Source organism: Sceloporus occidentalis, unplaced genomic scaffold (assembly GCF_023333645.1).
Source record: "Sceloporus occidentalis isolate IW3139 unplaced genomic scaffold, rSceOcc1.0.p SCAF_84, whole genome shotgun sequence".
NCBI classification, from domain to species: Eukaryota; Metazoa; Chordata; class Lepidosauria; order Squamata; family Phrynosomatidae; genus Sceloporus; species Sceloporus occidentalis.
Genome location: NW_028317064.1, coordinates 3864358 through 3934789, shown reverse-complemented (window position 1 = coordinate 3934789; position 70432 = coordinate 3864358). Strand labels below are relative to the sequence as shown.

The 70432-nt window shown below is 42.6% G+C and overlaps 2 protein-coding genes across 2 annotated transcripts in view; one reads left to right on the top strand and one right to left on the bottom strand.

The window, feature by feature from the left end:
- Positions 1-18841: 18841 nt before the first annotated feature.
- On the bottom strand, positions 18842-46514 carry LOC149285125 (receptor expression-enhancing protein 1-like). The gene is made up of 8 exons (XM_089495809.1): positions 46483-46514; positions 41132-41204; positions 37726-37802; positions 30994-31114; positions 30284-30397; positions 27100-27256; positions 20749-20909; positions 18842-18910 (listed from the first exon to the last, which is right to left on the bottom strand). Exons 1-8 carry the CDS (start codon positions 46512-46514, stop codon positions 18842-18844), a joined length of 804 nt encoding a protein of 267 aa, XP_089351935.1.
- A 22034-nt stretch (positions 46515-68548) lies between these two features.
- Positions 68549-70432, top strand: part of KDM3A (lysine demethylase 3A) — a 19072-nt gene continuing 17188 nt past the window's right edge. The window contains exon 1 of the mRNA XM_089495808.1: positions 68549-68716. Coding sequence (XP_089351934.1) covers positions 68549-68716 — 168 coding nt within the window. The remainder of the gene's footprint in view (positions 68717-70432) is intronic.

Below are 70432 nucleotides of genomic sequence, written 5' to 3'. Positions count from 1 at the left end.
CTAGTGAACCGACTCATCCGGATCACTAAAAAGAACCGGATCAAATGAACGATTCGTTCATGATCCGGACATCACTAGTAAGGGGGTGGGGGAGGGTTTTTGTGATTAATGGGATGAATGAGTATTTAAATGTTTGTGAATGAGTGTGTGTGATAGCATGGATGTGTAAGGGGGGTGGTGGTGGTAGCATGGCATAGGGAGGCTGTAATCACACTACTATCATCTCCAGGTTCCAGCATGTACTGGCTGCCTTGGCTTGATAGGAGTGTGATTGCTGTTAGCAGTTATATATATATATATATCTCCAGAAATGCATTTTAACCCCCTATATGCCACTGAGCCCCATGATATTCCTTTTAAACCCCTATATGCCAGAGGCATATCATGGGGCAGAGGGGCATATAGGGGGTTAAAAGGCATATCATGGGGCACAGTGGCATATGGGAGGGTATAAGACATTTCTGGAGGGAGAGTGGCATATAGAGGGTTAAAAGGCACAGAGTGGCAAATAGGGGGGTATAAGGCATTTCTGGGGGCAGATGTGCATAACTGGGGGGGGGGCAGGTTGGCAAATAAAAGGAAATAAAAAATATATATATATTTTCTCCATCATAGCTTTTATGAAATATGAAAAAATAGTTTACATGAATTCATATTTACTAGTAAAACTTTTCCTATAGGGTAGTCTTATATTCAGGCTTTTTGTTTTTTTCCTAAATTAATATTTTGAATTTAGGGGGTCGTCTTATAATCAGGGTCGTCTTATAATCGAGCAAATACGGTATTATACTTCAGTTATTCCTCTTCTGCAGCACAGGCCACCACAACGACACCGTTACCGCCTGTAAGGAGGTGGAGGGGGAATGAGACGGAATGTGGAGGCTGCTTGGGAAAGGATGACATCAGGATTTCCAGGCCGCAGGCTTCTGCATGATGGGGAGAACAGAGGGTTTATAGGAGTGACACACTATGCATGATCGAGGATTGAGATGTTAAACAGGGAGTTCGGAGGAGGATCGGAGTTGCAGGAGTGGCATACCAAGCAAACACAATGTGATGGTAACGAGAGGTGTTGTCGGAATGACGTACATGGAAGACAGCGAGACATAGTCGAGTTAATGGTAACTTCTCGCTCCCGTTTAGGTTACCCACACAAAGTTTGCAGCTTGATCACACGATGTGCTCGGTGGCAGGGGGACCGTCAGTGATCCCAGTGAAGAATAACAGTAGGGTCTCTGTTTCATTAAGTGAACCCTCCTAATGTGTCAGCGAGGGCCGGTCTGGGAATGATGAAGTGGCCACCAAATGAGATGCGTGTGGCCGACGACTGGTTATTAGAGGGCGTATGCAATGTTTTCATGCTTGTGTAGGGTGAGGTTAAGCATCTCCAGCTGGTGGCCGTACACTGCAGCACCAGATTTGCCGCTGGAGCAGCTGATCGGGTGAGCCTGATGCTTGCAAGAAAATGCATATCGTTTACACTTACCTTTCCACATAACAACATAGTAGTAGATGCAGGTTAATGTAATAAGGTAACATAAATTTAACAAAGATGACACAGTGTTATTGGGCCTATAGAAAACCCTGGGACTGAGACTGGCCGTGGTGAAGTGTTCTGGGGTTGGGTTTTTAGAAGTGTTACTGACGGGATATTGTTGAATGCAATGAAGTAAAAGATCAAAACCCCCACAGGTCGATTGTGTAAGCTCAGCATTTTTATTGTTTGATTTAAATAACATACAGCTGTTTTAAAAAAAGAATCAACAAAACAATTGAAAAACATGCAGCACATAATGTAGCAATTATACACGCAACGAAAATATACAACAGAACAAGTCGTCTGGCCTGCCAGATTCACTGCACTTAGTGAATGAGAATGCGTTTTAACGTAAAGCTCGAAAATCATGGACTAAGACCTATGGGTCCGGTGGGTGATGCGTACCTGGGAACCGCCAGGCTCCGGATACCCAGAGCCCTCCCTCTCGAGGGGAGTGTCCTCATGAGAGGTGGGGCTATTGCTATATGTGGGCAGGACTAGCCCCACGCTCCTTAGATTTGTATGGGGGTGGGGAAATGGGCGGGGAGTGATCGTGCCTAAACACCGCTCCTGTGACCCGGAGAAGCAACGCTTTACCTGGAGTCTCCTGACGAAACCTGCAGAGTTCCAAGTTATGGGGTCATGGATGATCAGATGCCCCCGAGGTTACGACCGGATCATAATGATTTTATTGGCCACTTACAGAAAAATTGTGTGGTTTGACAAGTCACCTCAAATGTCCATTTTTGGACCCATTTAACAAGTCTCATTGACAACAAAGCCTAGAATCAAAGTGACATTTGGAGATTGCACCGAATGTGTATAATAAATATGTGAACAAGTGTCCAGACCCAACTGCGGTTCACAGTGCCAATAGTGAGTTATTAAAGGTAAACTACGGCAGGCACTCACATTGTGTGATAAATAATTAAAACACCCATGGGCACATTCACATATCATATGGACCAAAAATCATCTTATACTCATAAAAACAACACAGGACTTCTGCAGCAAGGTTCTGGGGAGGACAAACATACCATTATATACACATATATACCTGTATATGGACACACAGCGGGGGTTTTCTAGTGCACTATTTTCTTTTATTCAGTGTTATTGATTCGTAGAACATATTGTATAAAGAAACCAGTATATATATAAAAAAATAATTTGAGACCTGTGTATTAAACGGCTATGATCTTGTCCTAGTGCTGCCCCCTGCAGTACGTGAGAAGTATAACATTTCACCTATGGAGATTTCCTAATTAACTCCCTTCTGCGAGGTTATACATCTCACACGCTGCAGGGGAACCTCCACTGTTCAACAACTTGAGAAGATTATTCGGTGTCCCGGAAAATATAGCCAACATGGTCAACCCAATTATGATGATCCAACCCCAGTGAGTTTCTCCTACATAAAAGAGTTTGTTTGGCCCTGTAAAGTGTAGTTAAACCATTCAAACTATGCATTATGCAGGGCTAGCTCAGCTCTTCTTGCAGTGACATCTTGCCTAGTTTGGACCTTCATTTAGTGAAGTGAAACGGCAACTCTCCAGCAACCTACCATGTAAGCAAATAAACCTCTTGGCTATCATTGTATGCACTTTCAAAATTAGGTATCCAAGATCAATACTGATATAACATTTCTTTTTGTACTCTTCGGTTATGTGATACGATCGCCACATGGAAGCAGCAAATCGAGGACATAACGGATTTCTATACAGTCACAGTATCTGCTTGGTATTAATTCATTTTATGCAAATTATGAATATTAACACTCAGCACATCCGTGCAGAACTCTAGAGTACATGTTACAATGTATTATGTGTTCATTATTATTACTCGTATGCCCCAATGGAGCACGCACCTCGGGCTTCCAGAAAAAAAAATAAAAAAAATTCTATTTCTGAAAATCTATTAAATGCAAGTATTTCTAGTTCATATAACGTGTAATGTTGATTGATTTAGTCGGTTATATAGTAGTAAGTGGTAGCTGATCTGTAATTTGGTGAATTATTTCAGGGGCCACAAACTGTTTATAGTTTCCAAATGGACCGAGGAGCCCAAGTATGTTCTAAAGATTTATCTTAAAAACAGCTCGTGTTTAACTAAAAGGCGACCCGTTGGCAAATAATTACCATAACTTTTATTAGCGTATTTTCCCTATTGAAGCTCCTTTAAAACAAACACTTATCCAGCCATATATATTATCAGAAGATGGTCCAGTAAGTGACTAGAGATTGAAGCTGATCCTCGTGCGGAACTCAGGGGCCCCTTTACCGCTAGCTGACGTTAAATCGTGTCATTGTTTAGGCCGAGTATGGTTTTAAGTTCCAGAAATCTAGGATCCATTTGTGGATGATGAGGAGACCCTTTAATAGGTGCTGTCTCTATAGACATATAGAGAAATAAAGAGAAGCAGCAGGCAGAAGACACAAAGAGACATTGAATAATGCATCACACTTGGGTGCTGCTCCATTCTGCAAAGGGGTCACACCTGGGACAGGTGTTATCTGCCATGTTACCAGTTACCAACCAGTTACTGATAAGCACACAATTCCCAGTACTTGGTGGCAATTGAAGCTATGGAGTTAGGAACCATCAGCTTACCCACCACAACTCTTTGAAAATACTGAATTATAAAATACATCATCGTACTGTATGACACAAAAACAGTGGTTTTCTTGTGAAACATGCTAAGCCGCACCGCAGTGTGTGATATTGGGGATTAACGTGTGCTAAAGAGATAATACCTTTCGATGTGATGCACAGTGTAAGAAAACCAATGGTAACCCAACCATAAAGGAATACAATTCCCGTTAAGCCTATTATTATATGGAGAGATTCCTTTTCATTATTTGGATTTATGTCCCAAACACAGCCAAGCGGCAACTAACCAATTTGTTAAGAAGAGCAGATTTTATCCTTTGGTTCTGGTGACAGATCAACAGACCCCTGTCCCATACCAGCAAAAAATGGTTGAAACCTTTGCAATTTAGGGTAAAACTGCAAAAAAAAGAATAATCAAATATACGAATCAAATACATTCAAGTTTTTGCTAGCTAAGGGAATATCAATGCTTGAACACAGGTAAGTTGTGGTTATGTTGGAGCATCACACCTGGACCATGAGATGATTCCTAAAATCATTTGCCTTTAAAACTGACCTTCGTTTTAACTTAATCTGAAGGTATATCGTGTAAGTAAAAAAAAATACCCGATATGTTTAAAAAAGAGAGATAAATAATTTTCCTGTCCCTCATTTTTTTCCAATAACGAGTATGTATTGTTCAATGCTGACAACCAATTGTGAACCAGACATCCTAATGCCGAACATGAGAATTTTACAAACACACGGACATATTACATAGTGAGGATATGTGATAAACAGAACTGGCAGATACAGAGAGAAAAAAAGCAAGTGACCCCACATGGCGATCTCACACATAGCTTTCATAAGTGAGCAACTATTCAAAATGGCGGCCGACCAACAGGTTCCTGTCTGTGAGCCACGTCCAAGCTGGTCTTAGAGGCACACAACTCGGGCAGCTACCTGGGGCACCTTGACCAGGGGAGGTGGTAGTACCGGCAGGTATCTCACAAGATGTCCTCAATGTGTATAAGTAGGTTTGGTGTCTGCTTGGAGGTACGGAAGCCTCTACAATGCATGATGGATTCACACATGAGGTCTATGGCTACACCGGCATTCTAAATGAGAAAAAGTACATGGCATGTACTGTGTGTGAGCCGACTATGGGACTCACTACCTGGGGACCTAGATGGTCGGGGCCGCCCATGGCCAGGTCATACTATTAACATGCTGACTGGTGGAATACCATTACAGTTCACGTTCCAAACCCATGTCAGTCTTAGTACAAGTGACATGTTGCATTTAACGTTTAAGAGTCAAATGATATTCTATTATTGGGGAGATGGCAGCCAAGTCTGGGTTTTTTTTTTAGGGGGGTGGTGGTTGTGCCACCCTTGGTGAGTGGCATCATTTCCTTTTTTTAAGGCAATGAAGAGACATTCTGTTGATCTCCATGTTGGCTGCACTCACGCAGTTTCCGTGGTTGAGGCGAAGGTACCTTTCTTCCTGAATCGAGGTTTATGGACTCTAGGTGGAGGCTGGTGAGATAAAAATAAAAAATGACAATTAATATTACATTCAGTATTTATCAGGATGTCATCGCCAGCGTGTCGCCAGGTCTCCATGTTACTGATATATTTCTCAGCTGGCTAACCTGCAGAGAATGGATGTACAACGCGCAGCAAACAGCATGTACAAGGACGGGAGGTTTTAAAGTTCAGCTCTGCTTGACAAAACATAATAAGAAAGCAGCAGTAGCGCTTGTCTATGCTGTGGAATACAACATGGTTTCACACAGTGCACCAATCCAATCACACAACCGCGAACACCGTGCGACAATCCAATCACACAACAGCGAGCACCGTGCGTCAACCCATTCAGTGCCAGAGAAAAAGGGAGGGCACAGAACGTCGCTCCACGAGGCTTGTCTCGCTGAAATGGTCCAAATCACTCCATGTGCGCGATTCTGAAACACAGAGCACATATCCCGACGCTCTGCAATGAGGAAAGCGGCCGCGATGGGGTGCCTATGACCTAGGGCAGCGCCCAGGGTAAATACGTTGCTGCCCACAGCCCCCACATCCGGCTTCACATCTTCAATGCATGGGCCTTGGGAGAAGCTCAGCATGGGCTCTTTTTGTATATGAGGGATCCTGGCAAAAGCTGCATGTAATATAGTCAGGGTAGAAATGCCAACTTCTCTTGATGACCACCAGATGGCGCCATCTACTTATTAGTGATTTAATTGATTGGCCTCAGAAAAACCGAGATCTGTGTCTAAATGTGACAACTAACGTTATCTAATCAATTTCCCTTTGTGAAGTCCTCATCCCATTTTATGAAATACAATGCACTATTTGTTCAAGAGACAGATCCACTATGATACGATCAAAATTAACGATATCAATGTTTTTTGGACTTACAAAAGGAGCCGTTCCCAACTGAATTCGGATGAATGTCCAAACCTTTCCCAGAAATAATTCTTATAATGATGGAAAACTTGATCACATTCTCCATTTTTGCTGGGAGCACTTAATGATGAATAATTCATTAAATGAATAAATAATAGAAAACACCCTAAGGCATGCATGGCGATAATGGGTAGAATATGTGCATGGGGTATGGATCATAGTGAAAGACGCTACGATTAAGCTACTTATTAATTACTACTAATTATCTCATCGGAAAGACTGGGAGCTCTAGAATTAAATAATAACCAGAGAATGTGTCTGGAGTGATGTTCCTTTCATATGACCCATGCGTTGGTAAATTTTATTTCAACTCGGTTATGCCGCACTATGGCCATGATCTGGAATTTTATTGAAATTGCATTATTTGTGTTAACCAAAGGCATATTTGTAGATAAATGCGGGTAAATATCACAAGGTGTTCTGATGGAAGCATGTGAGGAGGTTGGCAGGATGCTGCATAAACACCTGTCCACGTGACACGTGTCCATATGACCCAGATTACAGAGAACGGAATTCACAGATGCCTTTTTGATGTCCATATCCCGTTGGTGTGTTAGAACATTACTTTTCATAGATGCCAACTGTCTTAAATTTGCTGGCACACAACCTATTGATGAGCTTGTGCTGTTGGTTGTGCCCTCAAATGTCCCATTTATTTGGAATTCAGGTCTCATTTAAATCAATGTCTTGAAGAAAACATACCAAAAAAAGGGAATTTGGTAAGTTATATTATAAACTTTTTTTTATTTGGATTGCATCGGTAAATCTGTGACTACTGATGGTATAATCACAAGTATACCCCGGAGCCCTCCACATTTAACCCAGAGTCTCCGGGTGATGGCGCTGCTTCCCCGGGTCGCTCTCCTCTTCTCCAGAGCAGAGAAGTGTTTAGCCCTGCCCACACCCTGCCCAATTCCCCTCCCAATCCTTTCTAGCCCCACCCCTAGCACAGTTAACAAGGTCCCACTTGTAGTTAGTCCCACCCCCTGAAGAGGGGTAGCTTCAGGTTCTGTGCCCTGGGAAGCTCCAGATATAACAATCACAAAATCCAAAGGAGGAACCTTAAAACAGAAGAGAACATGGTTTGTGACCAAGCGAGGTACACGGGCAGCTGTGCTCCTAACACTAGCCTCAATGCTATTGGTGGGTTGTTAATATTTTATGTAAATTTTCATTTATTTTTATCAGCTACCAAACCTAAAATGGCGACATTAATGAATAGAGACTTCTCTGTTCGGGTCCTCTGTTATATGTGGCTAGATATTACTTTTCTGTTCGTTTCAGTGCAGGCTTACAACTATTTCGGGGGGAAAAAAGTATTTCTGAAAAAACTATTCCAAAGAACATCCGAGTGTCTCATTCCAATCACCAACAAGTATTCTAAACAGGGCTGGGGATGGCTGCCAAGGCATAGCGAGTGTACAACCCCAGAAACAAATAATAAACTATTATAAATGGAAGGTTTCCGAAATCAATGAACTTTATTCCAGATCAACGAAGACCTGGCAGATGACACAAAGGCCATCATCCGAGATCACGGGACTGGAAAACTTTGTGGTGCGCTTGGGAAGAAGCCTTCTGAAAAACGTTGTTTGGGATGTTATTGTTGTACAAGGGGATATATATATATATATATATATACATACATATATATATATATATATATACATATATATATATATATATATATATATATACGTACAAACACAAAGGTACACAATAACATGGACAAATGTTATCAGTTTCCAAACCTGAAGTTCTCTACCATCTCTTTAAGCCACCCTGACAAAGGTGACCTGAACCAATCAACAAGGATCAGCAACTTGGCCATATGGTAGAGATAACTCAACGGGGAGAAATAGACATGCAGGACTACTCCTGAGAAGTCCTATTTTATTCTTAATGTGCCCCTTTCTCTGTTATATTTCACGTGATGGAAAAAAAATCCAATATTTAACCCCTTAAGGACCGGGCTCATTTTTCATTTTGTACCCTGTGGGACCAAGGCTGTTTTGACACTTTTGTGGTGCTTGTGTTCAGCTGTAATTTTCTCCTCACCCATTTAGTGTACCCACATAAGTTATATATTGTTTTTTTCCGGACAAGATGGGCTTTCTTCAGATACCATTATTTTGATCGTATCATCTTATTTACTATAAAACAAATAAAAAAAAATGGTGAAAAATTGAAAAAAAACTCATTTTATGACTTTTCTTTGAAAAATCTTTTACTCACCTAGAAAAGCAAGTAAAAAAAACTAGCTAAATAGATTCTACTACTTGTCCTGAGTTTAGAAATACCCAATGTTTTTATGTTTTTTTGCTGTTTTTTGTAAGTTATAGGGCAATAAGTACAAGCAGCGTTTTTATGATTTCCAAATCTTTTTTAACAAATCTGGTCAGTCTGCCTCCATCTCCACTTTGGAATATCTTTAAAGCCGGTTAACTCAATTTAACCCCGTCAAACCATATATTTTTGAAAACTAGACACCCCAGGGTATTCTAAATGCTGTTATTTTAACCCTTTCCATGCACCAATTATACAACTGCACTTTGTCAAACTTTGTAATAGTAATTTTTTTTTTTTTTTCACACAAATTGTACTTTAGTTATAGATATACAGGTCCTGGTATATGTCACTGTCAAACAACACCCCAATGTGTGTTCAGGAACATCTCCTGAGTGCAGTGATACCCGACATGCATGGGTTTGTCGTGTTGTTTGAGATTTAAAATGCCACATTTGGGAAGTGCGCTTTTTTTCTCCATTTTGGTCAGTCTGTACCTATGCCCTATCTTTGAGCTCGGCCACTCCAATTTACCCCATCAGCCATTTTTTTTTTATATTAGACACCCCTTGGGTATTTGAAGTGCTTTTATTTTAACTCTTTGTTGAGATTTTTGAGAAATTTTAGCACTTGGTCTGGAGACCATCTAGCGAACTTTTAAAACTTGATTGTTTTTTTTACAGGGCGGCCGCTATCTTGCTGATGGCGAAGATCACCGGCAGCTGCGGCTGTGACCGCTCTCCGGAGCGGTCACAGCCCATCCAGAGGTATGGATGCCTCCTGTCGCTGGATGCCTCCTGATTGAGGCATTCCAGCGACACCATTTAAGTTTAGGAGGCGATCGTTGATCGCCTCCTAAACGCTTTTAAAACGGGCCAGACATGGCCCCCGATGCCGATCTCGGCCTTGCTGAATGCCTCGACATCAAGGCATTACAGTAACGTCGTTTACGCGAAGAAAGTGATCGTTTCTAAGCTTATTTAATTTTTTGACGGTTCAGGACCGTCAAAGGTCATTTAGTGACCGTTATGTCATGATGGTCCTGAACCGGCAAAGGTCTTTAAGGGGTTAATACCGTGAAAAAAATGTGTTTATTAACAGCAGCCAATGCAATGTTCCTGCTAATGATACAATTCCACTGGTTGCTATAGAGATGAGACAAGCCTGGCTTTGCAGGGAGCAGCAATTTTAAGCCATAAACTTCATTCTACATTATAAAGGTCTTACCTCAGCGAGCTTATAATGCATCATTAAGGCTAGGTTTCCACTTGGTTTTTTTTTGCTAAAAACGCCCATAATAACGCCAATTCAGCCACACGGCGTTTTTTTAGTGAAAAAACGCTGCGGCCAGATGTTAGCTGTTCTTCAATAGGAAATCGCACAATGCCATATCCACTTGGCGTTTTTTTTTTGGCGTTTTTTCGGTCCTCTTTGGCGTTTTTCTGCTTTTTTGGGCTCTGTGGCAGTTTTTCAGAATCGCAGCATGTTGACACTCTGGCGTTTTTTGCAAGGAAATCTTGGCGTTTTTCTCCAATAGAAGTCTATGGAAGAGAAAAAACGCCATGAAAAAGCCATGTGGGTTTATTGCCTTGGCGTTTTTTATGGCGTTTTTTATGGCGTTTTTTCCACAGTTACAATGCAGAGGATGGACCCGGTATCTGTGTGTCCTACGAGAAATAGGCTGGAAACAAACAGTTTCACACAAAACAAAGTCCTGGACTGGTTCATATTGAATTCTACACCATTTGGAACAAACATGCCATTACAAACAAACATACGCGACACATCAACTGGATCCTGCGTGCCAAAAGCAACAGCAAACAATTTGCACCATCATTTGGGGCCAATCTTCCTAGAGGAGCAGACATTCGGAATAAAGCATGCCTTACAAACCACAGAAAAGAGACAAAAGGGTCCGCCGGGGTGTTTAAGTAGAACTCTACCAAGTAAATGACATCAGGAGGGGGCAGATACTTGCCATTTATCCGAATCCCTTTTAGCTGGGTGAAAATTCCAACGTGTAAAGGCTGGAAAAACTGCCTAAGGTCAAAAAAGCAATTTCCACAGAAAGGCTAAAACGCCAGAAAAAACTCCAGAAAAAACGCCAAAACCAGGAGAATGCAGTGGCAGTTTTCTTGGCGTTTTTCTTGGCGTTTTTCCTGGCGTTTTTCATCAAGAAAAAAACGCAGGACAAAAACCCAAGTGGAAACCTAGCCTTACACACGATAAACCCAGCACTTCTTCTTGGAGCAACTACTGGGTTGACCGTTTATCATGTATAGTAATAGTAGGGTTTATTCACTAAAGCGGAGGGTTTGCAAGACGTTTGAATATCGCATTAAGCTTACAATGCAATGCATCATGAAGGACCAACATCAGTGAGCTTCTGTTACAAGAATGTGAGTGGCCCTGTATCATGTGTAGTTAAATTCCTTGCAATCACTTCATTAATTATAAAGGGCATGCTCAGTCCTTTTGTATAAGAAACTTGCTAAGGATGGTCCTGTTACAATGTAAAGTGAAGTCCACCTCTGCAAACCCCCTCTGGCAAATACATGTCCCCCCCAGCTGCTATGCATAGAGGCACTTCGCTCCATCACTGTCTCGCACGAGATTTCCAAGACCTCTAACAAGATCTCCTGTGTTTGGCTGTACCATTGATTTTAATAGGAACACTTTCTGGTTGCCCTATTGATCACTTCTGTGCCAAGACAATAAGATCTGATAAACTCTGAGGAACGCAAATGTGTCCCTAGCTGAGTTTCAGTGAGAAACATTGTTATTAGGACAACCTAACAAGTAACTCTCTAGATGTTTCTGGACTACTTTGCTCAAGATTTAAGGTCCAACTTTCTGCAGGCTGGGCTCAATGATGCTTTTAATAAGAAGGTTAATACTCACATTAGCCAGCAGTGTCACGGTAATGAACGTTACTGTGGCTTTTTTAAGCTCCCTCTGCTCTTCGAGTCCTCTTGCCTTTTCGCGGCGGTGGCTTTCAATGGAGCTTGGCTGCTCTTCTGATCCACCTCTCCTGTGTCTAAAGACATCAACCAAGGGGAGGATAAGGGCAGAGGTCGGGAGGTGGAAAAGAAGAGTGTGTCATCTTCACCTTATGGTATCGGTATGACAAGGACAAATAATGGAAAATGAAGGCACCATGAATGTGTACAATGTCCTCAGTCTGGCTCGTCACACGCTACACCAATGGGTAGAACGTCATGTTAAAACATATCAGGTTCCTGTATCGATGCAAACTAGATACGCCTTAATCCATTCAAACACATCACTAGTTACTCCTTGTCTTTATTACACAACAAAGTATTTATCTATAAAGATGGGGAGCTTGGCGTATAGACACAACTCAAAGTGAGAACCTTGCAGGTTGACAATCTGCACTGGAGTCTAGTTTTACAGAGCCCCCCCTCGCTGACCATGGAAATGAACGAGGGAAAAAAAGGTTGGACTGCCAGACCTCAATACAAGATCGAGACGTCTGAGATCATGTCAAGTTTGACCCACGACTCAAAGATCATTAGTTAAGTTGATTCATAAAATACACAGATATACATGGTAGCTCGCAATTTATAGACGTCAAACAAAAGAAAAACAACCAAACAATTAAAAACCATATGAATCATTTTAAATGCAGAGTACTTAGGAAACTAATGACCCAACTACAGCTAGTAAGAGATTACGTGGCAGACCTCCTTGGTCCACTTTGCTAATAGTTGCATAAAAACCCATGTTAAACCAAATTAATATAATCAACGTATATAAATATGATGCACATACTACAGGAGAAATCATCTTAATTTCCTTTTCTCAGGATTTAATGATTTTTTTTGCTAATAGAGCGATACTTGAAGATTTTTGCCCCCAAGCCCAAGGTCTGGGAAAATAATTGCTTTGGATTTCATTTAAAAAAATAAGGTCCCCGGAATACACTGCGGACTGTCACCCGAGGTCTTCAAGTCTCTCTCCAAAGGACCCGTGTTGCTGTGGCCCTTGGGTGGATGGCCCACTGCTGATTATAGTTTTTGTCAAGCTGTGAACTAAATTCAACAATCAGAATCATATACTGGACCAGGCCTGGACTGGTCCATAAAGCAAACTGGACAATGGTGCCTCCCACGGGCCTTTAAAGCTCCTTGCGCAGTAGGTTCCATCGTCTAACGTGCTACCACCGTATAGATACACACAACTGAACATGGCAAAAGCGTAGGAGCATAGTGTCATGTGTACCCAGCCAGCATGGACACGTACGCCATTTTATCCCATGCTGGCCTCAAAGTGCCATAATTAAATTCCCAGCCCGGACCTGACTGGTACTAATATATATATATATATATTTTACAACCAACGATTCATCATAAAATAATTTGTATATAAAACAGATATTTCAGATATAAGCGAGGACAGGAGCTCAGAGAGTGCAGATGCGGCGAGACAGAAACACCGAGAGCCAAAGAGCTCCGTTGATAGCACAGGGGGTCGGCAACGCAGCAGATCATGCACGGGCGGGTAAGAGGTTCGGCACGAAACATCAGTAGAACACAGGCCAAACGCCCCAACCCCCCCCGATTACAAGTGTTCTGCTATGTTAAATGTAAACTTTTCACTTTTGTCCCGTGGGGGGCTTTGTTTTTGTATCTGATACAAAATAGGGGAGGGAAATCAATGCTTTTTTATGGGTTTTTGAGTTTCGGCACACAGCATTTCTAACCGATTCAGTGATTGCAACTCAAAGTTTAAAAGTTGGTCCTAAAGTTATAGCAATAGTCCAACAAGCAGGAACATTCATTTGGTTGCTATAGCAATAAGGCCAGAATCACTATTTTTTACATATCCCCTGGTGTGTGCAAAATAATGAGAATCCGCATGAATTAGGGATGGAACGGTTTGATCCCACTGCCGCGTATGTCCAGGTTTCATGCATTGTATATAGTTTCTTTTTCACTGTGTGTAATGCATAAGGGGCAACACACAGCGCCATGCATCAAATGCATCAGATTCACAGTATGGAACCTACTTCATTTATTATTTTCAATTCAACAGGGTAACGGCCATCTCCAGTTTTTGGCTTTGGGTCAATAAAATAAAAATAATACGAATAATATGTTACAACTGTGGTAAAGTGTATGGGAGAGTGGTTGATGGGATATATGTCTCACCTGGTTACCTCAGCCAGGCCTGGTAGCAAACCCAGGTGCTCTCAGGTGAGGCTTACTGGGGAGGAGGCCTTAAAAGAAAGGGCTGTTAGGTTTTCAGAGGGAGGAAGACACTGAATGAAGGAGCAGCTACAGCCAGCGCTGCAGCCCACCAGGTATGAAGCTTTACCCCATACAAAACTGGTTACTTTGCTTTGCGTCAGACCTTAGGCTGCTAGAGAGGTATCCTGCTGTTTAGTTAGAGCCGGACAGGCTTATAGTTTGTTTTGTTTACAAGGTGCTCTGTGATTACAACATCTAAATAAACACGCATTTACGTTGGAAACCTGTGTGAAACTGTCATTGCCGCCCCATGCGTGAGCTGTCCCCTACAATTGGTGGAGAATGCAGGTACAGTTGTGCTAGGAACAACGGCGGGACAAAACACAGCATCTGAATTTTGTGGACATGTAAAGGGCCGGAAGCATATGTCCTGAGTGAAGGCTGCAGCACTGTAAGGCCCATCCGGCACAATGGAGGAAGTGATAAAGCAGCTGATACAGGCCAACCTGAGACATGAGCAGGCCTTGGAACAGCAACGGAAGTTTCATGCAGAGGCTTTTCACGCCCAGCAACATGCGCAACAGCAGACTATGGCCCAACAACAGGAAACGAATCGCCTGTTAATGGAGCAGATTGCTGCGCTCAGAGAGACTGTTGTGGCTCAGCCCCAACAAGTGGAGGCAAGCCCCCTTGAGACTGTTAACGTGAGGAGGGCCGTTCAGCGGGGCTTACAAAAAATGACACCCGACGACGACGTTGAGGCCTACCTCACCGTATTTGAGAGAGTGGCGGAGAGAGAGAGACTGCCAGTTGCAGAGTGGGCAGAAGTGATTGCACCCTTCCTGACTGGTGAACCGCAAAAGGCCTACTATGACCTCGGGGAGCAGGATGTCCGGGACTTTACAAAACTAAAAATGGAGATCCTTGCTCGCCTGGGTGTTACGCCCGCTGTTCGGGCCAAGAGAGTCCACTGTTGGAAATACACCGTGGACAAGCCTGCCAGGTCCCAGATGTATGACCTTATTCATCTTGTACGTAAGTGGCTGGAACCAGAATCCACCACACCAGCCCAGATTGTGGAAAAGGTGGTAGTGGACCACTACCTCCGCGCCCTCCCGGCGGAGCTACAACGGTGGGTTGGGCATGGAGACCCCAGAACTGCCGAGCAGCTGGTCAACATGGTGGAAAGGTTCATAGCAACCGAGGACTTCCTCCGTGAGGTCCCTGCGGCACCAACACCTTCCAAGACTGTCAGACCCGCGACAGCTGTGGGTAAGAGAGTTCCAGCTGGAGGTGTATGGAAAAATGTGAGAGAGAGCAGGGCTCTAGAGTTTGGGCAAGGGCAAAAGACTGATCCTGAACCCCTGGGACCCCACAATCCTAGAAAGGGCTCCCTACTAAGGAAGCCAGGGACCCCCCAGTGCTGGAGGTGCCATGAGTGGGGACACATAGCCGCCTATTGCCCTCTTAACTCAGAGCCCATGGTGTGTGACGCTAGTCGGCGTCAGTCCCTGTTTGCAGAACCTGTTTGTGCAGCCATTCCAGAATCAGAGACTGAGCCGCATTTTTGTATGGTGAAGATACGTGACTGCTCCGTGAAGGCACTTTTGGACTCGGGTAGCCTGGTGACTTTGGTTCGGGCCGGCCTTGTGACTATGGACTACGTGCCGAACAAGCACATAAGAGTGCTATGCATCCACCGGGATATTGTAGCTTACCCTGTGGCCCCCATTAAGTTGGTGACCCCATCTGGAACTGTGACCTACGAAGTCGGAGTTGTAAAAAGACTTATGCATGCGGTTATATTAGGCCGCGATTTCCCCTTGTTCTGGGAGCTGTGGAGAAGGGGGAACGTTTCTGCAGCTGGGGAACAAACTCCGGCAGAGTCTGTACCCCTCCCTGTAAGTAATGGGTCAGGTGAGACGGCCATTGGGAACAATGATACCAGTAAGGGGCATGATGAAAAGGATCTAGGCCCATCTGAAATGTATAGTGAAGATTCTTTCCCCTTGCAGGTGTTAGCTGGGGAGGAAGAAGAAGAAACTTCCCTACCCGGCCAACAGGTCTTAGATTTAGAAATGTCTCGGGGTAACTTCGGGACCGAGCAAGTGAGAGACCCCACTCTGGGAACTGCACGGGCAAATGTCACGGTAGTAAATGGGGTACCACAGGAACCCGAAGCTGACCAGAAATTTCCGCATCTTGCCATGAATGGGGATCTAGTGTACCGGATCACCAAAGTTAACAAGGAAATTGTGGAACAGCTTCTGGTGCCAAAACCATACCGACACCTGGTGCTGGACATAGCCCATAACCATGTGTTTGGGGGGCACTTGGGGACTAATAAAACACAAGAGAGGGTCCTCCAAAGGTTTTATTGGCCTGGGGTATATGAAGAAGTAAAAAGGTATTGTGAGTCATGCCCCACATGCCAGAAGAGTGCCCCAACACCACACTTCCGTAGCCCCTTGGTGCCACTTCCCATCATTGAAGTACCATTTGAGAGAGTTGCCATGGATTTGGTAGGGCCCATTGTCAAATCAGCTAGGGGACACCAATACATATTGGTTGTCTTGGATTATGCTACCCGGTACCCAGAGGCGGTACCCTTAAGAAACATGGCCTCCAAAAATATTGCTAGGGAGTTGTTTTACATGTTCTCTCGCACGGGGATCCCTAAAGAAATTCTTACTGACCAGGGTACGCCCTTTATGTCACGGGTCATGAAAGACCTGTGTAAGTCGTTTAAAATCACTCACCTCCGTACCTCAGTGTACCACCCTCAAACAGACGGGTTAGTGGAGAGGTTTAACAAAACCCTAAAGCATATGCTAAAAAAGGTGGTAGAAAGGGATGGTCGGGATTGGGACTGTCTATTACCCTACCTCATGTTCTCTATCCGGGAGGTGCCCCAAGCGTCTACAGGGTTTTCCCCCTTTGAGTTAGTCTATGGCCGACATCCACGGGGTTTGTTAGATATTGCCAAAGAAACTTGGGAGACCGAGGCCACCCCATATAAGAGTGTTATTGAACATGTGGCTCAGATGCAGGAGCGAATAGCGACGGTGATGCCTATAGTTAAAACGCATATGCAAAGAGCGCAGGAGGCCCAGAGCAGAATTTATAACAGATCTGCCAGGTTGAGGGCCTTTAATCCTGGGGACAGGGTCCTGGTTTTAGTGCCCACCGTCGAAAGTAAGTTTTTAGCCAAGTGGCAGGGTCCCTATGAGGTTGTAGAGAAGATGAGTGAGGTGAACTACAAGGTCCATCAACCGGGCAGGAGAAAACCCTTCCAGGTTTACCACGTAAACCTGATCAAGCCGTGGAAAGAGCGGGAGTCTTTGGGGGCGACCCAGGCAGGGGTCAAAGAAGTGGGGCAACCAGTTCCCCCAGTAACAATAGGAGAGGCACTGTCAGTGCCCCAGAAGCAGGAGGTGAGGGAGTTCCTGCAGGAAAACAGACGCATGTTTTCGGACCAACCTGGCCGTACCCACCTCATAAAACACCATATCAAAACTGAGCCTCACAGTAAAGTGAACCTGAAGCCATACAGGATACCAGAAGCCCGTAGAGAGGCGGTATCCACGGAGGTCAGGCGCATGCGTGAATTAGGTGTTATTGAGGAATCTACTAGTGAATGGTCAAGCCCCATAGTGCTAATCCCAAAGCCCAACGGGACGTGGAGGTTCTGTAATGACTTCAGGAGATTAAATGAGGTCTCAAAGTTTGATGCGTACCCCATGCCCCGAGTGGATGAACTGGTTGAGAGGCTTGGGAAGGCAAGGTACATTACAACACTTGACCTTACAAAGGGCTATTGGCAGATACCGTTAACTGAGGAGGCTAAAGAGAAGACTGCCTTTTCCACTCCAGAGGGCCTGTTCCAGTATGTTGTGATGCCATTTGGGTTACATGGGGCCCCTGCTACCTTTCAGAGGCTGATGGATCTGATTTTGAGACCACATCGTGATTATGCCGCTGCTTACCTGGACGATGTGGTAATTTTTTCGTCTGACTGGAAAAGTCACCTCGGGAAGGTACAGGGCGTGTTAGACTCCATTAGTGATGCAGGCCTAACCATAAACCCTGAAAAATGTGCAGTGGGTCTGGAGGAAGCAAGATACCTGGGTTATATCATTGGTAGGGGGCTGGTTAAACCCCAGATCAATAAGATTGAGGCGATACAGAACTGGCCTAGGCCAGTAACAAAGAAACAAGTGAGGGCTTTCCTTGGCATAACCGGGTACTACCGTCGGTTCGTGCCCAATTTTGCCTCCATGGCCACACCATTGACAGACTTAACAAAGGGTGGTAAGTCAGTGATGGTAAAGTGGAACCCCGAGGCAGAAAGGGCTTTTCAGTGTCTGAAGTCCGCCCTGTGTGACCAGCCAGTGCTCGTTTCCCCTGATTTTAGGAAACCATTTCTGGTTCAGACGGACGCATCTGCTAGAGGTTTGGGGGCAGTTTTGTCACAAGTGGTTAATGGGGAAGAACACCCAGTGCTGTACTTGAGTAGGAAACTGACCCCAGCCGAGGAAAATTATGCCATAGTGGAAAGGGAGTGTCTCGCCATCAAGTGGGCGTTGGAGTCCCTGAGATATTATCTCCTGGGCAGGGAATTCGTGTTGGTGACTGACCATGCTCCTCTGGCATGGATGAAACAGAATAAGGAGAGGAATGCAAGAGTGACCAGATGGTTTCTCTCCTTGCAAAATTTTAGATTTACAGTGGAGCATAGACCAGGGAAGTTACATGGGAATGCGGATGCGTTGTCCAGGGTGTACTGTATGGTTGCTGACGCTGTCCGGACCTCTGGTCTGGAGTCGACGGGGGGATATGTGGTAAAGTGTATGGGAGAGTGGTTGATGGGATATATGTCTCACCTGGTTACCTCAGCCAGGCCTGGTAGCAAACCCAGGTGCTCTCAGGTGAGGCTTCCTAAGCTCGTTACTGGGGAGGAGGCCTTAAAAGAAAGGGCTGTTAGGTTTTCAGAGGGAGGGAGACACTGAATGAAGGAGCAGCTACAGCCAGCGCTGCAGCCCACCAGGTATGAAGCTTTACCCCATACAAAACTGGTTACTTTGCTTTGCGTCAGACCTTAGGCTGCTAGAGAGGTATCCTGCTGTTTAGTTAGAGCCGGACAGGCTTATAGTTTGTTTTGTTTACAAGGTGCTCTGTGATTACAACATCTAAATAAACACGCATTTACGTTGGAAACCTGTGTGAAACTGTCATTGCCGCCCCATGCGTGAGCTGTCCCCTACACAACGAATACAGTATAAGCGGCTTTATCCTTCTGCTTGTTATATTGAATAGGTAAGATTTATTTATTATGTTCAATGCTCATAAGTATTACTGACATCATATAGGATATATCTGACAGGATCCAAAAATACTATAACTCAATTAGAAGTAAGCAGTGGATGCTGATGTATTCAAATTCATACATACAGCGGCAAGAAAAAAGACTTCTGCATTAATTGGTCATAAAACGCGATCTGATCTATATCTTAGTCGCAAGTATAGACAAACACAATGTCATTAAGCTAATAACACACAAACCAGGATAATCTCTCATGTCTATTGAATGCACCCATTAAACCTTCACCGTGCTGATGGAAAAAGTGAATCCTTGGATTTAATAACTGGTTGAACCTCCTTTGGCAGCAGTAACCTCAAACAAGTGCTTGTTACTCTAAGGTTCTTTTGAACCTCAATGAGAATTCTACCTTGTTCCCTTGAAGTCATTTTGGCTGGGCTCCCACTTCTAGGGAGAGCAGCCACAGTACTACATCATCTCCATTTATAAACAATTTGTCTAACTGTGGACTGTTGAATAAGTAAACTCTTTTGAGGTTACTTTGTAGCTGTTTCCCGCTTCATGCAAATCAACAATTCCTGATTGTAGGTCTTTTTGTAGGAGATTTTTTGTGAGACATGGTTCACATCAGCCGATGCTTCTCGAGAATAGTAGACTACAAATATCGGAGCGTTTTTTATGTCAAAGTAGCTCTAAAACACACCTCCAATCCTGTTTCATTGATGGACTCCAGGTTTGCTAACTCCTGACTCCAATTAGCTTTTGTTAAAGTGATTAGCCTAGGGCTTCAAATACTTTTTCCAACCACACTGCGAATGTTTGAGTGATGTAATTAATATGGACAAGAACAATATAATAATTTGTGTGTTATTAGTTAAAATAGATTGTTTGTTTATTAGTGTAACTTAGATGAAGATGATATCATACTTTTAGAGAAATTTATACATAAATGATGGTAATTCCAAAGGGTTCAATTATGTTTTCTTGCCACTGTGCCTCCCAACATCTAAACAACCAAAGAGGGACACTTGTTTAAGGTAAGAGGCATGGTAAAGGTGTCAATACTCTACCAAGACTTTTTATGAGACGACTCTACATAAATTATTTGGAAATATAATGTATTTTACTCAATTTACAAACATTTTCTATACACATTACTGTGATGTTTATGGCTATAGAACTCTGTCATATACTCATACCCTGAAAACATTCTGAGCGCCTAAAAGAAGGACATCAGAAGGAAATGAATCAATGTCTATTGGACTAGTAAATGTTGGATTGACCTGAAATAATATTGTCTGATGAACCTACAGCAATTTTGACATATTGGATTACCTCAATAGGCTGGGCCTTCTTTTTCTGTGCCGTGAAGTGTATGCCTGAGTCTTCCAACATGACATAATCCTTGGCTTCGTCATCATCATCATCAATGACTTCCTTTATCTCATAGTTTGTCTTACAGGTCATTTGAGACTCATCCACTTCCACCTCAACAACTGAGTCCAGATCAGGCTACGTAGTATAAATAGATGTGATAACTGAGTGAATAATTCACACTTTTGCAGGCATTGTTACACTCAGTGCAGTTAGTGAGCACAAACTTGCTGGGACTTTATATGGACTGTGACTGGCTTTTCAAAAGACATGAAGGTTATGAAGAAATATTACTGCTATCAAGCTCATGACAATACAGTATAAAGAAAACACTCCAGAATTAGCATGTTATATGTCAAGCACAACATACTCCGCACAACAATGCTGCATTAGAAAAACACAAGAGGGTTTGTACCGTGTTAGCCGTTGAGTCTCGAAAGCTCGCAAATAAACTCTCAGTTAGCCAATAAATGGTATCATTTTAACTACCTATTTCTCCTGTTTTAGAAAAACACAGTATCCAAGAGATAAAAAGCACTGTTATGGGCTTATACATACACTATATGGACAAAAGTATTGGGACACACCTCTGGATTATTGAATTTGGGTGTTTCAATCAGACCCATTGCCACGGGTGTATAAAATCAAACACCTAGCCGTGCAGTCTGCATTTACAAACATTTGTGGGGGGAAAATGGGTCTTTCTGAAGAGCTCAGTTACTGTGCATTACTGTGATAGGAAGCCACCTGTGCAACATGTCAGTTTGTGAAATTTCTCTCTGCTAGATATTCCACGGCCAACTCTAAGTGGTATTATTCAGCAAAACGGAAGACCATGTAAAGTCACAGAGCCGGGGTCACCGAGTGCTGAGACGCATGGTGCATAAAAGTCACCAAAGCTCTAGAACAGTTCCAAACTTCCACTGGCATTGATATCAGCACAAAAACTGTGCGGCGGGAGCTTTATAGGATGGGTTTCCATGGCCGAGCAGGTGCATGCAAGCCTCACGTCACCAAGTACAATGCCAAGCATTGAGTGGTGTAAAGCACGTGTCTGACTTCACAAATGTTGGATGAATGGGCAAAAACAAAACCTCCCCAAAATCTTGTGGAAAGCCTTCCCAAAAGAGTGGAAGCTGCTATAGCAGCAAAGGGGGTCCAACTACATATTAATGTCTATGTATTTATTTACAATGCCATGTCATAAAAGTCCCTTTTGGTGTAATGGTCAGGTGTCCCAATACTTTTGTCCATATAGTCTAGTTAATATCTCCCAAGTGTCCCTCTTAAGGCAGACTAGTCCATCTCTGTCAATCTTTATTTCCTAAAGTCCCTCTTTTTTAGCTGCAGGTAACAACATTGGGCATGATAACAAGCTTTGGTACTTAGATGGCAGCGCATACAGTGTTAGCCCTATAGTTTCCATGGATCTGCAACACATGAGGAAAGCCATTGACTCCAGTGCGGTATCCTCGCAGAGTCATCATTCCCCGGGAGAAATCAAGGCTTCATTTTCAGCTTTCAAAACAAGCAGCTGAGGTCACACACACTGTTCTGAGGACACATATAAAGTACAACACAGCAGCTAAAACACTATGCTACCTTATGACAAACTTGGCGAGCGTTCATTGTAAGGCTTTGCAATAGAAATATAACAAAAATCTGAATAGGGCTAGTGACGTAGTTATTATTATCACAATACAAGAGTCAAAACACCAATTCCATTCCAGGAGAAGGACAAGACAGCAGGCTGTTATTAGGGGAGGTCACACCGTGGTCAGTTAAAGGGAATAACACCAGCCGACTGATAAAGGGAATCTCTCAAGGGTTCGCTCGGCTTCGTCCTACCATTATAAACACAACGCATGAACCAAATGGCTTACATTATCCACTAAACCAGGTAGCCAAGCACAGCTCCCCAACTCCCATGATGCTCATCCAACCACTGATAAACCCCATTATCATCTGAGTGCCAGTGATCATTTACCATACTCCTTAGTAATAATTATAACTATTCCCATTTTGTTTAGTTTACAAAGTGTCCACATTGTACATTGTAAGTGATTGTAAGTGGTAGCTGACTGGCAGAGAGTAATGGGAGTTGCGATTTATAAAGAAAAGGGTGAGGCGCGGGATGCCAACCCATGTACTGCAATCGAGTAAAGTGATTTAGGTTCATTAGCGCATGTCTATGCCAGCTCTGTAGAACATGTTAAGGCCAGACTGCAGAGGGATTTATTGCAAAGTGTTTCTCCATGTTGCGTCAAGTTCAATTTTATTGATAGATTCCCTTTAAGGACTAGCGGGGAAGTCATGCAGCTCTGTGACACTTACATATGGGTCCCAAAACCGTGTGATTTCCACATAGGAAAGAAGAGGAAATGTTAAGAGAATTCAGTATAATGCACATTATATTATTTTATTGGTTGTATAAAAAAGTAATCAATTAAATGGATTTGTTCCGTTTTAGTCCCAACTAAACCATAACACTATTCAGAGGGGTTGCACGGCGTAGATAAGCTGTTATCGACTAACGATGTCATAAAATTGATGCCGGATGGTCTGAAATGCTTGTTTCCACATTATGCACATATTGCAGCCACTTTTTTGGAGCTTATCGACAATCCAGATTTCCTCGGATATGTGATATAATATTCTAGCAACGACGCGCTTATTCACTGACCCGCGTTATTGAACGTTAAGTGCCAGCGGCCATATACAATCCGGTATAAGCTTCTTATTTAGCGAGGCTGTTTATGGGCCATTTGTTCAGCCAGATTGCCAACGGTGAAAAAAAAATCAATGTCTTGACTGGGCCCCCACTGCTTATATGCATGCCAGGGACAGGGTTTGACCCTGAGTTTCAGGGTTTTTGTCCCAATCTTAGGGTCTCGGGGTGAAGGGGCAGATTCTCAGGGTCACTCAGTCTGCAACTCACTCCTTGCTATTCTACACTGCTGTGGTCATAAATAAAACTCCCAGTTGTCGTCACTATGTTATATCCCTGCTTGAATGCAGGTGACCCAATGAAGTGTATCTTAAAATAATGACAAGTCAAGGATTCCATGAGGGACGGTATTAGAGCCATTTGGGTAACACGTTTGACGAGTCACTACATAGAATGTTCAGCACGGGCTATTAGAAGGGTTAATATCACTCAGGGTCCACTCATAGTCTCGGGGTCCACTCGTTCCCTGGTATGCACATGTAAAATAAAATTAATATACTGGCATAGCTTTACGCGGCCCAGACGTTCTTGTTTAGGAAAACTTAAGTTCTGAAGTCGAGTTGATGCACATAAAGTACACTCAATGGGTTTGAGCAGAAAAAAACATCAGTTAAATAATAATAAATATATCAATTAAATATAAAACCACTACATGCCCTCTACTGATTTGGGGTTAATTATGAGGTAATCATGCATGATGATGTAATTAGCCTGTCTCCAGCTGAGAGGCAGCAGTGACAAAGAACGCCATTTAGTAAATTCGGAAAGCGTTGATAACCATGGGTAAAGCGGAACATTATACTTGTGCATACTGCTTCCTTCAAACCCTTCCAACTTTATTGCTACACAAACAGGGCTGTAAAATACTGTGCATTTTGGATTAGCCAATGCTTTCTCATCATACACTAAATATGTAACACGTTTTATGAAAATTCTGCCGGTATTTCTAAGGTTATTGTTAAGAATTTACAATTTAAATTGTATTTTAATAATAAAAGCATCTTTTCCGCATAGCCTCTCTTTAATCATGTAATGTCAGGAGGCGTATAGGAGGGGGTAACCTCGGATCTGGTGCTTGGGGAATGAATAACCCTCTTATTAAATCGTTATGTAAAAGGAACATAAAACGAAGAGCCAAAAGGTTTTCCGCCCTATAGCTAAAGGATTATATATTAACAAAGAAGAGAAACCTGGGCGATTAATGGCCCTTGTAACATGACGTACTGACGTAATGCAGCATTATCTGGAATCAGGCCCGGCATGTACTTAACTAAATGAGCTAATATAGGAACCGATCAGCAGAGATTTATTAAGCTGCAGAACACAAATCTGGCATGATTTGTCCTAATATAACAATAATTCTCTCTGGCAGAAAATTAGGACTTCTGGTGCGTGTCCCGTTTTAAATCGAGGCAATCAAAATGGTTCTAGAACTACATGGTTGGGACATTCTATAACCCCCTTTTCATGCCTCTCCCAACTGTTCCACTTTGCACAGGAAAGTCCTGACTTTGCCACCCTATCCTGCTGTTCCACCAACCTCAACCATGTTTTTCAGGACAGAGGTAAAGCTCCGAGGGACAGCAGGATTTTCCAGTATCTGTGGACTGTGCGCATGACCAGTAGCGCTGCCAGTTTCAAAAGCTCCGCCCCCTGTCATCCCATCAGTGGGACCTCCTACCCACATTCCGCAGGGGACGGCTCTTGTGCTGCTTAGTGACAACGCCCCTGCGCTTCGTTCCATTCCAGAAGCCGATGTGGCATCAGTGAGGGGGTATAACCTCCAGCCCTGCCCCAGGCACTAACAGCCCTAGTTATGACTCTGCCCCACTGTTTATCGAAAAGTGAATTTAAGTGTGCATCTTCCAATTAAATTAAATTAAATATCACCTCCTCAGTTTCAATGGTTTGCCCTATTACTTCCTTTAATGATGCAACGGACACTAACTAGTGATTTACTGCATGTCTTGGTCTGGCTGGGTTGCCATCACCTGTGTTTTCTACCATTTTACTCTCCTGATAGTAAAAACGATGGTAAAAAGAATCCGTGTCTCTTTTATATTTGCCGTCTGGTTCTCGTTTGGGGTGTCAGTATCTGCCCCTTGATGTCAGCATTGCCCCTTTTATCAGTTCCCAGAACGGCTCACGATGAATATTTCACAGCAATCCTATTGAGACAGGCATCGTAGAAGCAGATATCCATGCAGCGCGCTATAAGACAGTAATTAGTGCTTAACGAGACCTCGTGCATCACGGCCTGTTAACGGCTAACCGTCTAGCATAAGATTTACTGAGTGGTGATAAACTGGATTGTCAATGAAATTTTATTGCAGTTAATCACACCCTACAGTAAACACTGGTGTTAGTCAAGGTTGGTGAAACTGCAAGCCAGATGTTGAGAGCTCACTCCCATCATTCCAAGTTAGCCAGCTACTGTGGGATTGGGTGTGTAGGGAAGTGTCCAATAGCAGATGATGGCTTATGTTAAAAAAACTGAAACTGCCAACTACAGCTCTTCCGCCCAACACTAACAAAGGATAATGAGAATTGTAGTCATACAACGGCCAGCAGTTATCAAGTTAGCCCACTCGCTGTCTACTTGTCAGCACTTGTGAAGCTTTGCTGCTAACAGGTTACTAGGCCAAGTAATCCAAAGCACTAAAGCACTCTGTAATTGTACTCACCTCTGAGGATTTTACCGACAGAGCAGCACGGACATACTGTAAGATTGGCCGGTGTCAGTCATTGTTCTGTACATTAATCACAATACTATACTCATACACCAATCACATTACTATACCTGTACACCAATCACATAACTATACCCATACACCAATCACATTACTATACCCATTCACCAATCACAATACTATACCCATACACCAATCACAATACTATACCCATACACCAATCACAATACTATACCCATACACCAATCACAATACTATACCCATACACCAATCACATTACTATACCCATACACCAATCACATTACCCATACACCAATCACATTACCCATACACCAATCACATTACCCATACACCAATCACATTACTATACCCATACACCAATCACATTACTACTCTTACACCAGTCACGTTATGTATGTATTTGTGGAATTATTTGCAGTAGGCAAATATCACCACAATAAATAAAGGCAGAGTCCTTGGAAGCAGCCCCTGGTAAGGCCCAAAATATAAAATGTGGTGGAGACTGAGCCGTGTGCGATCGCCATGTGCATACCCGGGAACTCTACAGTTGTCGCCTCTTCCCCGGGTCTCTGAGGAGGCGGGAGCTCCAAATGCAATATCAGCAGGACCGCCCACTGATGTCAGTAGACCCACCCACCCACTACCTACAGAAGGAGGCCTCTAGGTGTAGTTGGAGCTTAGGAGTTGGAACATTTTATACAATGTTACACGTCACCCTAGAGGGACAATCGATAATGGGGAACTTGCCTGTGTCATGGAGAAATGAAGCACAGATACTAATGTTCATGAGCATTCCGTGATTCAGAACAATAAAACACAAGGAACATAGTGGTGATGGTGGATCCAGAGAAGATGTCTGACTTTTTCACAAACCTGAGGCCTCGGAGACCTGCGTTGCACTTCGAGTCAGCTTGGACTTGGTTGTTTTGCCTGCCGCCCGCACTGTCACTGGAGAAGGGGAATCACCACGGATTGTTGAGAGATCCTGCATGCTGAAACTCCTGAGTCTTTCTGAGAGAGCTCCTTGGCCCTAAAATAAGAAAAACAGGCGTTATTCATTAGTTACACACCTTTTTTAGCGGCAAAACCCGATAAAACTTAAAATAAAAACATACCTTAAAATATCTTATGATCTTATTATTATTCAGATTGATAATAAAAAAAAAATGACACCCTACCAGTATAAGACCCCTTTAGTCTTAAAACATAATCCCATCATTGAATTATCATGAATTATCTTAAAAAATGGCACATTCTGAGTCTTGATAAAGGGAAAAGAAACCAGATGATTGAAGGTCGCTATAACTAAAGTAATTAATTTTTTAAAATGTAATTTTTAAATAAATTGACTATACTACATAGTTTTCTGATAAAAGTATTATTAGTATTATTAGTATAATTATTATTAATGCCGCCTGCCACCCCTTCTTTATTTATTTTAAATTCTACTTCTTCCATTAAATATATTTCTATCTGACAGTAAGAAAAATAAAACTTTGTTGTTTTTTTTTCTAGAAGCAAAGAAACCAACGCTATCCTAACTGCATAAAAAGTATTTATTTAATGAAAATTCTTTCGGTACTGTTTTTGCATACAAAAAAATATAATTCTAGAATGGAATGGAGCACAAATATTTGCAGAATGCACAATGTAATTAGGAAACTAGGTTAAAGGAACTCTTCCACATAGAGGACCTCCCAAAATATCCTCAGATAAGTTCTTCATCATTTAGAGAGAAGTCAAAGAAAGCGATCAGTCCTTTTGTTTTTCTCTTTAACCCCTTCGTGACCGGGCGTGACAATAACTGTTTCTACATTTCTAATGTTCTTTCTCATTTACTGAACCCACATAAATAATTTTTTTTTTCAGTATAAGAAGGGCTTTCCATTATTTTAATCATATTTTATCATAAAATAATAATAAAATAAAGTGAAAAATTGGAAAAACACTTTTTCTTACTTTTAATTGAAAAACATTTGTACAAACGCTAATGGAAAAACCTACTAAATGGATTTTAAGAGTTGTCCTGAGTTTAGAAACGATCAATGTTTTTACGTTTTTTTTTGCTAGTTATAGGGCAATAAATACAAGTAGCGTATTTTGGACATTTCTTTTGAATGGTTCCGTTATGATGTCATGGTGACTTCACTGGAGTCTTTATTATTTTTTCATTTTATTATTTTTTTCTTTATACTGTAACTATTTATAAAATAAAACCTTTTTTATATTTATATATATATTTTTTTATATTTATGGGGCTCCATTCCCCTGCATTGCTGGTCGTATTACCTGGACAGACCCTCTTGGGACCTTTTGCTCTCATTGGTTCCAGGGCACCCCATCTTGGTAAAGGCATATTGTCTTCCAATATGGCGCTACAATACGGAGAGCGTTCAAACTGCGCCCTGGTTTGTTTTGGGGGGTGCTGCTGAATGCCTTGATATTAAGGTATTTCAACAACACTGGCTGAGTGAACACTGGCCTAAGCTCTTTACAGCAGCAGGGTACCGGCATATTTAAAAGGAATACTGCATTTCTATATGGTGAATGTGATCGCTCCGGAGAGCAATCGTATGGTGCCCCTGCAAAATATATGATCGCTGATCGCTTTCTAAGCAAAATGGTATGTTATTTTAATAAGGAATATGCTTTTTTAAGATGCATTTCACGTTAGTACATAAAAAAATAAAAATCAAGGAATGTTTGGTAAAAAACGTCACGCGGTCCATCATCTTTAATCAGGCACTAATAATATACTGGCTTTGCTGTTGTCTATGTCAGCAGATGAATAGGTATTTGGAGATGCATGCAGTCACGTCAGATCACACTAAATCCGTTTATACACAGCAAGAGTTATATGGGAACAGGTGCTGCCTTACGGAGCGGGGGGGCCGGGGCGAAACATTAAATTGGATTGGATCGGATCATCCTTGCATTGCAATACGCTGCGGGTCAGTTACAGACCCTAACTATCACCTCTGATGCTCTTCAGAGTATTTTCTGCAAATAACACTGTATTTATCACAGATTTGGGGTATAATCAAACGGTGTGTCTTTTAATACCGTCCTTACTGTGTCTTCAAACTGTTTAAAGGTTATTCATCACACAAGCTTTAACTTCCCGAGACAGATACCCTCCACCAACAAAATGCAATCAACCTCTCCTGTCCTCTTCTAACCCATCGCCACCCAAACCCCGTCTTATATACTGCTCCCTGACCACCGAACGGTCTACACCCACTTAAATGTCTTGAGGATTTAGTAATAATAAAAAATAAAATAATAAATAATACAATAAATATCCTGAGAACAGGAAGTTTAGATGGCTGCTCCCGTTGGATACACATAAGGTGTGATTCAGTATATTTAGGGATATAAACAATACATTCCAAACATGGAAGGTAACTTATTTTCAGGATGTAACATTGATCCTTAAGACTGGCATGAACCCCATTTAGTCACACAATGCATTGCAAGGACTCAAGTGTGGGGTCAGTATCTATTAGTAGGTCACTCAGCAGTTTACCTGCCCATGGTTCATGTAATAAAAAGTGTGAAGCCGCTCAGACGCCTGGGGAGAAAAAAAGCCATTGTGCCAAAAGAGGCACAGTCAGGTGACTTCTATTAGCCGGCTAAGCATGAGCACTGTTGAGTATTATAGGAATGGAGTATCGCACATTAAAAACGCACTGTCCCCGGAGCATTTGGCCAGATGTCATACTCAGAGGTACCAGCGCTCAGCCGCAGGAAAGTGACGACGTGGTCATTAACAACAACAAGAGGACCCCAGCTGTGCTTTAGGGTCAAGAACAGGGGGGCACCATCAGCTTAATGAAACAGATACACAACCTCTGGTGCAGTCGCTGCTGAGGACTCCTCCTCTGACCTTCACTGAGAGCCTTTGGGGTTGGAGTTTTACCAATTACTTTACTCTTGGCTGGCTAAGACCATAGGAGTCATAGTCCCCGGCAGCTAAGCAGCGGATGCCTATTGCTACATTAAACACAAAAAGCTGAGCCTCTTATGAACGAGCAGCCATTGCGATGGGGGGGTTTACCTTGGCAGCGGCGGTGACTGCGGCGGTGGCTGCTACATTCAGGCCTCTCTTTCCGAAGTGAACCAAGGCATCATAGCTACGATCTTTAGCTTGGATAAGACACTCATCGATGTCCTAAAACAGAGGCACACAGGGATAAAGAGAATGTATCCAAAACCTGGTCAGTTTTCCATCTCAGCAGTATACGACATGTATCTAGAACACCTAGAACATTATGGTGAACCTAGATCTTGGCCGCAGATAAGAACCATTCGGCCAGTCTAGTCTGCCTGCTATTCTTCCTGTAAAAAGCTTGATCTCAGGATAGCTGTATGTCTATGGCTGTTCCACTTATCTACCACCTCTACATAAAGTATATCTAGACTATTCCCCTCTTGTCATAAGGACCCCCCTTTGGCATATAAATCCCTCTTGTACTTTGTTAAGTTCCTTAAACATGCATTTATACATCTCCACCATGGCCCCTTCTTCTCCAAGCTGTACACATCACTTAAACTCACCATTGTTTCTTGATATCTAGTGTGAGAGTTGGATTGAAATATCTGCCAGAGGGTCCCACAGTAAAAAGTTGTGTGTTTTTTTTAAATTTGTTGTTCATATTCAACAAAAGTGACGTCTCCCCCAGCCGCCTTCTACCGGCATTATTAGATTTTAGTTCCAGCCGGCAGATCTGGTGGCGCCATTACAATAAAGGGGAGAAACCAATTTACCTTTTCTTTCGAGGACAGTGTTGGGTGAACAAATTTCCGATATAGAAGGCTGGAGCCTTTTGTGTACGGAGACAGCAACCAGGCCACAAAAGCTATTTTCAGTTCATAATAAAAAGGAAACCTAAAAAATACAAGATAGAAGCCATATGAATAAATCAGCGGAAATCCTATACACAGTATTGTTTGGATACCATGTTTATTTTTGTGCCTAGAATATGTCTAAATGTAGATTATAGATCATCCAGGAATTGGTGGCCATGGCTTCCCATCATTTGCTTCTCAAGTGCAGTTACTGATTCTGGGGCTTATGGACACCCCAATCCCCAAAAGTCCACTGTCCCTCTTTAGGACCCAACTCCCTATCTTTTTTTCCACCCTTCAGTGCCTCATTTTAAGATGCTTTGAGTGCCTCACAGTTTTCTAAAGCCTTACGTTGCAGTAATGTGAATTAATTACCCAAATAGAGGTGGATCAGGGGTTGAGCGCGGTCATGTAAGCCATGTTATTAGAGTGAGACCTGTCTCTACTCCCAAATGTATTCCAATTCTGTCTCTCTCTTTCTTCTCTTCTTTTCTCTCGTCCCAAACCTCTCCTCTCCTTTTTTCTCTTTTCTCCTTTCATCTTCCCTCTTCTTCCTTGAGAACCCACCATCATCCAAGACACTCCTTGGTCCTTCATCAATCATCCTGGTTCTCTCCTTTCTCTTTTATTCCCTCTACTTTCTCCTTTTATCTCTTGGTTTCTATTGTATCCTTTCTCTCTAATGAAAATATTTTTGCTCTAAATTATAAAGCCACATCCAGGGAACAACCCATCAAAGAAAGGAAATGTCTCCTTAAAATGCGGCAAACCCTATCTATATTTCCTATAGGCCCAATAATATCCTTTCTCCTGAGATGAACAGGTTTTTGTCTTTCACTGTCGTTAAGTTTTTTGTTTCTTTCTACCGGGAAACCAACATGTTTGGTGGGAAGAAACCCAACACAGGTCTTCTCCCAACTTTACTAAATATGAAAAGCAGAATCTTTTTTCACCCCTGGTATGCACGACCTTTCTTGTTCTGTAATGTTTTGTAATGTGTTGCTTCACAGGAGAAAGTAAATATTAACTAGTTCTATTTTGTGTCCCCTGTCCTGGATGGTCAAAGTCCGTTAGTACAGGAGGCTTGCTGCGAACAATGTGTTTGAGTAAAAAATGTGTACAGAAGTGGGGGCTTTTTAGAATGGTCAATCAAAGAATTATTGCGACACAAAGGTATATTCACTATGAAACATTTCAGCGCCATGACTTCGCTATACATCATGAAGGGGCAAACTCTGAGAGATCCTGCTGCAGGAAGGGTGGGCAAGCCCTGTATAATGTATAGTTATATTTGTGAGGTAATGTTCAGGACATTACATACAAAGGACCCAAAAATGGAAACGGACCTCACCTCTATTGCTATCCTAATCCTAACAGCAGCCCTTTGACCACATGCTAGCAGATTTTAAGGGGTCAAGTAATGAGATCTACTGTAGAAAGCAGCGAGGTGACTGGAGACAAGTTAGCCAATCAGTTTACAAGCAGAGAAGGCAGGTAGGACAGTAGGATCCGGTGGGATCCACTGGCAGCTTCTTGAAGGTTAGAGGTTGGTGAGCCCACTTCTGGTGAAGCCAAGTCGGGGCAAAACAAGCCCCTGGGGCTGGCTCGTTGAGTGATGTAACAGCGGAGCTAGACTAGCCTTAAACTTAAGCAAAGTCTTCCTTGTCGCCCATATCCTAGTCCTGAACAATAGGAAGAGTTTGAGGAGACTCGATATTGGCTTGCACTCTTCCACTATTGTCCACTATTATGAGTAGAACTTGGCTGGAAGAGGATGGAACCCACGGGCTAGCCCAGATCTTCTCCAACGCTCAGAAAGTGTTAATACTCGTAAGCCGACTGGGCAGTCTCTAACTTTATAATAATGTAGTAGTATATTGTTGTCAGGGTACCAGTGAATCAGGACGGAGGCAAAAAGGTACTGGTCAAAATATTTATTAAAATAAAATAATAACAAGAATCCAAAACATAAGACAAGCGGGTAGTCGTAGAACAAGCCAAGGTCAGGAGCCAGAACGGGTAGTCATACGAGCCAAGGTCAGGAGTCCAGAAATCCACGTAGTTCAAAAGCAGGCAGGAGTCAGCACCAGAATGGGAGTCAGACAGGCTGGGTCATACACAAGAATCAAACACTGGAAGGAAGCACGCACTCACAGGTCCAGAACCACGAAAGGGCAACCAGCAACTGAACTAGCTGGTTAATATAGTCACAGCCTGCAGGAAGAGGAGGGTTAACTAGGACATAAAGTTGGAAGAGGAAGGGGGCGCGGCCTAACAAACCATGAGAGCCATGAGGAGGAAAGCCAGTGCAGGTAGGCCGAAACCCTGACAGTACCTCTCCCCTAACGACCCCTCCCCCGGGGGGAGGGACCAGGTTTAGAGGGGAAATGCGTATGAAAGGCTCGTACCAGTCTAGGGGCATGAACATCCTGGGCAGGCACCCAAGATCGTTCCTTAGGTCCGTATCCTTTCCAATGAACTAAATACTGCAGGCGACCCCTGGACACACGAGAATCGATGATAGACTGAACTTCATATTCATCATGACCATTAACCGGAATCGGGCGAGGGCGAGGAGCTGAAGCAGTGAATCGGTTGCAAACAAGTGGTTTCAGCAGCGAGACATGGAAGACATTCGGTATACGCATGTTGGGAGGAAGATCTAAGGCATAAGCCACCGGATTAACCTTGCGCAGAATACGGTAGGGACCCACAAAACGAGGGGCCAGTTTGTGAGAGGGAACCCGGAGGTTCAGATTGCGAGAGGATAACCAAACCCTCTCCCCGACCTGGTAGGAAGGAGCCGGAAGGCGTTTGCGGTCAGCCTGGAGCTTGTACCGTCGTGCTGATAACTGGAGTGAGTCCTTGACCCGTGCCCACATGGATCGGAGTTCGCGTAGACGGTCCTCGAGAGCAGGCATGCTCTGGGGTGGAAAGCTATCGGGTAGCATGGTAGGTTGCATCCCGTAGTTTACCAGGAAAGGCGAGAGACCAGAGGCGGTGGATACATGGCTATTATGAGCAAACTCCGCCCAAGGCAACAGGTCAGACCAGTTGTTCTGATGATCCGAAATGTAACAACGAAGGTACTGCTCCAAGCCCTGGTACGAGCGCTCTGCGGCTCCATTAGATTGTGGGTGGTAGGCCGAGGAAAAGGAAAGGCGTATCCCCAACTGGAGACAAAAGGCACGCCAAAAGCGAGACACAAACTGACTCCCTCTATCCGAGACTATTTCTTTAGGTATTCCGTGCAGCCTAAAGATCTCCCTCGTAAAGACGTTTGCCAATTCTTGCGCAGACGGGAGTTTCTTAAGTGGGATACAGTGGCACATCTTGGAGAACCGATCCACTACCATCAGAATGACAGTATTGTTCTGGGAGGGAGGAAGTTCCACAATGAAGTCCATGGAAATGTGTGTCCAGGGTCTTTCGCCATTGGGAATAGGTTGCAGTAAACCCACAGGAAGATGCCTGAGATCTTTACTTTGAGCGCAGGTCTGGCAGGAGGCAACAAATTCCTTAATATCATTACGGATCTTGGGCCACCAGAACTGACGGGTCATACCCCAAATCATTTGATTCTTACCAGGGTGGCCCGCGGCCTTAGAACAATGGTAAGTGCGCAACAAGGAATGTCGGAGGGGAACAGGTACGTAGCACTTGCCAGGCGGTGTGCACGGTGGAGCCTGATTTTGTGCAGCCAGGATTTTGATGCAACCAGAGGCCATCGTAAAGGATCACCATCTTTTCGGGTGAGGTCAGTAATGGGTTTGACTAAATCAGAGAAGTTGCGTATGAATTTGCGGTAATAATTAGCAAAACCGAGGAAGCGTAGGACAGACCGAAGACCAACAGGACGAGGCCAATTAAGTACCGCAGAAACCTTTTGAGGGTCCATAGAAAAGCCCTTATCGGAAATAATATAGCCCAAAAATGCAACCTGGTTTTTATGGAACTCGCATTTCTCCAACTTACAGTATAAACCATTCTCTCTGAGGCGTTGGAGGACACGTTTGACGTCACTGATATGGGTCTTGAGAGAAGGCGAGTGTATGAGTATATCGTCAAGGTATACAACAACACACTCCTGTAGCATATCTCTGAGTACGTCATTGATAAACTCCTGGAAGACAGCAGGGGCATTGCATAAGCCAAAAGGCATAACCAGATATTCATAGTGCCCACTTCTGGTATTAAATGCTGTCTTCCATTCGTGTCCTTGCTTAATGCGTACCAAATTGTAGGCCCCACGTAAATCCAACTTGGTGAACAGCTTGGCCCCTTTTAACCGATCAAAAAGCTCAGTGATCAACGGTATTGGATATGCATTTTTGATCGTAATTTTATTCAGACCTCTGTAATCAATACAGGGCCTAAGTTCACCCCCCTTCTTTTTTACAAAGAAAAAGCCGGCACCAGCGGGGGAAGTGGATTTACGTATAAATCCCCTAGCCAGGGCATCGGAGACATAATCCTCCATGGCCTTATTCTCAGCAACTGACAATGGGTAGACTCGACCACGAGGAGGAGCAGCGCCCGGCTGGAGTTCTATGGCGCAATCATAGGACCTATGGGGAGGTAGGGAACCAGCCCAAACTTTGTCAAAGACATCAGCATAGTCCTTGTATCCTTGTGGCAACACCGGGGTAGCATCAGTACAAAGGACCTTGATAACTTCGCAAAGACACTCCTTTTGGCAAGAAGGCGACCAGGCTAACACCTCAGACTGCCGCCAGTCGAGGGTAGGATTATGTTTTTGTAACCACGGATAGCCCAACACCACAGGAAAGTAAGGAGAGGAGATCATCTGGAACTGGATCTTCTCCTGATGGAGAGCCTCGATGGACATGGAGAGAGGAATAGTCTCCTTGGTAATGAGCGAAGGCTGTAGAGGCCTACCATCAATAGCCTGGACGGCCAAGGGCTTCTCCCTGTTAATAACAGGTATACAATGGTTAGCCACAAAGGAGGTGTCAATAAAGGCATCGGCAGCACCTGAGTCTATGAGCGCTTTAGTAACAATCGAAGCCACTGGCCATGACAAAACAACCGTAACTAGAGGCTTGTTTTTGAAGATGTTAGGGGACCGGGTAAGACCACCTAGAGTGTGTCCCCGACCGGACCCTAGGTGCGAGCGTTTCCCGGGCGAGTTGGGCAGGAACGTAGCAAATGCCCACTTTGGCCACAGTAAAGACATAGGCCCTCCCTCCTACGGTACGCTCTCTCGGCCTCAGAGAGCCGGGTAGCCCCCAACTGCATGGGCTCAACGCCCTCCGGCAGGACATCCACAGGAGGCGCGGGAGGAGAGGGAGGAACGGGTGGGTTCAAAAAGGTTGGCGCCAACCTAAAAGGATGCCTCCTCAGGCGTTCCTTGAAAGAGGGTCTCTCCCTAAGCCTCGTATCAATAAGGGTTAGGAAGGTGATTAAGGCTTCGAGGTCAGTAGGGAGATCCCTAGCTGCTACTTCATCCTTAATGGAATCGCTCAGACCATGGAAGAAAGCAGCCACTAGAGCCTCATTGTTCCACCCGACCTCTGCTGCCCAGGTACGGAACTCAATCGCATAATCAGACACAGTCCTAGTCCCCTGGCGAATGGACATAAGGTGTTTGGCAGCAGAGGTAGTGCGGGCCGGAATGTCGAAGACTCTACGGAAAGAAACCACAAACTCTGCATAATTTTGCACAACAGGCCGATTCGCCTCCCAAAGTGGATTAGCCCATGCTAGAGCTTTGTCGGTTAGTAGTGAGATCAGGAAACCAACCCTGGCCCGCTCGGTCGGAAAAGCCTGAGGCACCAATTCGAGATATATGCCAACCTGGTTCAAAAAGCCACGGCACTGGGTGGGGTCCCCTCCATAGCATTGGGGCAGAGGAGCAGTACCACTCATGCCTCTGGGAGCCAGTGGTTCAGCTGCAACAGCTGGTGCAGGAACAACATAAGGAGCTGGAGCTATAGGTTGTGCAGGTGGTGGTTCCAAATGCGCTGTACGGTTAAGGAGTGTCTGTACTGCAGCAGCCAACTGGTCCAACCTGTGATCCTGTTGGTCTAACCGGGTGAAGACTGTAGGAACAGGAATAGTACCAGTACCATCAGGATTCATGGCCCTTTCGTATTGTCAGGGTACCAGTGAATCAGGACGGAGGCAAAAAGGTACTGGTCAAAATGTTTATTAAAATAAAATAATAACAAGAATCCAAAACATAAGACAAGCGGGTGGTCGTAGAACAAGCCAAGGTCAGGAGCCAGAACGGGTAGTCATACGAGCCAAGGTCAGGAGTCCAGAAATCCACGTAGTTCAAAAGCAGGCAGGAGTCAGCACCAGAATGGGAGTCAGACAGGCCGGGTCATACACAAGAATCAAACACTGGAAGGAAGCACGCACTCACAGGTCCAGAACCACGAAAGGGCAACCAGCAACTGAACTAGCTGGTTAATATAGTCACAGCCTGCAGGAAGAGGAGGGTTAACTAGGACATAAAGTTGGAAGAGGAAGGGGGCGCAGCCTAACAAACCATGAGAGCCATGAGGAGGAAAGCCAGTGCAGGTAGGCCGAAACCCTGACAATTGTATGTCGTGACTTGAATGCCCAATTCTATACATTACGGAACTCTCACACGAGATGGAAAACGAATAGCAAAATTTTACTCACCAACACAGGAAAATGTCTGTAAACGTTTCTACTGACATGAAAAGTGCAAATATGATCCAGTACATCATCCATTTCACCTGTGAGGACAAAACGAACATGTATAAGGTGACACGGGGAAAAGGACAAGGTGTTCGTACCACTTTTGTGTAATGAGAAAAATAATTATGATGTATCATATACCAATGTCACGGTGAAAGTACATGAATAGATAAGCAAACAAGAAACAAAAGCATTCCAGGGTATAAAATATCAAGAATGTACATTTATTTATACAATGTTTGGCCTCCTGTGGCCTTCATCAGGATCTACAATACAGGAGCCACCTTGTAACGTGTAAAAAAATGTTTTATAACCCATTTATTAATAGCATTAACATACATAGATTATAAAAAGGGTTAATATATTAACCTATGAATAATCCTATTTCATGGCAGGGCCTGATCTGATCAGATCTGAAGGAGCTCGCTGGAAATTGTTGATATCAGCGTTGGATTTAGCCCTTTCTACTGAAAATCATTAGTGTGAGGTCACCAATGACATCATAACGTGAGACACAAATTTCATTTAAACACCCCTTTCCTTCAGCGTGTGAAACGGTACAATTTAATTTAATGTTCTACATTATCTTTAAAGAGCTTCCCGTCCAACATGTGCTGCAAAGAGAGGTATTAAAAAAACATATGGCTGGATTGAAGGCAAAATTACTAAACCAAGCGAGGCTTTTAGTTTAAAATGCCGGGGGCCACGGAAAGGCAGATATGAGATTTCTCCTTTTTTAATAAATGCTCACAGAAAATTCTGAACATATCACTTTCTTTCCTATCTGCCCCCTGCATAGAGTAGTTTTTGCCCCTTTCCTCTACCCCATTTTTTTTTCCGAGAACCTCGTCCATATGGGTGAAATTGATACCATTGATTTTAATGGTAATGCTTTCCTGCCACTGATTGGCTGATTCAAGGAGCCAATCTGTGGCAAGAGTCGTCGGACCATGGAGGACAGTTTCTATCTCAAGTAAGTTCTTTATTTTTTAGTCTTCCAGTATTTTAATATACATTGTCCGTTAGCAGGGCTGTCGGGGACAGTAAACTGTCACATTAATGGGAAGGGATTATCATAAAAGTACTGTGAACAGGGAGGTAAGATGGCGGCCAGGCAAATAAACGAAACAGCCTTCCAGCAGAGGTGGTAGAGGTTAACAATCAGTTTATTGTTCTTAAATGCAAAAAGTAATGTTTGGGTAAAGTGACCATTATAACTGATTTTTAACAATGCTAATGCTGCTTCACAAATAGCTTTTTTGTGTATTTTCGCAAATATCACTAATAACCATAACTGGGAACTCTGTGTGAAGCGACACTTCTCCGGGTCTCCGGGTCTCTGGGGAGAATGTCCAGGTCATGGGAGCAGCATTGGGAAACGCCCACTTCCCGCCCATTCCCCCTCCTACCACATTCTACATTAGGGGGTAGTCTCACATGTAACCGCCCACTGACATCAGCAGACCCACCCACCTAGATCCCGAAGAGGAAGGGCTCTGGGCAGCTGTAGCCTGTATGCGCCCCCGTATGCTAATAACACGGTGTAAATAGTCCATGATTTTTTGATATAGAAAGGTAAATAAATGGACACTTTTTTGCGGTTGGGAGAGTATTTTTGACTTTTCCTTGAAAGATATATTTAGCAGTTACTGTGTATTGTTTTTGAAATTAACTTGTTGCAAGCTGGGTCATCTGCTGACTTGACACCAATGTTTGTGCCATGGGGGGGCAGGTAAACATAGAATTTGACAGCAGATAAGATCCATTTGTTCCATCGAGTCTGCCAAACTTTAGTCTGTGGTCTTGTCTTAGATACAGGATAACCATATGCCTATCCTATGCATGTTCCTTCACTGCATTAGCCTCTACCACTTCTGCTGGGAGCCTGTCCCACCTATCTACCACCTTCTCAGGTCTCATGTTTGGCTGTAAGACACAACAAATACTTTCATATATAAGTGTAACCGAGCTGCGAATTATATTATTAGTATTCCAGATACACGCAGCAGCCAGGCTTCTCCTTATCTCTGCTCACAGATGTGTTATTCGTTCTCAACATGGGAATGGCCGCTGACTGTTAATGCAGCGAGGCACCTGTGTGTTTTTTGCTAACTTTTAATGGCTTTAATTAATTATATATACTAAAAAAAATATATATATATATATATATATATATATAATATGTATGGTATGAGACGATGGATTCATGAACATATTCATTGTCAACTTTTTTGATATATAATGTTTTTATTGGGGCAGGTTAACAAATGTTTTTCCTTTAGCACTAAATAGACTGATGTTTTCAATAATGTAGTTTAACACTAAAAAGTGGGTTTCTTTCATTTTGTTCCAACAAACATCACTTATCTGCAAACTTGCCGGTCACCATATGTTATTTGGGTGACTTTTCCTGCTCAAAAAGCACACCGGTGGTTTAAAGCAATGATAATAAAGTCATTTTCTTCATAAACCTTCATGAGTCAGAGAGTCTCTCTGGTTGATTTAGTCTGAGCCATTCTACGGGTCACCCCACAAGGCAGTATGATAAGTAGGGAACTGTTGCAGTTGCAGAGCAGCCGGAGAGGGATCGCCACATATTAGCTGGCAGCAAAGAGATTGCTTTACAGAACGGTCCCGAGACACGAATATCATGTAACTCATGTAAACAAGTCCACGTCTACACCGCTCAGTCAACAGCAGACGCTGTGTGACCCTGCTTAGGGCTTCCCGGGCCTTGTTTACAGACATTTCCATGTTTTTTGTGCCATAACAGCTACTGTCATCACTGGGGTACATGATGGTTCGATGTATCAATGGTGGGATCCAAATGCTCGTGTTCTACATACGCAGTCCCATCTCCGACCCCCGCTATGTGTCTCTGTACCGTCATACACTCCCAACATTTCAGGTCCAAATCGGGGGGCACCAGTGTTCCCTGTGTCCCCCTAGAGGCACGGCAGGTCTGGACGTGGCCAGAGCTGCCCCAGAAGTGGCTGTGACCAGAATGTTCAACCCGACCAACAAGCCACTTTACGGCAGGAGCAAAGACCTCTAATGTTTTTTCAGTGCCCTGTGCCAGACATCCCCAATGGGGCCATGATGCCCACTATCCACTACCACTGCTCTTTAAAGCCAGAGCCAGAACATGGGTTCCTGATGATGGAAAAGCCTACAAAAATCTAGTCTGGGGAGCCATAGAAAGTTTTAATATAAAGATTTAATAACACAGTAAGAGCAATCGCTAAACAAACACAAACGACCCCCAATGTTAGCCGGTGAACCATTAGCCCAATTACAGTGCAGAGCCTCGCCGCTTTGTTAATTGTTCGTCACAAAGCGTGACCTAAATAATAAAAAGGTTACTTACGTATTCCTTGATATCCTTGGACTTCACTGCCTTGTAAGAATAATATGCGGGATACAACGTGCCAAATATCAGCCTGGAAAAAAAAAAAAAAAAAAAAGGAAAAATTACATGAATTCTAGTTTACACGTAAAAAGTATAGATAGCAGTACAGAGATTGCTTGCGATTGGTCAGTGACCGATCAGCGGTTTCTCAAAAGTGTCTAAGGATAATAAAAAAAAATTCAAGGGCTTTCCAAAACAGGGTACGTCAGTGAACAAATCACTAGCCACTCGGTGACATCGCCAGTGGGCTCCCACACAGAAATGAATGACACTGTGTGTGAATTATTTTAAGCCATGAATGATAAACTTAAAGAGGAAAAATATTTTTCTCCTCTGGCCTGACGTGTACAGTAATACATAGAATCTTCACGATGGGCTGTTAAAGGGTTAATTTTGTCTCAGGGCCGGGGTATAGAAAGATCCCAGGTCTGATTACGGAAAACTAGAAAACAGCACAATATTGAATATTCTGTAATAAAATAAATTGGTGGGAGCGCCCCTTTTAAGTAGTGCAGACAAAGTAAGCTTTCTGTTTTAGGTAAAAAAGCTGAACTTATTCTTAATGGGTTAATAACAAATAATAATGAGCTAATAACAAAAGGCCAACACCGTGATTCGCATTTCCTTGAAATAAAATATCGCGATTCCTTTCAATATTTTTTCTTCTTGGGCAAATCCAGCACCCTGTGATATCTTTAATTATTTATGTGACACTAAAACGCTCGCAAAGCCAAGATGACCTAATTCATAGTCATCCTTACGAACGCAAACGGGACTGCGGAGAATACAAGGCATTGGGTGGATTAGAATGTTTAAGTATTCCGTTCTTTTGTGGATCTGGGATATGTGAAGTCACGGAGGGCAGGAATTGTCCTGGGTGCTGAAAGAACAGCCATGAGCTTTATGGATTAATCAGCGTCTGAGTCACAATTACTGGACAAACCCACAGAGCACAGATCTATTCTTTTATTCTTAGGATTTTAGGACATTAGGTTTTTTTTTACATGGGATGCAGATCTTGTCAGGGCTCTGATAGACACCAGGCTTGGCACCAGTAATAGGATCCTCACCAAAAACAAGTACCCATCCGACCATCAATAAAACAGCGATTCAGGATAAGGAACGCCGTCCACAGAATCTTTAAAACGACTGACTAGTAAAATTACCAAAGACTTCAGTTTAGAAGAATTAGTGTTCTGTCCAGGGGTCGGCACTAGCATCGCACATGGTGGGCTGGGGTCTGTGGTGGACAATTTACTGATGGACCTCACAAGCCTTGCCCTGGTGTCCTTGTACGGAGACTTTGCCTACCCCTGGTTCTTTTACTGATCACCTCTCATCACACCACACACACTGGGGTGAAGCATTTATTCACCTAAAATATATATGGGAACTGGTACCATTATTAGCCCATTAAGTCAGGGTGGGCTTTATATTACAACAGTCCTATGAATGGCACAAGCAGTAACCCACCCACTGGTCATATGGATACTGCATAATGAAAATGGATTATGGGCATGCCTACCAATAATAGCCTCTATTCATGAGCCATGTTTGCAAATAGGGTATATCTTATGAGTTCCTATATACTATAGACATCAAAGTGGCTTCATATGGTGTGTATCGGTTTTCAGGAAATTGCCCCGGCCCATCTCGCTGTGGAAATTCATCGATATCAAGTACAGCTTCGTGAAAGCAGAGGATCTGCTGCAGATGACGGCAATCGGGGAGTAACAACTCCTGTACGCCGCAGACAACACCTGATTAGGATTCCCTTTAAAGTCTCGTCTTTAAGAACAGCCACATTCTTAATTAGGAAAACTCAGTGTACAATGACACGGAGGAACGGCACAAAGGAAGCTCAAGAAGAGAACACTGGTTACTTATTCGGTATCTCATTTAGAGAAGACGTTCCGCTAAAAAGGACTCTTTCCACAATTCTGGAAAACGGTACCATTTTGCAGTTTTTGGGGGGTTTTTTTAAATGTCTTTTTTTATTCTACCTTTATCATGCTATATACGTGTCTTAAAGTGCACCTGTCATTGGTGACGCTTTGAAGATGACAACAAAAATCCATAACATTTTGATAACCAATCTGAAAAACCAAAGAGGTTTTAGTCTACATCATACATGCCAACTGTCCTAATTTGGGCTGGCCGTCTGTCCAAGAGTTTTCGTGGCAGAATAGCAGTTGGAACGGATGCCAAACCTCGGCTCACCGCTGACGCGACCGCTTCATTCTGTCGCACTGGAGCTGGGCAGATTATCAGCAATTTATGTTATATCTTGGATACAGTGTCAGCTCCCTAACAGATGTAAACACCATATATAATATACCGGTATATACATATATACATATATATATACATACATACAGCAGGGAATTATGGGAAATTTAAGATTTAAGATTCTAAATTGTCAGAATAAGCCAAAAAATACACAGCCTGATCAAAATTAATTCTGTGAATCTGAGTTAAGGATTCCCCTGATGAAAAAGGAAAAGACCGTCTTATGTTCCAGAGAGAGACAGGTGAGCCGACGGGGCAACAAGCACAGGGCAAAGGAGGTGAATCACCCGGCGTGTCGTTAATGTAATCCTCTGTCCAAGACAAGTGTCTCAGCAGAAGTGGGATGAGATTACATTTCACATTCTGCCCCACCGAGAACCTCCACCCGCCGCTCTCATCGTTTCATTCGATCTATTAAAGTGCTTGTGATTAAGGGTTCGTAAAGCATTATCCGATCCTCCAGGCTTCTCCATGTCACATCCGGCTGCTTTTCTTTGGCTTTAGAGACGAGGCAAGCCGTGGGAACAACGGGGAGAACGGCACTCGTTCCAAAGCGCAGAGCTCACGCTCCATATGAATAGAGAGGATATGATGGTCTTGTTATACTGGGACTCCACCAGCTTGTATTTTATTGAATTTTGACCCAGCCCAGTTTATAGAGTATGCGTGATGCCCGTGTGATGCCCATGTGCTGGGTTAATCCACTTACATCTTCCTAGTCGTCTAAACTAATAGCAAGCGATTAGAAGGAGGGTTTGGGGTGTCTTTATTCCTCTATAGTTTTGTTCTCCACTAGGGTCCTTTGGAGCTTCCAGGCCATTAATAGTGACGTAGACATATAGAGAGTATATACATATACTGTATATATATATATTTATTACATGTATACATACATACACATATTATATATACCTTATATATATATATATATATATATACATACACATACATGTGTGTGTGAGTACTGTAATGCCTCTATATTCCTTATAATAATGAGTTAATAATTCAGAGCTGGGCGCTATGCCACTCCTTTTCTGTTTGTGAAATGCAACATTCTATGATGTCATAATAAATGTACTATTCATGAGGTCACTGCACTGTGATGAAAACACTGATATTTCTCAAAATGTGTTCAACTTAAATTAACAGTTTATACGCCCCATCAATAGGCATGAATCCTACAATTGTAAAGGCGATGTTCGAAAGACACTTGCATTTGTAAGCTTGAGTACGGTCGCTCACAAATGAAAGGGTGGTTGACCCGACAGCGAAAGGGTTAACGTTGCAGTTTGCTCGCATCGTGTCATACAGTAAGCCGCACATGATCGGCATTTCTCAGGGACGTTGCTCGTAAACAGACTGGACCTCCAAGCCTTGGCAGGAGGACAGCACTATCTCCCTTTACTCCGGGGAGGACTAAAAGCTTTTTTTAACAATATCATTCCCAAAGGGAGCAGAACCAAAGCCGAAGATCCCTGAGGCCTGACGTCTGGGGATTTCTTAATAAATGGCAAAAGCACTTATTCTTTAAGAAACCGTAAAACTACAGAATGACGCCGCCTAGATTTATTTATATAGCGCCAGCAGATTCCGTAGTGCTGTTATAATAGAGTGACAACGAATATATTTGGATTTAAAACAGACACAAAATGAACACACATTAAGACATATTAGCATATTAGCATAGAAGGCTCTTACATTCTAGGCCTTATGCACTAAGAAAACATAATAAATATATATATATCTGATCCATAGGATCCAGCTAGAAAAGTGTTGGGATAGATGTCTCTATTTTCAGCTTTTTTTTTTTTAGAAAAGAAAGAGGTTATTTATTTATAAATATGTATATAGGTGTGTTTTATATATATATATATATATATATATATATATATATACATATATATATACATATATATATATATATATACACACCTATATACATATTTATAAATATATAAACACACACACATGTATATAGACATATAATCAAATCTCTCTCTCTCTCACTCTCTCTCTCTCTATATATATAAATATATTAATATTAGACAGAAGGTGAGGAGGGCCTCGCCCATAGAGCTTGCAGTCTTATAGGACAAGGACACAAATGATATAGTTATTAAATGCAAAATATTTAAGTGACATTAAGTATGGTAAAAATTTAGTTTTATTCGAGGATGAACAGAAGCATCACAGATATTTGCTCTGTATGTGCTTAAACCAGACAGAACAGATTCTGTAACATACCACGTTACTGGAAACAATGGGATGCTGGGCCTTCAGGACCACTTATCTCCCAAATCTGCTCCCGTTAAAGGCGTTCATATTTTCAGAACATTATATATGAACATACATTAAATTGCGTGTAATTATAAGCTTTTCATTCACCAAAAAAAAATACATTTTATGATATAGCCGGTAATGATTTTATGGGAGGGCGGGGAACCATTGTTTAATTACAGTGATTAGAGTAAAATAAAATGTATACTATATAATATGCATTGCTTTCCATACATGTAGTCCTGAAGCTTTTCCGCACGGCCGAGCAACGCTCTGATCATTCATAATAACACGGGAATTTCACGCTAACCCCATACATGTAATGCAATGTGGACCCAAAGCTTCTATTGTCTGAAATGTAGAATCCAGAACAGAACAGCTTGGACGATTCTAACGTTTTCTACCGGGCCCTCTGCTGGAATTTTTACAATATTTCCATTTTTCTAGAATAAACAAATAACAAAGAGGGCTCTAGAATGAAGGTTATGTTTCCATGTGAAGCGCAGGCAATTGATACTGTATCATGTGTGCCAAACACAGGACACATGCTAATAGAATGTATGCAGCCTGCCTATGGACCTTGTGTCTGTGTTATCCTATGGGCTGGCTACATTTGTTACCAGCTACTAATTATAGCATTGGGATATCACCTTGCATTGAGAGGGTGCAGTGTCCCACACTAAATGTCAACACAAAAAAAAGCCCACATGCTTGCTGAAACACTAACACGAGTGGGTACTCACACAACTAGCCTGGATATGAGCCAAGACACCATGGTGGTAGGGTGATCAGGTGGGTCTTGCACACAGGGGTTGGTCTCTGGTCCTCTTCTTCTTCTTCTATCTGCCCCCAGAAGGAGAAGATCCCTCAGCCATTAGTGGTCAGGCTGTCAGGTTCGTGGTCTGCCAGGCAGTGGGGGTCGTGTGGCAGCTGCTAGCACAGGGCTGGGGTGAGCTGCTTCTCCCCTTGGGTGCAGGTCTCCTCCAGCTTGGAAGAAAATGCTTTCACAGAGCAGGGAAGGGAGGGGAGGTTAGGATTCCCGAACCAGAAGCAGCTGCCCGGCTCCTTCAGCGATCATCATATTGTGGAAGGAGGAGTGAAGCACAGGGGTGGGGATACACGGAGCGCTTTATGTCCCTTTAACCTGCTCCCGAGCAGATGACATGTGCTGATAGGGGAGGGCTGGACATACTCTGTGCTGTACAGGCTGCTGTGTGTAGCCCAGACAGCATGTTATCTGCCCTTATGAGACATCTCTGTGAATAGATGGGTGAAACATGATGTGTGTGAGAGAGAGGAGAGAGAGAGAGATAAAGAGAGATAGATATAGATGGATAGGTAAATAGGTAGATAGATGGAAAAATAGATGAATGGATAGAGGGATAGAAAGATGGATAGATAGATGGATGGGTGGATGGATAGATAGATAGATGGATGGGTGGATGGATAGATAGATAGATGGATGGGTGGATGGATAGATAGATAGATGGATGGGTGGATGGATAGATAGATGGATGGGTGGATGGATAGATAGATAGATAGATGGATGGGTGGATGGATAGATAGATAGATAGATAGATGGATGGGTGGATGGATAGATAGATAGATAGATAGATAGATAGATGGATGGGTGGATGGATAGATAGATAGATGGATGGGTGGATGGATAGAGGGTTTTTTTCTTTCTTTATTGCTTGCTTATCTTTATAAGGAAGTCTCCGCCCAGAGAGACAGTGTGGCATACGTCCAAAGTGTCCCATTGTCCGTTGGTCAGTCCTGATTCTTCAGGCACTCTCCCCCCACGCAGCCCCACAAGCCTCCTTTGGCAGCTTTATTAGAGCAAGTTTTTAGAGCTTTAACCCTTTTGAGTACAGATTTTGCTAGAGTTTGAAAACTGTTAACATGGTTGTCATTTAAATCACTTTAATAAGGGAAATAAAACACATGTATGTATGTGTGTGTACACATATATATAAATTATTAGTAACTCTTGACTCTGACTCTCCCCACTTCCTAACCCTTTTCACGGGGCTATTAACATCCCAGTGCGCCCACTCCACTCCTGGTTGATTTCTATACGAGGAATAGGAGACCTGTTAAGGAACAATCCTTGGTGGGGGCACTGGTTTCAGCTGTCACATCTCCAGTCTGAAATGGCGAGTTCCAGACCAGTTCCAAGCGATGGGACTGTTCTGGCTCTCAACGTTCTGCACATGCGCGAGGAGTCACGCTCCGCTCCTGATAGGAACGTGCAGTAAGCTTTTGAAGGAACTGAGCGCCCTTTTTATGGACAGTAAGTTGTATAAGGTGGTCTTAACTTTCAAGGCATATAAAGTTAATAATCCCTGTGTCCCGATCTGCTCCATTTTCCCCTCTCTTGTCTCCCTGACCCCTTTTTGGGGTATTTTGTGTACCCTGACTTTTGGGTATTTTCCCTGGTTGGACTGAACCTCTGGTTTGGCCTTGCTTGCTCCATACAAAAAGTCGCCCTTGGGTACCCCTTACTCCCTTGTGTTCTTGGCTACACTTACTCTTGAAGAATTAGCACCGTTGGGTACCCTTTTTGTATGAGAATTTTTTACCTCGGCTACCTAATCCAAAGGACCGGCCCATACCTGTTATTAGGCATCATGGCCTGTCTTCCTCAGTCCCGAGCGCCCCTCCGCCACCTCTTACTTCTCTGTTCAGTGTGTTAAGCTGTTGCTGTCCTCTACTAACACGGGACAGTTTTACTTTTAGTACTTAAAATATTGTAGCGAGAAGCCCGGTAACAAATAATTCCGATTTATTTTTGTTCTTAAAAGGGGAACCAGAAATTTTATAGCTAAATTACTTACAACTAGTGTTCCCTCTAAGCTGTGCGCTTGTGCGCATGCACATAACTTTTAGAAAGAGCGCACACGTCCCAAAATTGTGTGCACAGTAACTAACGGGGAGCTGGGGGGGCGGGCAGTCCGTCCAGGGTGCCGCTCATCAGGGGGGTGCCACCTCGCTGGCACTCCTCCAGAGACAGACAGTAATGTTCTGCGCTGATGGAGCAAGCTCGGTTGGGGAGATCAAGGATCCCCCTCCAACCGGCTTAAAATCTATCAAGGGAGCGGGAGGTCTGTTAATGCAGACCTCCCATCCTGCTCTCTTGCGATGCACGCGGCAATTGATGCTGTGCGACGGGATTTGATGTCAGATCCCGGCGCGCAGACACTGAAGCAGTAGGCCTACACCACATCAATGTTTGGCTTAGTATATAGTGATAGGGGTTATGCTACATTATTGGCAATGTCTGGCTCAATGTATAGTGACAGGTGTTGTGCAGTGCCTCAGTATATAGTGATAGGTGTTATGCTGTACCACCGTCAGTGCGTGCCTCAGTATATAGTGATAGGTGTTATGCTGCCCCACCGTCAATGTTTGCCTCAGTATATAATGATAGCAGTTATGCTGTACCACCGTCAATGAGTGCCTCAGTATATAATAACAGTTATGCGGCACCACTGTCAATATTTGCCTCAGTATATAATGATAGCAGTTATGCTGCAACACCGTCAATGTGTGCCTCCGTATATAGTGATAGGTGTTATGCTGTACCCCTGTAAATGGTTGCCTAACGACAGAAGCTATGCAGTTTTTCCCAATAAAAAAAAAATATTTTATATATATATATATATATATATATATATTGATCCTTTATGCAGCCCGGAGCGATTCGCTCATAATTAACTTTTGCAGTGAGAATTTCACCTTTAAAATAGACCATGGAGTCAAAAGGGTTGGAAATATATAGCTCCATCCCCCTTGCAATGTGCTAAACTTCGCTTTATATGGACTGTAGAAGCATATTGTGCGCACAAAATTTTGGCTCTGGTAAAATTTTGGCACAACAGAAATTTTCTGCGCACATCACCTAAGAAAAATTTGAGGGAACATTGCTTACAACTACTAATCAGTATAATTAATTTGGAGATATTTTGTTTAATAAGCCACCTCTTGGAAGCTTAGATCGGCGTCAGTCTGTGGCAGAGCCAGCATTATATGATTGATTCCCCCCCACCTTTACAAACTGAACTTAATAACATGGCGAGGATAATTTAATGGGGAGGAATAATCACACAGATCTAAGGAGAAGGCTGATCCCATGGTATGCAAATGTAAAATGTGGGAAAAGCGGCAGGTGTTTTAATATGTTGTTCAGTTATCACGCTGTCCGCTAGTTGGTACCAGAATAGCAACAAAGTCTTCTTTAGAAAGAAAAAAAAGCAATCCCTTCCATCCTTGTCTAGAGACAGCGTACAAATATTATAATTTGGGTTAAAATAACAGCATTCCTTAAACTAGTATTCAAAAACTGATTTATTTTTATGGATTGATGTGATAAACCTTTCCCGTAATCTTTAACTAGGGCTGATTACTGACCTTTCTTTTTAATCAGTGAGTATATTTTAATGTTTTTCTACACTATTTTGCCCCATTATACATTCACCCCCCCCCAAACCCTTGCGTTTCTACAAAATCAAGTCCATTTATGTGATATACATGGAGGGTTGTTACACTTCTCTGTCTGCCTTTTGTGAGGAATCTTAATCTTTAAGATATCTAATAAAATGCTTGATAAATGGTCCATTCTTAACTGCTGCATGGAAATAACTTTATAGGACCGTGAAAATAATACAATTTTATGAAGTTTGCAATGGCGTTACTTTAGGTAAACGTCTTTTTAGTCCTCCACTGAGGTTTTTTTTTTGTCCATTCAGTATTTAGAAATTAAGATTTTTTTAACCCATTTCTGCCAACGGACATAGTAATACTTCCAAAAATTCTGGCACTTAATGCAGGAGGACGTAATAGTACGTCCTGGTGCATTAGACTTCTGCAGGGCTAAATCCTTGGTCGTACAAGTGAAATCAGCCTTTATATATGGATCTTTTAGGGCAAATGTCCTCTGTACAAGACAGCCTTTGGACCAGATCACCGCTCGTGGACAGCTGTTTCGTCCTTGATAGGACTCATCAGCATGAGGTTGAATAATGGCTTATTGCTTAAAGCTTGGGGTGGTACGTGGCTCACACAAATAATATAAGTTAAGGTGGGGGGGAGTGTGATGGAAAACCCCTTCACTCAGAATTAAGTAATAACAGGAGTTATAACACGTATGTACATCCACCAGATAAGCCAGAAGATTTGCTTTTCCCACAGAACTCTTATATATATATATATATATATATATATATAGTAAAAAAATAAAATAAAAAGGTGAAAAAAACACAAACTTGTACCACCCTATAACCTATCACTACAAAAATAAAAAGTACACATACTTCAGTTTTGGCACCTTAGCCTCCCCAAAGCATGCCGAACTCATGCATGTGGGGCATCACAGTTGCTCATATTTTGGGCACAGCAACATTGCAAAGCACAAAATATGTCAAAGTGACCTTAAAGGAATAACCTGTGTTGTTTTGAGATCTTGAGATACCAAATTTGAAAATATGATAATTTGGAAAAAAACAAAAGCAACTCTTAATATTTTCCCTATAGCTGCCAAAATAAATTAAAATTTATAGGGATTTGAGGTGTATAAAAAATCAGGTATTTGAATATATTTTGGGTTTTTATTTCTCTTTGCATTAACTTGTGCAATTTATATTATCTTTAATATTTTTCACTTTTTTTTATATTTTTCATAGTAAATGGTTGATTATATGCTAAATGTGAAAGAGGGAAATTATAGCTGAACAAGGGAAAAGCAGAAATGTTGAAATTGCTGTCATCTACAAATGTAAAAAATGCCTTCGTCGTTAAGGGGTTAAAGAACAGTGACACTGTTTTTTTTTTATTAACAAGGATACAATATCCTTTAGACTAATCCTAGTCTAGAATCGAATCAAATAAAATCCAAGGCAATTTTGAAAGAAGGAACATAGATCCCCAGATATATGCTTCATCCTTCAAGGCAGTGGCGTCGCTACAGGGGGGCAATTGCCCCCCCTAGGTTAATCCTTGCCCCCCTGTTGCCCCCCTGCTAAATTTGGATCCCGTCTTTCTTTCTTTTTTTTTATTTATTTTTTTAACGCGGAGGAGAGAGAGGTGCGGCCCGAGTAAGATCGGCAGCCAAGGCAACCGATCTTACGCGGGCCGCACCTCGAGCCCTGCTACTTACCTGTGGGAGGGACTTCTGTACTGCAAAGAGGAAGCGGAACCTAGCAGAGTTCACGTGACATCACATGACTCTGCTCCAGTCCCGCTTCCTCTGTGCTTTACCAGAGAACGCAGAGGGAGGCCGCGCCCTCTGCTGAAGTCTGTGAGCGGCATCAAGGAGCTGCAGTGCAGGTAAGGGGGTGGGGAGGGAGTTTAAATGAGAATGTATGATTGAGGGAATGAATCTGTGAATGAATGAGTATATGAATGAATGAGTGTGTGTGTGATAGCATGGATGTGTAAGTGCTGGAACCTAGGCATGATGGGACTGTGATTGCTGTTAGCAATCACACTCCTATCATGCCAAGTCAGCCAGTACATGCTGAAACCTGGCTAGCTGCCCCCCTTGTCTATGGATGCTGCCAGCAGTATGGGGTCTGCACATCACTTACAGCCATCCTGTACCAGCATGTACTGGCTGACTTGGCATGATAGGAGTGTGATTGCTAACAGCTATCACAGTCCCATCATCCCTAGGTTTCAGCATTTACTGGTTGGATGTGTAAGTGCTGGAACCTAGGCATGATGGGACTTTGATTGCTGTTAGCAATCACACTCCTATCATGCCAAGTCAGCCAGTACATGCTGAAACCTAGCTAGCTGCCCCCCTTGTCTATGGATGCTGCCAGCAGTATGGGGTCTGCACATCACTTACAGCCATCCTGTACCAGCATGTACTGGCTGACTTGGCATGATAGGAGTGTGATTGCTAACAGCAATCACAGCAAGCACAGTCCCATCATGCCTAGGTACCAGCATTTACTGGTTGCCTGGGTATGATAGGAGTGTGATTGCTGTGTGGACGGCAGGGCCGGCTTTGGGGTGCGCAACCTGTGATCTATGCATGTAATTTAGGGGGTTTTAAATATACCTTTTAATGACGTGTTTTTATGTGAATTCCAATTGATCTTTACTTGTAAAGCTGGGTTTTTGCGTTATTCTGTAGATCCATATCTATATATTTCCATACATAATTTATGTATACCTGCAAATACAGTGTTTGTATGTCTTATTCAGTTGATTAATACCTGCAATGCTGTTTCCATGTATTTATTTGATCTATACCTGCAATGCTACGTTTCATATACTACTGTATACCTGCAAATATAGGATTTGTATGTCTGATTCTGTTTATTTGATATATATCTTCAGTGCTGAGATCACAGGTGAATTTCAGTTGATCTATCCATGCAAAGCTTGGTTTGTGTGTTAATGTGTTGATCTATACCTGCTATCGGCAACTGGGGCTAATATTAATATATATGGGCAGCAGGGGCAAAAACACTAAGGGGGGTATAAACGACAGTCTGTGACGTGGATTGTGTCCTGCTGTTTGTGTGTTTTTGGTTATCAGTGTGGCAGAGCCTGTCCTCGGGTGTGTGTTCAGTTGTCAGTGTGGCAGAGCCTGTCCTAGGGTGTGTGTTTGGGTGTCAGTGTGTCAGAGCCTGTCTGTGTGTGTGTGTGTTTGGATGTGGGTGTGGAAGAGCCTGCCCTGATGTGTGTGTTCAGTTGTCAGTGTGGCAGAGCCTGTCCTGGTGTGTGTGGGTGTCTGTGTGGCAGAGCCTGTCCTGGTGTGTGTGTGTGTGTGTGTGTTTGGATGTGGCAAAGCCTGTCCTGATGTGTGTGGGTGTCTGTGTGGCAGAGCCTGTCCTGGTGTGTGTGTGTGTTTGGATGTGGGTGTGGCAGAGCCTGTCCTGATGTGTGTGGGTGTCTGTGTGGCAGAGCCTGTCCTGGTGTGTTTGTGTGTATGTTTGGTTATCGGTGTCGCAGAGCCTGTCCTGGTGTGTGTGTCTGAGTGTTGGTGTGACAGAGCCTGTGTTGGTGTGTGTGTCTGAGTGTTGGTGTGACAGAGCCTGTGTTGGTGTGTGTGTCTGGGTGTCAGTGTGTCAGAGCCTGTCCTGGTGTGTGTGTCTGAGTGTTGGTGTGACAGAGCCTGTGTTGGTGTGGGTGTCTGGGTGTCTGTGTGACAGAGCCTGTGTTGGTGTGTGTGTGTGTGTGTTTTTGGTTGTCGGTGTGGCAGAGCCTGTCCTGGTGTGTGTGTCTGAGTGTTGGTGTGACAGAGCCTGTGTTGGTGTGGGTGTCTGGGTGTCTGTGTGGCAGAGCCTGTGTTGGTGTGTGTGTGTATGTTTGGTTGTCGGTGTCGCAAAGCCTGTCCTGGTGTGTGTCTGGGTGTTGGTGTGACAGAGCCTGTGTTGGTGTGTGTGTTTGGTCATCTGTTCCTGGCACTTAACTTACAGTAGGAATTATTTAATTTATATTTATCCAGAGATAAAACGCCCTCCTGAAGTTGTAGTGACTTCAGGGGACAAAACGTTCAAGGCCCTGAAATCATTTACTGGAAAAGTTATTTATTGTGTTATAATGTTTATTTCAAGGATTAGTCGCACTCAATTGTGGCTTCAGGCTTCCCATGTTGAATGATCAAGTATTATTTTAGCCCAATAACAAAAGTATAATTCCATAGCACATTACTTTTGGAAATTATGAATGCCCCCCCAGTTTGACTGTGATATCTTGTGTGCCCCCCCTATATATTGTTTCTAGAGTCGCCACTGCTTCAAGGGTTAGACCAGTGAGTTTTGGTTCCTTCTAGGCACCGTAAGCAGGGAGATCAACGTCTATACAGAAATGCATACAAGAAAGTGTAAGACTTACCCCCAGCATATCAAACCGATCCCATTTACAAGGTTAGCCACATGTAAGATTTTGCCCGGCATGGAACTTGTCAGTGACATGTGGTCAGGGCCGGCCTTTGGGGTGTGCGACCTGTGCGACCGCACAGGGCGCCACACTCCAGGGGGCGCCGCCGCCACCGTAGCGTACCGCTGCCGCCAGCAGCGTACCTAGCGGGGGGCGAGCGGCACCCGGTACCGCTCATCAGGGGGGCACCCGGCACCCCTCCAGAGACGGACAGTAATGTCCGCCGCTGGAGGAGCAGGCTCGCAAGGGAGCTGTATCGGAGGTCTTTAACAGACCTCCGGCTCCCTTGAGTGATTTTAAGCCGGTTCAAGGATCTCCCTTGAACCCGGCTTAACATCACTCAAGGGAGCCGGAGGTCTGTTAAAGACCTCCGATACCGCTCCCTTGTGATCCGCGCGGGAACAGCTGCTGTGCGCCGGGGTTTGTTGTCAGATCCCGGCGCACAACACTGAAGCCGCGCCCACCGCTGTCCGTGCCCTCTGACCCGGAAGAAGACAGAAGAACTGAAGAAGAAGAAGAACGAAGAGGAGGAAAAGGAGCTGTAAGGAGAAAAGAGGAAAGGTAGGAAAGCATTCAGTGAGAGTGGATTGGTATATGTGTGGATTGGTATGTGTGTGGATTGGTATATATGTGTGGATTGGTATATATGTGTGGATTGGTATGTGTGTGGATTGGTGTATATGTGTGGATTGGTATATATGTGTGGATTGGTATATATGTGTGGATTGGTATATATGTGTGGATTGGTATGTGTGTGGATTGGTGTATATGTGTGAATTGGTATACGTGTGGATTGGTATACGTGTGGATTGGTATACGTCTGGATTGGTATACGTCTGGATTGGTATACATGTGTGGATTGGTATACATGTGTGGATTGGTATATATGTGTGGATTGGTATACGTCTGGATTGGTATACGTCTGGATTGGTATATATGTGTGGATTGGTATATATGTGTGGATTGGTATGTGTGTGGATTGGTATATATGTGTGAATTGGTATACGTGTGGATTGGTATACGTGTGGATTGGTATACGTGTGGATTGGTATACGTCTGGATTGGTATACGTCTGGATTGGTATACATGTGTGGATTGGTATATATGTGTGGATTGGTATATATGTGTAGATTGGTATGTGTGTGGATTGGTAAGTGTGGATTAGTGTATACGTGTGGGTTGGTATATATGTGTGGATTGGTATACGTGTGGATTGGTATACGTGTAGATTGGTATACGTGTGGATTAGTATATGTGTGGATTGGTAAGTGTGTGAGAGTGATGGGTGTTATGCTGTACCATTTCCAATGTCTTTTTCATGATCTAATTATGCTCTAAAAGTACATCATAACTCCCATCATTCTATACTGTTCAATACAGTGGCAGAGCTGGGAGGCAGAGGCCTTGCACCCCCACCGCAGGACTCCTGAAAGGTAAGTGAACTTCAAAGAGGGAAAGGGTAGATAGTTAGGAGGGCGTATATAGGGAGAAGGGAGTGAGACAGGGGAAAGGGGGTAGATAGGGAGAAGGGAGTGAGAAGGGGTAGATAGGGCAGAAGAGAGTGAGAAGGGGTAGATAGGGCAATCATACTCCTATCATGCCAAGTCTGCAAGTAAATCCTGGAATCTGGGTATGCCTGGGCATGATAGGAATGTGATTGCTGTTAATCATATATATATATATGATATATATAGACATGAAAACCGAAGTTGTTTGTGTGGTTATTTGGAAAGTCCCTGGAGTGCCGGTAACTATTTTTGGACTTATATATATATATATATATATATATATATATATAATATTATTTAATTGTTTTCTCCTATTTTGGTGTGTTACTTACTTTAAATAAAAGTGTTAGATTTTTTATGGTGTTGGGGGGGTCATATTCGGTTTTGGCCAGGTAAATGCTGCACTTTCGGTTTCAGTCCAGAATTCGTTTCGGTGCATCCCTACTACTAAGCCAGACAATTAAGTGGTAGGCCTAGACCACATCAATGTTTGGCGTAGTATATAGTGATTGGGGTTTTGTTACAAGTTTTGTTACAAGTTTTTATTCCTTTCTTTTTTGGGGATGGGGGGGCGCCAGAGGAGTAGTCCGCACAGGGCGCCAGAACACCTAAGGCCGGCTCTGCATGTGGTTGGTATCTCTCTAGGCAGTGAAACATAATGAAGAAGAAGATTAATAAGAAAGCATATGATTCATGTCCTTAAAAGTTTAATCTTTCCTCCTTGCTTTAAAAAAATGCAGTTTCTCATTCACTATTACTTCGCTATGGAATCTGTTGGCACCCTATAAATAAAATATAATAAAAATTAGACTGTAAGCGCTACGGGGCAGGATATCTGCTATCTTGTGATCCTTGGTATTATATTATTATTATTGGACGTATATTCTTATATATTTTGAATACTGTATATACTGTAGTGGCAAATAATGTTTCTTCTACCTGCAATATTCCAATCTGTCCACTAGATGGGGCTGGAATAATTGTACTTTATCGTCAGCGACAGCTTGTTGAATGGACTGATTTCAGCAGAATGTAATGCCAACTATAACTGTACCAGTTAACCTACATCCTATATTATGCTGAAATGCTGGGAAAATTGAATCAAAAGACTTAACCGTATCATGCAGGACATACATTAAACATTGTATTTCCATATAAAACAAACAAACATACGGACGTCTTGACTTATAAGCAAAGATGGGTTTTCCTAATACAGGCTAATGTAGAAAACTACATTTGAAAAGTCCAGTCTTGCGGTACGTTTTTTTCTTTTCTTGCCATTTCGGCTTAGCTTCTGCCACAGGACCTCAAAGGTATTCAATGTTTCTTACGGTTTGCCAGGTTTATTAAGGACAATCATCATCTTAGCAAGAATTCAGTGAATACCATTTAAAAAACACCTATTTAAGGCATAAATATTGGGGATTCCGTCGCTACATATGGCCGTAAATTGTTTAGCTGGCCACTACATCAAAGTGCCCTGAGTATTGAGAGTCCTATCTTATTTTTCACGGCTATATTGCTTATCAAGGAGCTGAATCAGTGGGGCTGCGCTGCATTTTAACCCCCCCCCCCATAAATCAGATTATGACATTATGGCAATCAGGAACTCTAGAAGACTGAGGGCATTTACTTAACCCCTTAACGACAATTGCCGGTCCTGGCACGACACGGAAAAGCATGTGCTTTACGACAATTGACGTGCCAGGACCGGCACGTCTTTAAACGGGTGCAGAAAGCGATCTGTTTTCGCTTTCTGCACCCAAAAAACGTTGCTGAATGCCTCGACCTCGAGGCATTCAGCAACGCCGCGATCGGAACGAAGGGGCCATCTCTGGCCCCTCCACGGGGCGTCAACATCCGCCATACTTTGTATGGCGGCGGACGCCCGTTTTAAAAGCGTTTAGGAGGTGATCGCCGATCGCCTCCTAAATTTAAATGGTGTCGCTGGAATGCCTCGATCAGGAGGCATCCAGCGACACCAAACACTTACCTTTCGATGGGCTGTGACCGCTCCGGAGAGCGGCCGCAGCTGCCAGTGATCTTCGCCATCAAGCAAGATGGCCGCTGCCCTGTAACAGGAAGCAACAAATTTTAAAAGTTCGCTAGATGGTCCAGACCATCTAGAGAACTTTGGCTCCACTTGCAGGTTGAATACAGGTACTGCATTCACCATGCAAGTCAATGGAACCCAGCTTTCTAATCACAGTGTGATTAGTAAAAATAAATTAAAAAATAAAATAAAATTAATAATAATTAGAAAAAAAATAGTAAAAAACTAGTAAAATGTAAAAATCATTTCCCACTGATGTCACTATCAGGGGAACCTCCAAGTTGAAAAAAAATGTTACATTTTTTTTTTTAAAAAGACAAAAAAATATATATATATATAAAAAATATATTTTTGTGAGCAAGTCCTAAAATTAGCGTATTAGCTTAAAACAATTCTCGCATGGAAAGAGTTAAAATACTGGCATATTAAATGCCCGTGGGGTGTCTACCTTTAAAAAAGGTATGATTTGATGGGGTAAATTGAATTGGCCAGGTTCAACAACGTCCCAATTAACACCGGGGGAAGGATGGCCACACACCTAATTTCCAATTAGAAAAATGCACACGTACCAAATGTGGCCTTTTAGTTCCCACAAAAATGACAAACCCATGCATGTGGGGTATCACTGCACTCAGGAGATGTTGCTGAACACATTATGGGGTGTCGTGTGACAGCGGCATATACCAGGAGCTGTATATTCATACATAAAGTAGGTGTGTGTGGGAAAAATACACACACAAAAATACTACTGCAAACTTTGAAAACATGCTGGTGGTAAAATGTGTGCATGCAAAGAGTTAAAATACCAGCATTTAAAATACCCTGTGGTGTCTAGTTTTGAAAAATATATGGTTTTGTTGGGCACACTGAAATGGCCCGGCTCAAAGATGTACCAAATAGGGCATGGGCAGTGAATCCCCAAATGCCAAAGTTCAACATTGAAAAATGCGCATGCCCCAAATGTGGCCCTTTTGCCCCCAAACAGCCAGGCAAAATCATTCATGTGAGGTATCGCTGTACTCAGGAGATGTTGCTGAACACATATTGGGGTGTTTTGTGATAGTGACATATACGAGAACCTTTTAATTCATACCTGAAGTAAAATGTGTGTGACAAAACAAATGCAAAAAAATGACTACCACAAAGTTTGACAAAAACTGGTGGTAGATATGGTGCATGGAAAGAGTTAAAATACTAGCATTTGGAATACCCTGGGCTGTCTAGTTTTCAAAAATATATGATTTGATGGGGTAAATTGCATTGGCCGGGTTCAAAGATACCCGAAATGGCACATGGGGGGAAGAATTACCAGATTTGGAAAAAATGGCTTTGAAATAGCAAAACGCTACCTGTACTTATTGCCCCATAATGGGTAGAAAAAAGCAAAAAAACATAAAAACATTGGGTATTTCTAAACTCAGGACAAATAGTAGAATCCATTTAGCAGGTTTTTTCATTACCTTTTATAGATGAGTAAAAGATTTTTCAACTAAAAGTTAGAAACAGTCATTTTTTTCTAAATTTTTCACCATATTTTATACTTTTTTTAATAGTAAATAATATGATACAATCAAAACAATGTCATCTAAAGAAAGCCCTTCTTGTCCTGAAAAAAACAATATCTAATGTGTGTGGGTTCAGTAAACGGGAAAGAAGAAAATTACAGCTAAACACAAGCAGCGCAGAAATGTTAAAAAGGCCATTGTCACGAAGGGTACAAAAAGTAAAATCAGCCTTTGTCACGAAGGGGTTAAAGCAAGTAAGACACTCCATGTCATTCTCATAGACCATAAGAACCTCTAGTACCTGGAAGATGCTAATCGTCTGAACTTTTTTATTTGTTGATTTTTGTATTATTCTTTTTATTTAGGACGATGGTTTTTACACAAATGACATGAAAGGAAGTACATTCAATACATTTCCAATATTTTAAGTATGTTTTGAGCCTTAGGCCTCTTCACACTATCCACATCACAGGAAAAGGAACATATGTTTGTTCAACGGTCACATATTGTTTACTGTCACTTCCCCTTTAACCCCTTCGTGACAAAGGCTGATTTTACTTTTTGTACCCTTTGTGACAATGGCCGTTTTAAAATTTCTGCGCTGCTCGTGTTTAGCTGTAATTTTCTTCTTTCCCGTTTACTGAACCCACACACATTAGATATAGTTTTTTTCAGGACAAGAAGGGCTTTCTTTAGATGACATTGTTTTGATTGTATCATATTATTTACTATTAAAAAAGTATAAAATATGGTGAAAAATTTAGAAAAAAATGACTGTTTCTAACTTTTAGTTGAAAAATCTTTTACTCATCTATAAAAGGTAATAAAAAAACCTGCTAAATAGATTCTACTATTTGTTCTGAGTTTAGAAATACCCAATGTTTTTTTGCTTTTTTCTGCACGTTATGGAGCAATAAGTACAGGTAGCGTTTTGCTATTTCAAAGCCATTTTTTCCAAATCTGGTAATTCTTCCCCCCATGTGCCATTTCGGGTATCTTTGAAGCCGGCCAATGCAATTTACCCCATCAAGTCATATATTTTTGAAAACTAGACAGCCCAGGGTATTCCAAATGCTGGTATTTTAACCCTTTCCAAGCACTTATTCTACCATCAGCCTTTGTCAAACTTTATGGTAGTAATTTTTTTGCATTTGTTTTTTCACACACATTTTACTTTAGGTATAAATAAACAGGTTCTGGTATATGTCACTATCAAAAAACACCCCAATATGTGTTTAGCAACATCTCCTGAGTACAGCGATACCTCACATGAATGATTTTGCCTGGCTGTTTGGGGGCAAAAGGGCCACATTTGGGGCATGTACATTTTTCAATGTTGAACTTTGGCATTTGGGGATCCACTGCCCATGCCCTATTTGGTACATCTTTGAGCCGGGCCATTTCAGTGTGCCCAATAAAGCTATATATTTTTGAAAACTAGACACCCCAGGGTATTTCAAATGCTAGTATTTTAACTCTTTCCATGCACCATATCTACCACCAGTCTTTGTCAAACTTTGTGATAGTCATTTTTTTCCATTTGTTTTGTCACACACATTTTACTTCAGGTATGAATTAAAAAGTTCTCGTATATGTCACTATCACAAAACACCCCAATATGTGCCCTATTTGGTACATCTTTGAGCCGGGCCATTTCAGTGTGCCCAACAAAACCATATATTTTTGAAAACTAGACACCCCAGGGTATTTTAAATGCTGGTATTTTAACTCTTTGCATGCACACATTTTACCACCAGCATTTTTTTAAAGTTTGCAGTAGTATTTTTGTGTGTGTATTTTTCCCACACACACCTACTTTATGTATGAATTTACAGCTCCTGGTATATGCCGCTGTCACACGACACCCCAATATGTGTTCAGCAACATCTCCTGAGTACAGTGATACCCCACATGCATGGGTTTGTCATTTTTGGGGGGAACTAAAAGGCCACATTTGGTACGTGTGCATTTTTCTAATTGGAAATTAGATGTGTGGCCATCCTTCCCGCCGTGTTAATTGGGACCTTGTTGAACCCGGCCAATTCAATTTACCCCATCAAATCATACATTTTTTAAAAGTAGACACCCCATGGGCATTTAATATGCCAGTATTTTAACTCTTTCCATGCGAGAATTGTTTTAAGCTAATATGCTAATTTTAGGACTTGCTCACAAAAATATATTTTTTATATATATATATTTTTTTTTTATTTTTTTTTTACATTTTTTTTCAACTTGAAGGTTCCCCTGATAGTGACATCAGTGGGAAATTATTTTTACATTTTACTGGTTTTTTACTATTTTTTTTCTAATTATTATTAATTTTATTTTATTTTTAATTTATTTTTTCTAATCACACTGTGATTAGAAAGCTGAGCTCCATTGACTTGCATGGTTGAATGCAGTACCTATATTCAACCTGCAAGTGGAGCCAGAGTTCTCTAGAGGGTCTGGAGACCGTCTAGCGAACTTTTTAGACTTTATTGTTTTTCTGTATTGAATTTTCCCGGACCGCCGCCATCTTGCAGATGGCGAAGATCACCGGCAGCTGCGGCTGTGACCGCTCTCCGGAGCGGTCACAGTCCATCCCCAGGTAAGTGTTTGGTGTCGCTGGATGCCTCCTGATCGAGGCATTCCAGCGACACCATTTAAGTTTAGGAGGCGATCGTTGATCGCCTCCTAAACGCTTTTAAAACGGGCGTCCGCCGCCATACAAAGTATGGCGGATGTTGACGCCCCGGGGAGGGGCCAGAGATGGCCCCTTTGTGCCGATAATGGCGTTGCTGAATGCCTCGAGGTCGAGGCATTACAGCAACGCCGTTTCGGTGCAGAAAGCGAAAATAGATCGCTTTCTGCACCCGTTTAATGACGTGCCGGTCCTGGCACGTCATTTGTCGTTATCGACATGAATTTCCGTGACGTGCCCGGACCGGCAATTGTCATCAAGGGGTTAAATTAAGATCTTACCTGGTGAATCTTCAATCTGTGATAACAGACGTGGAGGCCGTGTATATATGGGTGGAACACGTCGTCTTTTTAGCAGATGTCTTCAGTACTAGAATTAATACAATAATGTTAACCTTTTAACATTCAATATAATAAAACAAAAACCCTTGCCGAAAATCAGAATCCCCTAGTCTTATTACCTCAGTGACTCCTGTCTTTCTGTGAGGTCATGCGGTCTCATGTTTTATGTCTCCTGACCCTATATCATGTATGCGGACGTGTCGCAGGCCCTATTGTGGGTTATTTCTTATTGCTTGCTGACAATATGTTCCTAATTTGCCTTTTAAGCTTATCGGAGAGCAATAAATAATGACCACACTATGAAGAAATCCTCTGTTTTTTGTTGAGGCTGGCCTCCAACCAGTCCATCTTCAGTAGGTATATTAATTTGGATATGAAGAGATCCAGTGTCGGTGGCGTTTCCTGAACCCACTCTTACGGCACAGATTTCCTCGCTGTTGTCATACATATCGTAAGAATCATTGTCTAAACTATTGAAAAGCCATTTATGTTTTATTCTTCTCTATGTTCCATCTTCTCATAACTGAGACAAGTTCCAAGAATACAAAGGCTGATGTCTTATCCTATTTTTCCAAAACTCATGACAAAACTCCCCACCACTTCTTGTCATGTACTATGTTCTTCCTACATATGGCCATCCTCCCGTAGGGCATGGCTTCTGGGACCAGAAACAAAAGTATACGACAGACTGCTTCATCCCCTGCTACTCATTTTATTTAGATTCCATTATTGACCTTCCACCATCCTCCTATAACATATATTGTTTCAAACAAGTTCATCTTCTTACCCTGTCCAAGCTACCACTTGCATTCGATTTCGCCACCATCTTGCTTTGCCAATTGTACGGCACTATGACGTGCCTGAACCGATGGCTTTTGATTACACTTCTCGGGGATGCTTTGCAAAACAAATCTGCGGAAAGTATTATACTTTTCTTCTGTCTATTATTTCCAGACTTTTGCTTCCAACAGAAAATTCTATCTTCGTTTAAGGTGCTCCATTCCTAGATATCCATTCTAGGATATGAGCCTATTCCCTTTCCTACACCTTTTCTGCCTGCTGCTGACTCTTGCCTCCGAAGGCTTCATTTGCTGAGAAGCACAAGAGAGACTTCATTCTAGGTTTTTAGTTTAAATCTCTGCCACAATGGATCTAGAAAATAGATGGACCAGCTGAGTAGCAAGAAAATGCTGTGGTATTCCCTGTCTCCCTTCCAAAACCTGTGATTTAGAACTGCTTTCCTTGGACTTCCTATGGCACCCATTTTTGTAATTGTTCAGGGACAGAAGGAGATTGTCACTGCTCGAATATTGGATTCTAATTGACATCATTCATACATATATATATATATGTTTGTGTTTCTCTTTTTATGCATCACTTTGCATGCAACAGGACCTTGTATTTGTACCAAGAAACTTGCATCTAGCGATCTATATTACCATGATGCTTACATATCTTTCATGTCTGTGTAGTAAGCATCTTTGGGTGCACTTACTTTTTTCTTCAGTTCTTGGTATTTAACCATCATTAGTCTATTGACCTTGTGTGATCTCAACGTGCCCTGGCCTTTTGACCTAATACCTGACTTCTGGCTTAAGTTTGCCTCCTTAGTGCTGTAGTTTGTAAAGTGCAAGCAGCTAAACCCTGGCAGTGAGAGTCCCTAGAGGCTTAAACGAATGGGTGCGTGACTGGGTTTTCCTTAGTTGTCCTGGAGCTAGGGTCCAACCTTTAACACGTTTTACATCCATCTTGGTTAAAACAAAATCATTAACAGAAACAGCTGTGTAGTAGGAATAAAACTGGATAAGGAACAGCCAAGTTCACGCACAAGGTGACGTTGCTGAAGTTTAACATCAAAATCCAGACACCATGGAGAGACTGAGCACAGCAACGCTGCAAAAAGTAGTTATGCTGGATCAGCAAGATCTCTCTCGGGCACAAATTCCAAGGCAGACGGGGGTTTCCAGATGTTCTTTCCACACTCTTTTGGAGAAGCACAAAGAAACGGGAAATGTTGAGGACCGTAGACGCAGTGGTCAACCAAGGAAGCTGCAGCAGATGAAAGACACATCATGCTGACATCCCTTCGCAATCGAAAGGTGTCCAGTAGTGCCATCAGCTCAGCATTGGCAGAAAACAGTGGTACCCTGGTACACCCATCTGCTGTTAGGAGAAGCCGGGTCAGAATTAGTCTTCATGTACGACGTGTGGCCAAAAAGCAATACCTCTGACATGGAAACAAGGCCAAGCGACTCAACTACTCACGACTGCACAACAACTGGGAGGCAGAAAAATGGCAGCAGGTGCTCTGAACTAATTTATCAAAATGACATCATCCGGCTGTAGCAGAAGGCAGTTTGTTCACCAAAGGGCTGGAGAGCGGTACAATCTACCTGCCGCATTTCTTAAAAAAAAAATTTGCTGCTGTTGTGGTCACATCATATTTATTTGATTTTTCTTCTGTTCACTCACTTTACATTTTGTTAATTAATAAAAATAAACTATTACATGTCTGTCTTCGAGACATATAATGCCATTATTCTATAGTGAAGGATTTGTCATTTAGGTATTCTAAGAACAAATAAAAATTTTAAGTGGATTTTTTTTTTTATTACATTGGAAATGCAGATTGTATTCAATTCAATTTGAAATCACTACGATATTCCAATGATAATAGACAAGTCCACCAAAAACATATTTCCTAGCTTAATTACTGTGTCTTCTGTGTAAAAAGAAAAAAAGTAACTTCTATTAGAAAAGTAGCCGAGGTCTTCTACTTCTGAAACATAGAAGCTTTAACAACTGGCAAATCTGGCATTCATTCATTTTTCCAACCTTCTAATGACATACAGTATGGCTTTTAGATAAGTCAATAAGTAAAATGGTCTGATGGTAAAAAAAAATAATAAATACATTTAAAAACAACCCTTGCCCACACTGGCACCTTTTTTTAAAGAAATAAAATTTGAATACATTTATTATTTAAAAATTTTTATTTGAGCTTAGACAGGTAATTGAAACTCAAACAATACTTTAGTCACCTCTGATGAAACCAATTACAATCGGGTTTATGTGTTGTCCGTGAAAAAGTTAAACACAAAATTGTTAACTTTTTGAATAGTTATTGAATGCAGAGACACTATAGAAAATAAATAAATGGCGATTTATTAATAAATATATTGAAGAACTTTATATTTAATATTGCAATTGACGTTATTGTAATTGTACATGCAAAATGTATAAAAATGAATTACAGAAATTTAAATTAACGAATCCATGATTACAAAAATTTGTGACAAGAATTCGTAATTATAACACTTTTTTTCTTTGTATTCTACTAAGTTTGGTGATAAAAGCTCCAATTATGGATTTAGGGTAGAAACCCTTTTATTGCAGAAACATTATTTACATATATTAATTTTAGCACCACCATAATCATAAAAACAATCTTACATTTTTAAACAAAAATATGGGTTCAGAAAACATAACTTAAAAGGCAGATTCAATTTTGAAGTAAATCACAAATCTTGGTAAAAATAGGTAAATCCTTGACTTTAAATCATTTAAAAAAAAAAAATTATCATTGATAGGTCCACCAAGCCTCAAACAACAATTTATTTAAATACAACTGGTTTTAGATACAAAATGGCTGTAATAATGAGTCAAGACTATACTGAATGTCATTCCCTCCAAAAAGTGTGGACTTTCCCACAATTACATTTAGTGATAAATACAATAAAAACATAGCAATAACAAACTGATACTTAAAAATATAAAATCTACATTTTGTCATTAAATTATGAAACTAATTACCTCCAATATAAAATATAATCTTGTCACAAAATGGCCACCAAGATTATGACATTTATTTTGTCACAAAAAATGGGGGGGGGGGGAATGATTTTTCTTAAGTAATTTTGGTGTCAGCTTCACTAATCTTCTACTCGAAGGTGGTTTAACCATTAACAAAATAATCGCCCATTTTGTACATTCTTTGTAAGGTTCCTCAAGCCACCCAAGCCAACCTCTACACTAATGACGACATAAATACTTGATATTGCAATTATTGTCCTGCCCAAAGGTTTCAGAAGCAATGAAATCCCTCGTGGGATGAGCTACATACGTTTATTTTTCATATAACACCAAGTAACATGAGGTTTGACCAATGCGTCCTCCACTACAAGTCAACAGATCATGAACGCACAAAATGGCCGCCAAGCCCTTCATGTGGTTCCAGTTCCACCTTCACAACCGCGTCACTTCCTCATTGCCATGGCAGCAAGTCGGGAAGGTTGGTTGGAGCCACAGAAGGAACAACAGTAGGTTGATCTATTTGCCCCAAATTTGGTAACATACGGCTATAAAAGCATTGTATTTACCGAACTTTACTTATTTTCCGAAACAAGATGGCCGCCAACAAATATAGGCGGCAGCCTCGTTCTGACGATGACAAAACTAATGGCAGCTCTCGCGTGTCCACCCCGCAACCCGCTGCCTTCCTGCCCCACCCCCAGCATTGCTAAATGTCCCCGCTGCGGACGCTCAGAGCTGCACGTAGTCAAGTCACATCACATGCGCAGCTTCTTCCGCGAACCGGTACTATTTTTTTCACTTGGGCTATCGCTATCACGCAGAATACGCTCATTTCATGAATTGCATTCGACATTTAATATTGCGCGATATAGTATGGGCGTTATATAACGCCAACACCGTGTTGGCAAATATGTGTTGTATGTGGACTATTTCCTCAGGTTTTTCCGTGTCGCCCAATCGCTGCCCGCAAAGATTCCATTGAGGCGGATGAATACACGATTCCCAGTGAGCAGCCTAACACTGGATTCCCCTAAGTGAAGGAAAATCTCTTAACTTAAAATGAGGCAGTTGGTGGGAGGGGTTTCGGGCCTCCTCGCGACTGTGGTGGAGTGATTGGCGTGAGCGTCTTACGAATCACAGCAAAGGGATCGCTCAACATGCCTGCCTTCCGCATGTGGTCGGCCAATAGCCAGTAGAAGGGCGTGGATTTGGCGGTGCGCGTGCAGTGTTTGTCCGCCTCTCTTGTGTTGTATAGTGTATTACACCCAGATAGAGCCGTCTGAGTGGATTCCGGGAGGCGGACTGTGTACGGGCCGCTACCGGGAAGGGAGGTTTACTTCAGTATACCTTTGTATTAACTGACTGGTTTTGTTCGTGAATTAAAGTGGTAGTCCGACCGGGTGAGTACCGGGGGCAATTCCCATTTTTCTCCTCTCGGTAATGGTTGCGCCGGGCGTGCTAACTGCATCCAAAGCTACGTCCGTTTAATGTTCTGGCTCTCTTCGGCTATAAATGGTCGGAGTGTGAATAATGACCGGGGGGTGTCGCCCTGCTGTATGTACATATAACCTATGTGTGCTGATGTGTAGATAATTCCTATTATGGAATAGGATCTGTGTGAATTGCTGACCCGTTGTGTGCGATGCATTGTAAGGGTCGTTGGCTGTAATTGTGAGTGTGTATATGTGCCACTCGTCTTTACTTTGTGTGTTTGTGTTGTACGCTTGTGTCTCTGCATGGCCACTCTTGCATGTCAATAATCAACCAGCTGGTGATCAAGTTTGGGAACTTGGTATGCGAGCCTGGGTGTGTTCCTATGAGAGCTAAATTAACCTCTTCAATGAAGCTATTCTGCTGTAGGTGGCCTTTATCACCTCTAAAATAACTTCTCGTAGAGGCATATTTTTGCTATTTGCACCATTTTATTTCACCTTGAAGACATGAGTAACGTGACACGGTATTTCTGGGCTTGGTTACATTTTTCTTTTTTTATCCTTTAGGTCCAACGATGATGGTGCTTGGGCACCAAGATAGATTACACGTCCTAGTTGGACAAAGGTTCGCTATCGTGCTGGGAAGCGACGTGGAGTTGGATGTAAATAGGTTGTCGGAGTGGCCATGGAGATGTGGAGTGATTCGGGCGGCCTCCCATAAAGATATTTACTGCACCGATTTGAAGGTAAGAGCATTACCGCTTCTTCCAGTGACAGGTGGTGGTTTTGTTGTCCATCAGATAATTAATTTGCTCTATGGATACTTTTTTGTTGGTAGTTCAGCTGTTTGTCAGCATTGGTTGATATGGGCTTATTGCCGTTTAATGGTTTCCTTGGTAATCTATACGCTCTGGCGCGTAGTTTTGTGAAGCAGGATTGTTGACTTGGCATAACATGGCCAAGTTTCATTACTAGGAAGCACTGTTGACCTCCTTGCTCCTCCCAGTAGTGACATCATGTTTGGTTATTTACAAATGATTCTGCAATGACAGCATTCCATTCATAAAGTGTGACTGTGGGGGGTGTGGCTTAAAGGGGCTGACCAATGAGTGCTGCCTTTTAACATGTGCGTCCTGGTTCTTGCATATTTAGGGTATGCCTGTGCTGTCTTTCAATGGCTCCTAAAATGCTTTTGTATTACATTTAGCCCTTTACCCTGTAACAAGGAGTTAATTTCCATGGTAAAATTACTGACTAGCGTGTGAGTAATAGCACTCCGGGTAGTGTCTGGTTAATCCAGTAGATCTTACAGTCGTGCCGCATGTGTTGGTCTTTTCCCAAGTAGCTTGTCATCATTGTGTTCCAAGTCTGGTACACGTTTTTTTGTTTTTGTTTGAAAGGGTTAATTTAGGTTTTGCCGCTAGACGTCTGTGGCACTTAAAAAGCAGCACATTGGCCGGTATGGAAATGGGAAAGTGTTCTCACGATGGAATACGGTGTGGTATTCCCAGTGCGTTCCGGGCGATGTGCTTCTACGGCACCCATATATCAATGTTACGCTTAATATCGTTTCCCGTCGTTTTCTGAGGACCCTGGTCCTGACGTTGGCTTCAGTGGGGAGCGTGATGACTTTGAATAAGAAATTGCTGAGCGTGTCCAAGACAGAAGTGTTTTCTATAGCTTCAGACTTATGAAATGGCACCCTTGTGATTCAGTTAGGTTGGTAGCGAAAGGCTTAACCTTAATACCATAACATTTTAAGGAATAAGTAGGCTTTGTGACACCTGCTGTTGGATGTGAGCTCCTTTTGGCTGATTAAGGACGTAGGACGCGTCTGGTGTAGCTTATATCTAATGATCTGTTACAGAAAGTGTGAACATTACTATTGTAACAAAGTTACGACACGTATTCTCCAAAACATATCTGTATAGAACTTCGGAGCCGCGGGTTCTTGGCGTTGGGTTAGACAAAGCGTTTATTGGTCAACGCCTCGCGTGTTCAGGAAGCCAAGTCTTTTCGTAGCATTGCGAGCCTCGCTAGGTCGACCTGCTAGTAGACCGAGGATGTCCCAACAATTCACGGCCCTTTTGTGTACTAAATGCCAGCAACGTCTAGCAAGTCTTTATTACATGTCTATTCACCATCCTCTGATCCCACAAACCTTTCATTTTGTACAACATCAGGTTGTACGCTTGGCATCCTTTCTAATAAGTTACCTGCTTCACTCATAACTTGCTCGGGTCCCATCATAAAGCTTGCTGACACAATGGGCATGCAGACAGCGTGGATGGCTTTCCCAGGCGCTACACGTTACAGGAAGATACCCTAAAGAGACTTTTTGTAATGGCGATTACCGTCTTCTAGGTTACTGTTCTCCGTATGCGTTGTTATTCCCCCTCAATATGCTCAGTTTAGGCACCCCCGTTGGGTCAATGAGGAGAAAGGCTAGATCTTCATGACAG

Coding starts and splice junctions, on each gene's coding strand:
- LOC149285125 (XM_089495809.1), bottom strand. CDS start 46,514: ATGGTGTCTTGGCTCATATCCAGGCTAGTTGT. Junction 41,205..46,482: donor CTCATATCCAGGCTAGTTGT/GTGAGTACCCAC, acceptor TTTTTTTTCCAG/GCTGATATTTGGCACGTTGT. Junction 31,115..37,725: donor ACAGACATTTTCCTGTGTTG/GTGAGTAAAATT, acceptor TGTATTTTTTAG/GTTTCCTTTTTATTATGAAC.